Below are 66,347 nucleotides of genomic sequence, written 5' to 3' on the forward strand. Positions count from 1 at the left end.
CTTCAAAATGGTTATTCAGTGCAGGGACTGTAGCATTGTATTGCTTCTCTGTACTGTGATGTTCCTTTTTGTTTATGAGGACTCTTAAGATTGAGTTCAGCTGCTCTCATTATTACAAGAGAATTCTGCAATACTAAATGGACACTTGTATTCTCTATTGTGCAGCTCGCTTGATAGTAGCTAAGGGTGAATCATTTTAATGAATAAAAATAATTATACACACTTTGTGATTTTTTTCAGATAAAATATTCACCGTTTTCCCTTCATTATTCCTCAAGCGCTACTTGGTAGGTATTTGTTCTTCGCTGGGAGTGAGTGTGTCAAGTCTTCTGCTTCAGTCTCTAAAATTAGGGTATGTCTACACTACCAGAGTAGTTCGATTCTACTTAAATCGAATTTGTGGAACCGATATTACAAAGTCGAATGTGTGTATCCACACTAAGGACAGTAATTCGACTTTGTGAGTCCACACTAATGGGGCAAGCGTCGACATTGGAAGCGGTGCACTGTGGGCAGCTATCCCACAGTTCCCGCAGTCCCTGCTGCCCATTGGAATTCTGGGTCGAGCCCCCAATGCCTGCTGGGGGAAAAAATGTGTCGAGCTTGGTTTTGGGTAACTGTTGTCATTCAACCGTCACTCCCGCCCTCCCTCCCTGAAAGCGCCGGCGGGCAATCAGTTCGCGCACTTTTCTGGTGAGTGACAGCGTGGACGCCACAGCACTGCGAGCATGGAGCCCGCTGCGATCATCGCTGCAGTTATGGCCGTTGTCAACTCCTCGCACCTTATCGTCCACCTTTTTCACAGTCAGATGCTGAGAAATCGGGCGAGGAGGCTACGGTAGCGCGGTGAGGACATGAAGTCTGAGAGTGGCACAGACCTCTCACAAAGCATGGGACCCCGCGCCGTGGACATCATGGTGGCAATGGGTCATGTTCATGCTGTGGAACGGCGATTCTGGGCCCGGGAAACAAGCACAGACTGGTGGGACCGCATAGTGCTGCAGGTCTGGGATGAATCACAGTGGCTGCGAAACTTTAGGATGCGTAAGGGAACTTTCCTTGAACTATGTGACTTGCTGTCCCCTGCCCTGAAGCGCAAGGACACCCGGATGCGAGCAGCCCTGACTATGCAGAAGCGAGTGGCCATAGCCCTCTGGAAACTTGCAACGCCAGACAGCTACTGGTCAGTAGCGAACCACGCATGCTTAAAAATAAAATACATGGAACTTTTTTAATTAACACCGTTTTCTTTATTACTGATTTCACGGTAAAGGGTTGAAACTGGGACGCAGACTGTGGTGGGTAGGGTATGTAGTGATGTAAAGAGCGCTTCTAAACTCGAGGAATGACAGGTTCCTGCTCCTAGAGCGGTCCGCAGTGGCGGACTGGTTGTTTCAACGGAGCCTGCCACCCCTCCTTTTCGGGACTCTGTATGTGGTGGCTATGTGACTTTGTGGTGGGGGAGGACAGTTACAGATCCCCTGCTGCGTGGCTCTGTGATCCAGGATAAGGACTGCTGCATAAGATCTCTAACCGCCCTCCCCCGCCACAAAGTCACATAGCCCCCCCCACACAGATCATGAAAACCACCTCCCAGACTGACCAGGGTACCTAGTGACTGCACTGTGTGTGTGATCTGCTGCTGAACCTGCCCCCGTGTCTGTACCCTGATAAAGGTGACTGTCCTGTCCGATTACCAACCCCCTTCCCCCCCTACAAACACAGTCTCCTCTAAAAGAACATGACGGAAACAGTAATTAACAGAAAAGTATTTTTTATTATCACCTAGACAGTTAGGGGATGAAACTGGGACGGGGGCTTGGGTGAGGCGGGAAGGAAAGGACTTATCAAAATGTTGGGAATGAGAGCCTGCTTGTACTTGAGCACTCTGCAGGGGTGGAGTGACAGTTTTTACGGCCCCTGCCGCCCCTTCTTCTTGGTACTTTGGGTGAGGGGGGGTATGGGACTTTGTGGCGGGGGAGGGCGGTTAGACATAGACTGCAGTGGGGCTTTGTCCTCCTGCCTCCGGTCCTGCAGAACATCCACAAGGTGCCGGAGCGTGTCCGTTTGCTCCCTCATTAGTCCAAGCAGCGTTTGAGTCGCCAGCTGGTCTTCCTGCCGCCACCTGTCCTCCCGCTCGCTGTGTGAGCACTGGTACTGCGACATGTTCTCCCTCCACTGGGTCTGCTGGGCCGCCTCGGCTCGGGAGCAGCCCATAAGTTCAGAGAACATCTCGTCCCGTGTCCTTTTCTTTCGCCGCCTAATCTGCGCCAGAAATGGTAAGCTGTAGACTTTTGGCTGCTTAAAACTTAATTTATAGCAGTGCCTTCCTTTCACGGTAAAAGCAATGCTCCTAGCGTTGGCCAGTTCCTGCTGCCGGCAATCTGGAAAGCATGAACTCTGACCCTGTCCAACCCTCTCGCGGCTGTCCCCGGGAAAGATCCCTGTATGCTGCCCCTGTCCCGCCTCCACCGCGTGGCTGTAAACCGCTGGTTACAGTTATGTAAAGGAACAGGCAAGCAGTCCCAATACTAACATTCCCCTAATTCAAAGCGGGTCACCATGAGCGAGATCACCCTGATGAGGATCAGTGACACAGATAAAGATCACATGCTGCGTGAAAGCCAGCAAAAACCAGGGCCCTATGCCGCCATGCTCGTCGAGGCAATGATACCCGAGTACCTGCTGATAGCCTGGCGCGGAAAAGTGTGCTACCACGGAGGACGCAATAAGGCCACTCTCCCCAGGAACCTCATGCAGAGGTTTTTCAATTACCTCCAGGAGAGCTTCGTGGAGATCTCCCATGAGGATTTCTATTCTATCTCCATACATATTGACCTTCTTTTCACATAGTTAATATTCCTGTTTTGTTAAAAATAAATGTTTACAAGTTTAAAGCATTAAACAACTGATCCTTCCCCTGATTCAGGGTCTGGGTTAACGGTTGGGAGGGTTGGTAGGGGATCTCAGTGAAGGTGATGAAGAGATCCTGGCTGTCGGGGAAATCAGCGTTGTAAGCGCTGTCGACTGCCTCGTCCTCCATCTCCTTTCTCATCTTCCCCGTCCGCGAACATCTCCGAGGAACCGGCCGTCGACACTATCCCAGCCTCAGAGTCCACGGTCAGTGGTGGGGTAGTGGTGGCGGCCGCACCTAGACTGGAATGCAGTGCCTCGTAGAAACGGCATGTCTGGGGCTGGGATCCGGAATGTCCGTTTGCCGCTTTGGTCTTCTGGTAGCCTTGTCTCAGGTCCTTGATTTTCACGCGGCACTGCGTTGCATCCCGACTGTATCCTCTCTCTGTCATGGCTTTGGAGATCTTCTCGTAGATCTTCACATTCCGTTTTTTGGAGCGCAGCTCCGAAAGCACAGACTCATCGCCCCACACAGCGATCAGATCCAAGACTTCCCGGTCAGTCCATGCTGGGGCCCTCTTTCTATTCTGAGATTGCATGGACACCTCTGCTGGAGAGCTCTGCATTGTTGCCAGTGCTGCTGAGCTAGCAGGAAATGAGATTCAAACTGGCCAGACAGGAAAAGGAATTCAAATTTTCACGGGGCTTTTCCTGTGTGGCTGGTCAGAGCATCCGAGCTCGGACTGCTGTCCAGAGCGTCAACAGAGTGGTGCACTGTGGGATAGCTCCCGGAGCTATTAGCGTTGAATTCCATCCACACCTACCCTAATTCGACATGGCCATGTCGAATTTAGCACTACTCCCCTTGTCGGGGAGGAGTACAGAAATCGAACTAAAGAGACCTGTATGTCGAACTAAATAGCTTTGTTGTGTGGACGGGTGCAGGGTTAATTCGATTTAACGCTGCTAAATTCGACATAACCTCCTAGTGTAGACCAGGCCTTAGGCAACTAAAGTCAGATCCTTGGCCTTGATAGGACTGTTTTGAATTGTTCCAGTGTGTGGCTTTTTAGAATCAGGATTTTCATTTTACTTCTGCTTTGTCTTACTGTGTTTCTCAGCACAGGCTCAATATTCTTATCAGCAGTTTCACTGTATAGTGAAAAGTAAATTCAGGCACACATACAGGAATATGATTTCACAGCTAAAACCCTTACTAATGCTATAGCCATAAACTTTCACTTTCCCCACAGAAAAAAAAGTCTTCAGGATGTCAGATTTACTTTTATGCTTCAGTCATTTAAATCAGGATGGCTTACTTGCAAGACTACACAAATTGTATAGTGACTGAAGAATTTCTTGATCTGCGGCGTCTCCACTAGAATGTTTGAGTCCAGAGCAGAGTTCGATTGGACAGACCATGATTAATTCTCTCTTGAAAAATATCTTTCAGAGAAAGAGAATTATTTCTTTATCCTTGTTTCTAGATTGTTGGGGGTTAGTCACAAACGTGAAGCACGTGGTAGTCAACCATTCTGTCAGTGGCCTAAATAAGCATTGTTCTTGAGACTTTTTTTTTATTAAATTTTTTTAGTTCTGCCTCACAGACCCCTGGAATCTTATTAAAATTTTTGTAATTAGTTCATATTATGCCCTCTTGCTCTTTCTAAACTGAAAATAGTGATTGCATCATTCTGAGCTGATTGCTGAAAGCTACTGAAAAACAACTAAGATGTCTGCCAAAACTTATCACCTAAATACGGTCTTCCTAGTTCATAATTTATAAGATCCTCTCTGTAGTCAGTAATAGATATATCTGCATAGTTGAACAGTTGTGTAGAACAGCTTCCATCAGTGCATGAAAATATTCACAGAAGTGTATCCATGAGATGGAGAAACCGGTATACTATGAAATTGTGTCCTTGTGCTACTGATCGCAATTCTTTGCTACTAATACCTAAAGTGCTCTGAAATCTAGTAAGAGGTTTGGCATTTTTTACAGTGGGTTATCTCCATGTCTGAAAAAGCTAGCTTTAAGAAGATAAGCTCTGATATATTTTAACAACAGGCACTTCCTTTGCACAAACTTCTGTAACCTCTTACTATTTTCTTCCTTGTATGTTATCAATGAACACAGAGGGAAGATTACATTTATTGTCTCTGACATTGGTCAAAGACTCTTCTACATCTGTGGTTTTGGTACCCATGACTCTTCCTGGGGATACCCAAGATTGTAATTCACTTATCATCTGCCCTTAGCATGAGGAAACCTTGTCTGTTCCTGCCAGGAGTCAGCTCCCTGACTCCACCAGCCACAGGTAACACAAGCATTCCCTTCTCAGACCACATGGGCTCCGCTGTCCCTCGTGCAGACTAGCAACAGTCACACTCCAACCCTAAGTCCTCCTGGCATCCCCCTGTGGTGTCCAGTCCCTTATCTACTGGATACTTACAGAATCACCAGACCTGTTGTTTCCATAGGAACAGTACATCACAGCTTACTAGTCACACCTTAGACCCCAGCTCTGCTTAGCACACAGCACTTATATTTGTTTATAAAGAAAGCAAGTATTAGTTTATTTAATAAAGAACAGAGATTCAAATGCTAGCAAACAGAAATATTGGAAACAAAGGGTTACATATAAAAGAAATCGTAACATGCATTCTAGTGCCTAAACTGACTAACAAGATGCCCCGTTGGCTAATAAGGTACTGATTACCCAAAGTCCTTTGCACAGTGTTTTGCAACTAAGATGGTTGAGACTCTCCTTTCACGAGACCAAGCCTACTGGCAGCTTGTCTCCTTCAGATGAAGGATTTCAGGGTGTCTTTCTGCAACCCTAGCTATATTTGACTGGTCCTTTGTTCTTCACCTGTGAACAGCGTTGTCCCCTGCTGATTACTTCTTCCTGTTATTTTCTGCTTCTGAAGTCCCTGCAATCTCTGCATTAGCATTTGACTCAGTATTCAAATAAACTCCCATTGTAGAATACACAATGGTCAGCCAGGGAGATATGTACCTCCCACCTTCTGTCTGGTGGAACCTGTTTTAGGGCATGTTATGTCTGTGTGACCTACCTTTAACTTCATGGTTTTAAGAACATACATACATACAAGGAACATATCTCCTTACAGATTGTCCACACATACATTTCACAATGATTATGATAACCAGTGCGACACAGGTTTTCATTAGAAACCTTACATGACACACCCTGTAAATTTAATGACCCCTGTGTCCTCTGCTAGTTGGCACCAAGAGATCTTTGGGTCACAGTACCTAAAAACTTGTGATTTTCTGTGCATTACTAGGACAGGCTGTCAATGAGTTTTGTGTTAGCAGCAGAAAGGTACTGCCAGATCATTTTGTAAATGGTAGATAATGAAGTCTAATCAGCTTTCACAATACGTGACAAAGATCCTGGTGACTGGCAGGATTTATATACAGTACTGTAATATTTTCCCATGAATTTATGGATTGCAAAAGCATCATACAGCCTCAGCTTTAAGCCTATTTGGTGTGCAATGCCTCTAGCAAGGCAAGAGGAGGCCTCTGGGCATCATTGTGTAATATAGTCAGCATTAGCTGTCCACTTCAGTGATTTAAATTACATTCCCCTTTTTGGTGGGAGGCACGGGGGGGCCAGGGGTGGGGGAAGGCAGAAGGAGAAATCAACCTCACAGCCACAGATATGCTGTTTTCTAGGTCTCCTGGTTGCTGAAGCTTGATCTGCTTGTTCACACTAAACAGCGACCTCTGCAAAGTACAATTTGTGAATTCTTCCAAAAATATACCATGTAAACTATGTCTTATTGGTGACCAGAAGCTGATTATGCAATGTTGTGTTATAATTTTGTACTTGTTACAGACATTGCATGAAACAAACTTTCAAGTTTTCCTCTTCAGTGTTTGCTTCTGCAATTAACTTGCATTGATTTTGATGGGACTGGACACTTAATTAAATTGAGTTACCAAAAATGTCAGTGATCTTTAGAGATTCAGTAACTAGATTCTCTGCTACGCTGAAATTACCTGCCCAGGCTTGGTGCAGGTTAGACCAGCCGAAAGACTGCTGTAACCTGCATCCGCTGACAATGGTGCCCAAAGGACCGTCAATCAGCTGAGCATAGCCAAAGCACAGTGCAACCTGGCAACTCCCCCTCTCCTTCCTCTTATCTTCCTGCCCCCAAAGGGCCCCCGAGGCTTCAGACTTTAGGGAGAGTGATGTAGGAGCTGAATGCTCTGGTTCTACACTTGCCAGAGGAATCGCTAGTCAGGGTGTTGTGGCCATTCTCTGCTCCCTTTGCAATGCTTGAGTGTTGCAATGGAAGTGGAGTGGGGTGGGGTACAGAATCTGCCAAGGAGGGCAGCCAAATGTGCCGCGGGGGGGGGGGGAGCCGGCACAGTGGGGGGACAGAGCACCTCCCCGCAGGTAACGTGGGGGACACATGGGGAGGTCGCATATTCTCCCCTTTAGCTGTGCCCCCCTGGTATGGGGAGGCGATGTGTAGGGTGGGCAATGGGGAGGTCAAGTGCCCCCTCCAGATTGGCCTGCAAGGGGCGGGGAGGCTCTGTCCTTCTCTCCCTGTGCCTCCCGCCAGTCACGTTCAGGCTCTCCCCCTGGCAGCTGGGCAAGGAGCGGGACGGAGCTGCTTCTGCCTGACAGAGCCTGGCTGGGAGGCAGCAGTGGCCTGCTCCCTGCCCAAGCTCAGCTGCCAGGGACAGAGGCTGAGAATACTGGGATGGGAGGGGGGGCTCCGGCTCATTTGGCCCCTGTCCCTGGCAGCCAAGCCTGGGCCAGGAGTGGGCTGCCGCTGCCTCCCAGCCAGGCTCTCTCAGGCAGAAGCGGCTCCATCCCGCTCCCCATCCTGCTGCCAGGAAAAGCGGCTGAATGTGTGGGGGGCAAGCAAGGGAGAGAAAGACAGAGCCCCCACCCCAGGTAACATGGGGCAGGGTTTGCACAGTGGCTCCAGGCTGGGAGTAGGTTTGGGAGGGTCACTGGGCAGAGGAGACGTGGGGCAGTCACATGTCCTCCCCTTTAAATTGTGCCCTCCCAGTATGGGGAGGCATGAGTCATCTGTGTTTAATGCTAAAAACTCTGAAAAATCAGATCCTAAGTGTCTCAAACTGGGCACTGAAATTTAATGGACATTTTCAGAGGGGGCCTTGAGAGCACAGGAGAGACATGCTCTCTGCTCCTGTTCCTGTGCCTGGCATTGCCGTGTTCCACAGCCAGCGAAACAGCAATTGCAGGGAAAGTCCTGCTCAGTCCCTGCAGCCATGGGAGGAAAAGCTTAAATACAGACAATCTCCAGATAATTTAGCTTCCAAAGTCTAAAAAACCTCTGCTAAGCATGTGCAAACTAAAATTTTTCATAGGTTTATAACTTGGCCAAATTTGGGCAGATTTTTTTTATTTTTAAACCAGAATAACAAATGGCACATCTATGACCAAAAAAAAAAAAAGTTTCAAGTCCCTGCTCCAAAGCATAAAGATGCTAAACCTTCTCAGTCAAATGGCTGCAGCATTGTTTTTTTAAAGCATGGGAAAATGTATCTTCCCCTAAACTCATTTTTGGTAATGGATGAACTATTTTTTACTGAAACATTCCAAAAATAAATGTAGCCCAAGGCAGACACCTGGCATGGAAAAATTCAGCACAAATAGTTAAAGTTTGGCAAAGTCAAAGCAACTGAAGAAAGGGTCTTGTAACCCCTATCCACCCACACTGTCAGCAAAGCAAATACTTGTGCTCCTGCACCTCTCTCAGGATGTCTCTATTGGGAACCACGGTGGCTGGAAGGCGAGACTGGGTTGGGGCAGGGAGTCCTAACTGCTCCACGGTGGTTGGCCTGATCTTGTGCACTGTGGCAGCTGCTCCAGCTCCTCCTCCGTGACTGTGTCTAACTCTGGTTCCCCCATACTCCTGGCATGTGCACAGAGGAAGGAACATAGCTGGATCCAGCTCTCATTTTGGTGAAATATTGTGGGAATGGAAAAGGTGGGTGGGAGGGAAGAAACAGATTTGCCCCCCAATATTTCCATTGTGGAGGCGCAACTTCCCATCCTTCTCAGTTCTGCCACCTCTGAATGTCAGGCAATTTTAACTACAGGTATCACTACCAGCTCCACTTGTAGCGTTTGTCTGAGGTGGTGCTTACTGCTATTTCATTATTATAGGACTTGTTTCCCTAAAGACTTTTCTGAACAAAAAGAAAAACAATGCATCAAAAAATAAAATAAATCACACTGGGAACTGGATGATGGGATGGGCATACATGTTGATACATTTTTGTTCACATAAGCCCTCTGACCTCAACGGGAGTGTTTCTGTTAACTACAGTAGGCTTTCAATCAGGTCATTAGATTTGGGAGCTGGTCTCAGGCAAGAGCCTAGAAAAGTTAGTGTCTGGAAGTTAATCATTTGTGGGAAACAGAAGTTATCAATAATAGACATTGACAGGCTATTTCATTGGGTTTCTGCCATAGCAATCTTTTAAAGGAGACAAATAAAATAACCATACCACAAGATAGCTGTCTTCAACATGCAGACTGTTATCTCGCTCCAGAGGCTGTTTGAGCCTGTTGATTGATTGCTGACTAACTGGCTGCAGTTCAAGCAGCCCAGAAGAATTTTGCCCTGTTAATTCTAGTTTCCATTAGAATTTCACAACTTTGAAAATATTAATCTATATTTTACTTTCCAGGAGGTAACAAACAACTGAAGTGTAAGGCAGACACTTTCCATGATTCAAATGTAAATACAAATGCTACACATGTTGACTTCTGCACAAGCCTTTTCTCAAATTACTAAGGATTTGTACATTTATAATGCTATGGAAGCATCTTGCACTTGAAGTGAGGTATTTTAGGCATTCAAAAATATCTGCCAGGTAAGCTAGCAAAGCAAGCCACATGGTATCTGCAAACTTTTTGGCTAGCAGGGAATCCTTGTCTGAAAGAAAAATTCTCACTTTCTTTCTGAGGTCAAAGAAACAATTGAGAACCTTTCCCCATGACAACCATTGAAATTCTGTGTGGTAAAGTAAGTGATGGTGCTCAGCTCCCATCTCATCACACAAAACTCCAAACAGATGTACACTTGTTGAGCTACTCTTGATGAAGTTAACAGTGCGAACAGCTTCATCGAAAAATCGTTTGAGAACGAGTGGCATATATTTTTGCCATTAGGGCTTGCCTGTGTATAATACAGTGAGTCCAAACTGCTTGTGGTGGAACAGCCTGCACTCAGGTGACTAGCCTGCTGTTTTTTCCAGTCATTGCACGACCGCTGTCACCACAAATTCCTACATAGCACTGCCATTCCAAGCCAGAGATAAAAGCATCCAAAAGTGTGACAAGCTGTCCCCCCTTTGCATGTTGTGGTAATGGCAGGCAGAACAGGAATTCCTCTTGGAATTTTTTGTTGCTCTTAAATTTTACGTATGTCAGGACCTGAACAGCACCCGAAACTTCCATTGTTTCACAAAGTTGAATGGAAAAAAAGGAACTTCGCTGGATTTTGGCAATCAGTTGTTCAGTCACATCATTTGCCATACTGTGAATACACCTAGCAACAGTGTCGTTAAACAGGGGAAACTAATCAAATTGAGTCACTGCACCTTGCCCCAACATAATCAACATTTTCTTGGCACATGGCAGAAAAAAGTTTTCCCAGTAGTGTGTGATTTTCCAGTTTTAGCCATCCAGTGTGACACAGCAAAAGATGCCTCAAGGTCTTTCGCATTTTCTATAGCTGCCATTCTCAGTACTGTTTTCTGGCCCTTTAGCTCTCCCAGCTTTCACTGAAAAAACGGAGAGGTTTTATCTGAAGAGAGCCGTGCTATGGCTGCAAGTGGCGCAACATTTTAGATGGTTTTAAGCTCTCCTTTGCCAGAACTTTGACACACAACACACACTGTGACCATGGGTCCTCCTGAAAACCAGGCCACATAAATCAATATTCCAGATATTTTGGATTGTATTTGTATTTTTTTGTTTTTTTACTAAGGGTGTTGATTAATTGCAGTTAACTCATGGGATTAACTCAAAAAATTAATTCGATTAAAAAAATTAATCGTGACTAATCACAGTTTTAATTCCACTGTTAAACCATAGAATACCAATTGAAACTTATTAAATATTTTTGGCTGTGTTTTACATTTTCAAATATATTGATTCAATTACAATACAGAATACAAAGTGCACAGTGTTCACTTTGTTATTTTTATTACACATATTTGCACTATAATAATGATAAAAAAGATTCACCTCACACAAGCACTGTAGTGCAATCTCTTTATTGTGAAAGTGCAGCTTACAAATGTAGATATTTTTTGTTCCATAACTGCACTCAAAAACAAAACGATGTAAAGTTTAAAATCTTACAACTCCACTCAGTCCTACTTCTTGTTCAGCCAATCACTAAGACAAACGATTTTGTTTACATTTATGGGAGATAATGCTGCCCGCTTCTTATTTACAATGTCATCTGAAAGTGAGAAAAGGTGTTAACGTGGCACTTTTGTACTTGGCATTGCAAAATATTTATGTGCCAGATATACTAAACATTTATATGCCCCTCCATGCTTTGGATACCATTCCAGAGACATGCTTCCATGCTGATGATGCTCATTAAAAAAATGAATTAATTAAATTTGTGACTGAACTCCTTGGGGGAGAATTGTCTGTCTCCTGCTTTGTTTTACCCACAGTCTGCCATATATTTCATGTTATAGCAGTCTCAGATGATGACCCAGCACATTATTCATTTTAAGAACACTTTCACTGCAGATTTGACAAAAACACAAAGAAGATACTGATGTGAGATTTCTAAAGATAGCTACAGCATTTGACCCAAGGATTAAGAACCTGAAGTGCCTTCCAAAATCTGAGAGGGATGAGGTGTGGAGCATGCTTTCAGAAGTCTTAAAAGAGGAACAGTCTGATGTGGAAACTACAGAACCCGAACCACCAAAAAAGAAAATCAACCTTCTGCTGGTGGCATCTGACTCAGATGATGAAAATGAACATGCATTGGTCCACTCTGCTTTAGATCATTATCAAGCAGAACCCGTCATCAGCACGGCCGCATGTCCTCTGGAATGATGGTTGAAGCATGAAGAGACATATGAATCTTTAGCGCATCTGGCATATAAATATATTGCAACACCAGCTACAACAGTGCCATGCAAATGCCTGTTCTCACTTTCAGGTGACGTAAACAAGAAGGAGGCAGCATTATCTTCTGCAAATGTAAACAAACTTGTTTGTCTGAGTGATTGGCTGAAGAAGAAGTAGGAATGATTGGACTTGTAGGCTCTAAAGTTTTACATTGTTTTATTTTTGAATGCAGGTTTTTTTTGTACATATTTCTACATTTGTAAGTTCAACTTTCATGATAAAGAGATTGCACTACAGTAATTGTATGAGGTGAATTGAAAAATACTATTTCTCTTGTTTTTTACAGTGCATCTATTTATCATAAAAAAAATAAACTGAGCACTGTACACTTTTTTTTTGTATTCTGTGTTGTAACTGAAATGAATATATTTGAAAATGTAGAAAACGTTCAAAAATATTTAAATAAATAGTGTTCTGTTATTGTTTAACAGTGTGATTAATCATGTAATTAATCACGATTAATTTTTTTGATCACTTGACAGCCCTAAAAATATTGAAATAAATGGTATTCTATCATTTTTGAACAGCACGGTTAATCGTGTGATTAGTTGCGGTTAGTTTTTTTAATTGCTTGACTGCCGTGTTTTTACTGTTGCTTGAATCCTGGTTGTCAGCCCTTCTTTTGCTGCAAGTACCTATTGACTCCCCTTTATTACCCCCTTTTCCTCCACTTTTCTTCAGAAAATGGTCCATTGCTAAAATTATTTCTACAACAACTTTTCAAACTGGTTTCAACACAACATGTGCTGAGTGGGCTGGTAGGAAAACATGAGTGAGCGCATGAATTGTGCAGGAAGTGCATGAGTACAGGAAGTGCCTCAGTACACAAAGTGATACACAGGGCCTGCAGGGGTGGGAAGTAGGGCAGTTTCAGGGGCCTTATGCCACAGGGGGGGCGCCACCAAGCTAAATTGCCCAGGTGGGTTTGGTCATCAGCCCCCTGCCACCGCCGGAGCTTCTGCCTGTGGGTTTCTGCCCTTATGACCCCATCAAAATGGAGTTGCGATGCACTTTGGAGTTGCAACCCACAGTTTGAGAACCGCTGGCCTAGATGTATTTAATAGAGAGGGATGCAGCTTGCTGTCCCATAAGTTCTCTACTATGTTTGAATTTCTGCTAAAGGCACTGATATTGGATGACCTCAAAATTTCACTGAGACATATTGATAGATCATATGATAATGACTAGTGACTTTGTTGTAATGATGTAGGATATAAATCATTTGCCCTTTAATAAAGTTGCTGCCTCTTGCCAAAAACAGTAAGTGCTTCTTCAGTAAGTAGTGTGTTTTGCGACGGAGTTGCCAGTACTATAGTGACCAATTAATGGCAAGTTTACTCTCTGTCTCTCCATATGTTATTAAGAATCATTTTATAAAAGAGCAAATTTTGTTTATGGAGATCCTTGATCTTTTGCAGAGAAACCACTCCAGTGGGAACCAGAAATGTATAAGAAATCATTGTTACAAACTACCGTATACAACTTACAGGAGATAGTAATAAAGCATAGTTTAAAAGCTGTTATGAACTAGTAATATATTGTGGTATTTCTCTATTCATTTACCTTAAAATCATACAACAGCTAACTTCATAACCCATCTTCAGATGGTGTCACTGTAGTGGAGCTAAGCATTTATTTCAGTCTCCAGCACTTCAGCTTTGACAGCTTTCATAACCTTATTTTAAAAAGATGATACTTTTTGAATTAAAACCATTTTTATTTATTTTTATGTTTTTCTGAATTTTGGGAAAGGGACTTTTCCCTTTAAAAATATGAAAGCATCATCAGTCAGGCAAAGCATAGTATGTGCAGTAAGACAAGAAGCAGAACCTTTATTAAGATGACAGGGTGCATCTTGTATTGGATATAGGTGCTATATATTTCAGAAACTTGGCTTTCACTGCCAGCATCTTATATTTACTGTGTATAGCACCTTTCCTGGGTGAAAATGCTTCTGGAAGGGGAGCAGCTAGATTGCCGTCTGCCCCACAGCATGTTGCATAGCAGTAAGGGGAACAAGACAATTGGTTAAGAGCACAAATCCCGACTCTTTTGAACAGTGATGGCTACACAGAGCAAACTGGACAATGGCTTTTAAGATCTCATCCAAAGGATCTATATAGAGACCTTCATGGAACTCATTTGATCTGCCTCAGAACTAGTGATTAGGGGCAGTTTTAGAGTCATAGTGGACTGAGGATACCACATTTAGGGGCTGCCATGTCTCTCTGAGAAATCCAAAAATATGAAGGAGCCATCCAAGGCATAAGGCCACCTCCCATTCACCCAACTGTTCTAAGATCCAGAGCTGTAGGTCCTATCACACAGATTATAAGAGCTGCCCAGACATCTCGCTTTCTCAACCATGTCAATGCAAACATGAGGATCCCTTTGCACCATGACCTGCAGAACTTGCAAAAGACAAGATTAAAATCCTGCAATCCTCTGTGGAACCGCATCAAGACCCTTACATTCATCTTTGATTCTGAGGCTCAGTGGAGAGCCACATGCAGCATTTTGACTGCTCAGAACAAACAGCTCATCATTGACCCAGCTAAGGAACCACTGAGTTTTGATTTATGTCGGAAAGACTGGCGCAGATTGAATCTCATCAGGACATCTCATGGGAGAGGTGGACAAACCCTCTTTAAATGGACACTGAGGCAAACACCTGTATGTGACTATGGTCATCAGGCACAAATGATGGAGCACATCATATCTGAGTGTTCCCTTCGTTCTTTCGCTGGGGCCCTGAAGGACATTCACCAGCTCACGGCTGCAGCAATGTGCTGGCTATCAAATATAGATACAAATGTGTAGTCATTGCTACCTACCCAAGCCATACAAAAGAAGAAGAAGAAGTAGGCAGAATTTATAGGATTAGGGACAAGATATAGAAGTAGGGTTGCCACTTCTGAGGTACAAAAAAACAGGGCATCCATGATGATCCTGAGCCCATAAAACTGGACAGCTGGCAGTGTGTACTAAGCACCCTTACAGATTTTCTGGGGCAGCCACCTCAAAAAGGGGATGATCCTGGGAAAACCTGGACAGATGGCACCCTTACATGGAAGTGCCATTTCATCCCCAAAAGAGCTATCTTGGGTGCAGCCTTCTCTTGTCACACATTTTACCTTCCCCTGTCCTTTACTGACTTGTGTTCCCTCTTCCATCCTTTAAGTGGTACTCTCAGGATCTCCAGCCTTCACTGTTTTACCAAGGTTTGTGGTTCCCCCCTCCCTTACAATAAGACCTCTTAGTTTTCCACCTGTTATCATCAGGGGTGAAAGTAACTTACAGGACTTAACGATACTGCTGGAGTCCTGAGGGGGGCGTGGCCTCATCCGGAAGAGGCGTGGCCTCCTGATTTAAAGGCCTTGGGGCACCGGCTGTGGCTGGTTGTCCCAGGGCCTTTAAATCAACTCGGGGCTCCCAGCTGTAGAGGTGGCTGGGAGCCCCCAGGGCTCAGGGACAAATTAAAGGTCCCGGGGCTCGGGCCGCCATGGAGCTCCGGGCCCTTTAAATCCCCACCAAAGTTCCGGCAGCTGGAGCTACGGGTGGGATTTAAAGGGCCCAGAGCTCCCGCGGCTGCGGGGAACCCTGAGCCTTTCCGGGCTGGGGCCGGGATTTAAAGGGCCCAGAGCTCCTGCCGCTGTGGGGAGCTCTGAGCCCTTTAAATCCCGGCCCCAGCCCGACCGCCGGAGCCGCGGGCGGGATTTAAAGGGCTCTGGGCTGCCCGCAGCCACGGGAGCTCTGAGCCCTTTAAATCCCGGCCCCAGCCAGGCCGCCAGAGCCATGGGTAGGATTCAAAGGGCTCTGGGCTGTCTGCTGTGGTGGGGAGCCCAGAGCCCTTTAAATCCCCACTGTTGAAGCCGGTGCAGTCCGGCACGGCGTTCTGGCTCTTGCCGGTACCCCGTACCGTTCCGTACCGGCTTACTTTCACCTCTGGTTATCATAGAATCATAGAAGATTAGGGTTGGAAGAGACCTCAGGAGATCATCTGGTCCAACCCCTGCTCAAAGCAGGACCAACACCAACTAAATCATCCCAGCCAGGGCTTTGTCTGTTTTTTAGTTTGTTTTTAAACCCATGTGCTTTATTTTCCATTGTCAAATATTTTATCTTATGCCCCTGAGGTGGTGTGAATGAGGCAGAGGGAGTCAGAAGGATAGGCTCAGGTACTTCATGGGTGTGCCTCCCAGTTGACAGGAAAGAGAGACAGCAGCATCAAGCCCATGGAGGGAGATGAGTTCTCGATACAGACACCATGATGTATTCACAGAGGTTTCCATAAATGGCGGCCACCTTGGGTGAAGTCCTAGACACACAGAAGTCAATGGAACTTGTTGCCATTGAAATCATTGCCAGAACTCCCATTGACATGAGTGGGTCCAAGATGTAATCCCTTCCGTGTAACCTTCTTGTTTTTGCCATCACTGCTCCAGGCAAAAAAGCATGTTTACATGTGAATAAAGCAGACTAGAAATATCCTGAATCTTTGTTTCACTAACTTCTCTTCCAGATAGAAACTGGCCCACTCCAAACCACCATAACTCTACTGCTCAGCAAACAGGCAACAGAGGCAATGTAGTGATACAGACCTTTGTTGTTATTCACAACTGTTTTCTTTTTATTTTTAAGATACCATTTTAACATCAATTGTTTGCTGTTGCTAGTTTTTTTATAGATTGGTTTATTATATTCCAGTTTTAATAGAGTTCATGTTTGTTTGACAAACACTTTCAAAAGTCTTCATTAAAATATGTGAATGATGCTCTATCCAGAGCTAAATTATGGAGTAGAGAATGTCAATTAAACAGAATCACTTGACAGCTGACGGGCAGTTTTGAAACAAATTGCTGAAACATAAACTATTCAAACCATGTTTCTAAGCCCTAAGAAGCAAACTTCACCATAGTTTTATATGAGAAATCAGTCAATCAAACAGAGATCATTCTTGCAGGGTCTTAATCTCCCAGCTATGTTATGCACTATAATTACGATTGAATATTGAAGTACTTGTGTCAGGAATACTGAAACAAATCTTTTGTCATATGTTATTATTCTATTAGCTCTCTCATTCATTAAGTGTTGACAACAATTGTGATTTTGTTGAGCGTCTATTGTTTAATGTTTTACTTAAAGATCCAAGTCCTGGGGAAAAGAAGAGATTATGTAATAATCTCAGTTTGCTTTCTTTAAGTTTCTAGCCCACAGAGTTGCAGAGGAAAGCATAAAAATGGGCCTGAGTGCACTCTGAAGGCTCAGGAAAAAAGAAAACAAATACCCTCCCCCCCAATTATTATTTTAATTTTCAAGCCACGCTTATGATTTTTGGGCACCTGACTCATGATTTCTGAACATTTGGGGCTGGCAATACTGTGCAGAGCTTGAATCACATCACTCCTCTTTTCTCCATACACTGGGTCACTCTCACCTACCCGTGGTCCCTCTCTGGACACAATTCTCCACAGGTCAATGAAATCAGAGAAAAAGATTATACCCAGTCCATTATGGATTACATACAAGTCTTCATTTGGTCACTCTCTAACATTCAACCTAAGTACAAAGAACTTTTCAGTTTGATAGGTACAGAGCATTTGATTTGTAGATACAAAACACTTAGGTTTACACCCATTAAGTATATTTGCATATATAGTTCTGTGGCAGGCCACCAAGTGAGCTACTCAAGCACTGGGTTTTGCTCCATGGGCTGCCCCAAAGCAGGGACCCTGTTAACCCTGGGATCTGAAGTTTTTTAAAAAAAAGCAGAGTTACCAGTGTGTGTTGAATCTGGCTCTCTGTTTTTCTCCTGTCTTGAAAAGCCCTGTTCTATGGGCTTAACAGGAACCTTTCTATTGACTTCAGCTGGCTTTGGATCAGGCCACTCTGTCATTTGTCATTTAAGCCATCAGTTTGCTCCTGCTTTGGGAGAACAAAAGAGTCACTAAGAATGTTATATAAACTCAGGCATAAATGCCATCTCATGATTAAACAGCCAATCCAGTGTAATAGCCTCAAAGGTAAAACAATGAGGTAAATCATTTCAGTTGTAATAATGAAATAATGTCTTGGTTTTCAAAGGCAGAAAATAATCTTTCTCCTGAGTGCCACTCAACTGTAAATAAATACTTTTATAGTTTGTAGAAATTGTATCTAGAGCTTAATTATGATTGACCTGCCTTAACATTAAAATGACTAGAAGAATTTTGCTAGGTGGAGAATTTTGCATACTCCTGTGTGTTATGAGCAGTTCATTCTTTTATGGATTTGTACATAGCAATAATAAAGATGTAATGATCAAAATGGAAGTAGTCAAAATCAGCTGATTCCACTCTGCTCAAATTTTCTATTGACCATAATCAATTAATTCTTAATCATTTTTAAGGATTTAGAAACCAGTACTTTCAGAAACAGAAGTCCAATGTGTGGAGGTCCATAACAATTTAAATAGATATCTTCTTGATGAGTCAGGACATCCATCTTGGAGAAAAATCAATCTGCCAAACTACAAGTGCTTCATCCATATTTCCAACTTGCAAACATTTTGCAGCCTCTTTTCATATTGTATTTCAATACAGTACTTTTACTAACAAGCAGAAGCAGCCTTGGTATAAAATAGAAGGCAAGTTGTGACACCGACATCATGAATAATGATTGACTCAGGCATTGCAAAGAACTTTGGACACATTAGAACCTGAGGGCATATACAGGGTCCTGGGTAAGACTACTTTATATCATTTTGCCATCCACTTAGGTTAGCTAGTTTGGACCAGTAGTATAATTTCTCTGACTTGGACATGGATGAATTATCACACGTGGAATTAATGCTCAAATAAATGCTTTCTTAAATGCCATCTTTTAGTTTTTACTTTGAGCAAACAACTTCCTATCAAATGCAGTGTTTTGAAATACTAAAACCAAATAATTATCAAGCATACTGAAGAAGATTTGAAGGTGGCCAATTGTATTAGGAAACAGGGGGTTCTATAGAGGACTAGGAGTCAGGATGCAGGGGCTCTATTCCCAGCTCTTTGACTGACTCACGGTACCATAAAATGAAATCATTTAAATTCTGCCTCCATTTACCCATCTTTAGAATAGGAATAATATTTAACATCTGTGCCTCCTATGGTTGTTGATGCTTAATGTTTATAAAATGCTTTCATGAAAGGTACAAAGAGTTCCAGCATCATTTCTGGATTATGTTATTTTTAATTTATAGTAGGGTTGTCGATTAATCACATGATTAACTCAAAAAATTAAACATGATTAAAAAAATTGATATTTATTAAATATTTTTGGCTGTGTTTTACATTTTCAAATATATTAATTTCAATTACAACACAGAATACAAAGTGTACAGTGCTCACTTTATATCATTTTTATTACAAATATTTACACTGTAAAAATGATAAAGAAAAGAAATAGCATATTTCAATTCACCTCATACAAGGACTGTAGTACAATCTCTTTATCATGAAAGTGCAATTTACAAATGTAGATTTTTTTTGTTACATAACTTCACTCAAAAACAAAACAATGCAAAACTTTAAAGCCCTATAAGTCCACTCAGTCCTACTTCTCGTTCAGCCAGTTGCTAAGAGGAACACGTTTGTTTACATTTACAAGAGCTAATGCTGCCCATTTCTTATTTACAATGTCACCAGAGAGTGAGAATAGATGTTCACATGGGACATTTGTAGCCGGCATTGCAAGATATTTACATTCCAGATATGCTAAACATTTGTAGCCTCTTCATGCTGCAGCCACCATTCCAGAGACATGCTTCCATGCTGATGACGCTCGTTAAAAAAGATGCATTAATTAAATTTGTGACTGAACTCCTTGGGGGAGAATTGTATGTCTCTGGCTCTATTTTACCCACATTCTGCCATATATTTCATGTTATAGCAGTCTCGGATGATAATCCAGCATATGTTGTTCATTTTAAGAACACTTTCACTGCAGATTTGACAAAACACAAAGAAGGTACCAATGTGAGATTTCTAAAGATAGCTACAGCACTCAACCCAAGGTTTAAGAACCTGAAGTGCCTTCCAAAATCCGAGAGAGATGAGGTGTGGAGCATGCTTTTAGAAGTTTTAGAAGAGCAACACTCTGATGCGGAAACTACAGAACCCAAACCACCAAAAAAGAAAATCAACCTTCTGCTGGTGGCATCTGACTCAGATGATGAAGATGAACATGCATTGGTCTGCACTGCTTTAGATCATTATCAAGCAGAACCCATCATCAGCATGGCCGCATGTCCTCTGGAATGGTGGTTGAAGCATGAAGGGAGATATGAATCTTTAGCGCATCTGGCATGTAAATATCTTGTGACGCCGGCTACAATAGTGCCATGTGAACACCTGTTCTCACTGTCAGGTGACATTGTGAACAAGAAGGAGGCAGCATTATCTTCTGCAAATGTTTGTACAAACTTTTCCCTACAAACTTGTTTGTCTGAGTGATCGGCTGAACAAGAAATAAGAGTGGACTTGTAGTCTCAAGATTTATTTTTGAATGCAGTTTTTTTGTACATAATTCTACATTTGTAAGTTCAACTTTCATGATAAAGAGATTGCACTACAGTACTTGTATTAGGTGAATTGAAAAATGCTATTTCTTTTGTTTTTTTTACAGTGCATTTATTTGTAATAAAAATAAATATAAAGTGAGCACTGTACACTTTGTATTCTGTTTATAACTGAAATCGATATATTTGAAAATGTAAAAAACATCAAAAATATTTAAATAAATGGTATTCTATTATTGTTCAACATGGGACATTTGTTCAACAGTGCTTATTTTTTTATCACCTGATTAATCACAATTAATTTTCTTAATTGCTTGACAGCCCTAATTTATAGTTATTTCATGATTTAAAGACAGCATACTGTATTAAGTAAGTGGGAAATACTAAAAGAAATAATAGATAAAATTATAGGTATGTCTGAATGAGGAAATATATTTTTTTAAACTAAAATATATTTTAAAATCATATTTTTTATGAATAAGAGTTGTCAATGCTCCTCATTCATTTGTTTTAAAAGTTTGTCTGCCAATCAGGAAGCTAGAAATAGTATCAGGTGATTTTGGTGATTCATCACATACCATAAATAGTCAATTTAGGCCTGGTCTACACTAGGAGGTTATGTCGAATTTAGCAGCGTTAAATCAAATTAACCCTGCACCCGTCCACACAACAAAGCTATTTAGTTCGACATACAGGTCTCTTTAGTTCGATTTCTGTACTCCTCCCCGATGAGAGGAGTAGTGCTAAATTCGACATGGCCATGTCGAATTAGGCTAGGTGTGGATGGAATTTGACGTTACTAGCTCTGGGAGCTATCCCACAGTGCACCACTCTGTTGACGCTCTGGACAGCAGTCCGAGCTCGGATGCTCTGACCAGCCAAACAGGAAATGCCCCGGGAAAATTTGAATTCCTTTTCCTGTCTGGCCAGTTTGAATCTCATTTCCTGTTTGGACATCGTGGCGAGCTCAGCAGCACTGGCAGCGATGCAGAGCTCTCCAGCAGAGGTGTCCATGCAATCTCAGAATAGAAAGAGGGCCCCAGCATGGACTGACCAGGAAGTCTTGGATCTGATCGCTGTGTGGGGCGATAAGTCTGTGCTTTCGGAGCTGCGCTCCAAAAAACGGAATGCAAAGACCTACGAGAAGGTCTCCAAATCCATGACAGACAGAGGATACAGCCGGGATACAACGCAGTGCCACGTGAAAATCAAGGACCTGAGACAAGGCTACCAAAAGATCAAAGAGGCAAATGGACGCTCCGGATCCCAGCCCCAGACATGCCGTTTCTACGAGGCACTGCATTCCAGTCTAGGTGCGGCCGCCACCACTACCCCACCACTGACCGTGGACTCTGAGGCTGGGATAGTGTCGACGGCCGGTTCCTCGGAGATGTTCGCGGACGGGGAAGATGAGGAAGGAGATGAGGAGGACGAGGCAGTCGACAGTGCTTACAACGCTGATTTCCCAGACAGCCAGGATCTCTTCATCATCCTCACTGAGATCACCTACCAACCCTCCCCAGCTGTTAACCCGGACCCTGAATCAGGGGAAGGATCAGTCGGTACGTGCTTTAAACATGTAAACATTTATTTTTAACAGAGCAGGAATATTAACTATGTGAAAAGAAGGTCAATATATATGGGGATAGAACAGAAATCCTCTTGGGAGATCTCCACGAAGCTCTCCTGGAGGTAATCGAAAAGCCTCCGCAGGATGTTCCTGGGGAGAGCGGCCTTATTGGGTCCTCCGTGGTAGGACACTTTTCCGCACCAGGCTATCAGCAGGTACTCTGGGAGCATTGCCTCGATGAGCATGGCGGCATAGGCCCCTGGTTTGTGCTGGCTTTCACGCAGCATGCGGTCTCTATCTCTGTCAGTGATCCTCCTCAGGGTGATCTTGCTCAGGGCGTCCTGCTTTGAATTAGGGGAATGTTAGTATTGGGAATGCTTGACTGTTTCTTTACATAACAATAAGCGTCGGTTTACAGCCACATGGTGGAGGCGGTAGAGGGGCAGCATACAAGGATCTTTCCCGGGGACAGCCGCGAGGGGGTGGAACAGGGGCAGAGTTCATGCTTTCCGGATTGCCGGCAGCAGGAACTTGCAAACGCTATGACCATTGCTTTGAGCGTGAAAGGAAGGCACTGCTATACATTAAGGTTTAAGCAGCCAAAAGTCTATGGCTTACCATGTGTGCCTGCTCCACGAATTCTGCTGTCCTGCCCCGCTTGTCTGATCTCCAGTGCAAGACCCCAGGCAATGAATGCGAAGGCCGAAAATTCGAACTTGTCCTGAGTGCGCATGAGATAGGTGCTGTGCATGGTCTTGTTCACAGAGACAGACTAGACTATGTTCATTGTTTGCAAAAATGTATCTTTGTAAGGAATTCACTCCCTTTTTCCCATCACACAGCTGCGACTGTTTCCCGACCTGCCCTGGCATCCCCCTCACAGAGGCTGGCGCAGATTAGGCGGCGAAAGAAAAGGACACGGGACGAAATGTTCTCTGAACTTATGGGCTGCTTCCGAGCTGAGGTGCCACAGCAGACCCAGTGGAGGGAGAACATGTCGCAGTACCAGCGCTCACACAGCGAGCGGGAGGACAGGTGGCGGCAGGAAGACCAGCAGGCGACTCAAACGCTGCTTGGACTAATGAGGGAGCAAACGGACACGCTCCGGCGCCTTGTGGATGTTCTGCAGGACCGGAGGCAGGAGGACAAAGCCCCACTGCAGTCTATGTCTAACCGCCCTCCCCCGCCACAAAGTCCCATACCCCCCTCACCCAAAGTACCAAGAAGGAGGGGCGGCAGGGGCCGTAAAAACTGTCACTCCACCCCTGCAGAGTGCTCAAGTACAAGCAGGCTCTCATTCCCAAAATTTTGATAAGTCCTTTCCTTCCTGCCTCACCCAAGCCCCCGTCCCAGTTTCATCCCCTAACTGTCTAGGTGATAATAAAAAAGACTTTTCTGTTAATTACTGTTTCTGTCATGTTCTTTTATAGGAGACTGTGTTTCAAGGGGGGAAGAGGGTTGGTAATTGGACAGGTCAGTCACCTTTACCAGGGTACAGACACGGGGGCAGGTTCAGCAGGTCACACTCACAGTGCAGTCTCTAGGCACCCTGGTCAGTCTGGGAGGTTGTTTTCATGTTCTGTTTTGGGGGTGCTATGTGACTTTGTGGCGGGGGAGGGTGGTTAGAGATCTTATGCAGCGGTCCTTATCCTGGATCACAGAGCCACTCAGCAGCTGATCTGTAACCGTCCTCCCCCGCCACAAAGTCACATAGCCCCCACACACAGAATCCCGAGAAGGAGGGGTGGCAGGCTCCATTGAAAAACCAGTCCGCCACCGCGCACCGCTCTAGGAGCAGGAGCCTGTCATTCCTCGAATTTAGAAGCGGTATTTGCAGCACTACACACTCTACCCACCACAGTCTGCGTCCCAGTTTTAACCCTTTACTGCAAAATCAGTACTAAAGAAAACGGTGTTTATTAACAAAGTTCCATGTATTTTATTTTTAAATGTGTGTTGGAAGCGGGGGAATGGGGTGAAAGGGGTATGTAACTGCAGAGGATAGTCAACATTAACTGGGTAAAGAAACGGGGGCAGGTTCAGCTTCTCTGTAAACAAACTTAATAGTCACAGGTTACCCTGCTCACTGAGGAACCTAGCTTTCAAAGCCTCCCGGATGCACAGCGCTTCCCGCTGGGCTCTTCTAATCGCACGGCTTTCTGGCTGGGCGTAATCAGCAGCCAGGCTATTTGCCTCAACCTCCCATCCTGCCATAAAGGTCTCCCCCTTGCTCTCACAGAGATTGTGGAGCACACAGCAAGCTGCAATAACAATGGGGATATTGGTTTCGCTGAGATCTGAGCGAGTCAGTAAGCTTCTCCATCTCCCCTTGAGACGTCCAAAAGCACACTCCACCACCATTCTGCACTTGCTCAGCCGGTAGTTGAAGAGTTCTTTGTCACTGTCCATGGCGCCTGTATAGGGCTTCATGAGCCAGGGCATTAGCGGGTAGGCTGGGTCCCCGAGGATCACTGTAGGCATCTCCACATCCCCAACAGTTATTTTGTGGTCCGGGAAGAAAGTACCTTCCTGCATGTGTCTAAACAGACCAGAGTTCCTGAAAACACGCGCGTCATGAACCTTGCCCGGCCATCCGACGTAGATGTTGGTAAAACGTCCCCTATGGTCCACCAGTGCCTGCAGCACCATTGAAAAGGAGCCCTTTCGGTTAATATACTGGCTGGCCTGGTGGTCCGGTCCCAGGATAGGGATGTGAGTTCCATCTATAGCCCCACCGCAGTTTGGGAATCCCATCGCGGCGAAGCCATCTATGATGACCTGAACGTTTCCCAGGGTCACTACCTTTGAGAGCAGTAGCTCAACGATTGCGTTGGCTACTTGCATCACAGCAACCCCTACGGTAGATTTGCCCACGCCAAAGTGGTTCGCTACTGACCGGTAGCTGTCTGGCGTTGCAAGTTTCCAGAGGGCTATGGCCACTCGCTTCTGCACAGTCAGGGCTGCTCGCATGCGGGTGTCCTTGCGCTTCAGGGCAGGGGACAGCAAGTCACACAGTTCAAGGAAAGTGCCCTTACGCATGCAAAAGTTTCGCAGCCACTGTGATTCATCCCAGACCTGCAGCACTATGTGGTCCCACCAGTCTGTGCTTGTTTCCCAGGTCCAGAATCGCCGTTCCACAGCATGAACATGACCCATTGCCACCATGATGTCCACGGTGTGGGGTCCCGTGCTTTGTGAGAGGTCTGTGCCACTCTCACACTTCATGTCCTCACCGCACTGCCGGAGCCTCGCCCAATTTCTTAGCATCTGACTGTGAAAAAGGTGGACGATAAGGTGCGAGGAGTTCACAACGGCCATAACTGCAGTGATGATCACAGCGGGCTCCATGCTCGCAGTGCTGTGGCGTCCGCGCTGTCACTCACCAGAAAAGTGCGCGAACTGATTGCCCGCCGGTGCTTTCATGGAGGGAGGGCGGGAGTGACGGTTGAATGATGACAGTCGACACATATTTTCCCCCAGCAGGCATTGGGGGCTCAACCCAGAATTCCAATGGGCAGCGGGGACTGCAGGAACTGTGTGATAGCTGCCCACAGTGCACTGCTTCCAATGTCGACGCTTGCCCCGTTAGTGTGGACTCACAAAGTCGAATTACTGTCCTTAGTGTGGATACACACGTTCGACTTTGTAAGGTCGGTTCCACAAATTCGAGTTAAGTAAAATCGAACTACTCTGGTAGTGTAGACATACCCTTAGATAGAGCACTAGCTTGCCATAACATTGTTTGTCCAAACTATTTGCAAATACAAATAATTAATACTTTCACTAAGATCAACGTCTATTTATGTATGATACCTGAATAGAAAAAGGAGTCGCCAGTTTACTCACAATTAATATTTAATTAATATTTAAACCAGCGCTATTGTATATTTCTTTATTTTATAACCTCCTTTATAACCAAGTGCAACACTCCATTGGCTAAATATAATGTTGGATACTGCATGTTGGAAAAGGAAGATGTCATCCACTATAATGGAAAATCAAGTGATCTGTTCCTTTGTCACTGTTTGGGAGAAGGCTTCAGATAAAGAGAGCTTTTAAAAACTTTAATGGAGCAATTGTGAAATATGACTGAATATCAGTTTTGGAGACAAATCTTCACTTGAGAAAAGAGCAAGTACAATTGCATGATGCTATATGAGTGTGTCCTCCTGGTATGTGACACCATTTATATATGTTTGGAAGGAATCACTTCTGTGGTTGAGAGGTTAATTCATTCTGTGTCCAGTCCTGGAAGGTCACAAGTCCCTTCAACTTCCTCTAATGGGAGGTGAGAATGCTCACCACAGAATCAGGCCCTGAGAAAATACTTCAGGATTGGATCCAAATTATTTTGTATATTGACGCTTCAGGGAGTTGAAACAATTGCTAGATTAGCAAACAAATTCCTTGACTCAAAATTCCTTAATATATGAATGATTTTCCCTTTCCCCACATGCCTTAAGTGCTTTATAATTGAATACTTGATTTTAGAAAAAAGGAATTACAAATTTATTATTAATTGTACAGCTCCAGTATTTTTAAAGCAGTGAACAATGGATCTTTTTCAGTGTCCAAAATGCAATATGGTCTCACAGAAAACAGTGGATAATCTGACAGCGGATAATCTGACAGCATCAGTGAGTTTTGCAGATTGTTTTAGGCAACATTCAATAAAAAGTACAGCTAATTTACCATCATTTGTCAGTTCATCTCATATTCCTTGTTCAAATGATCTCTTGTTTCACTGTGCTATTCTACAGCATTATACAGAAAATAAATTGTCAACAAGGAGTCCATAACGCAGGAGGAAATCATTGTTCTCTAATTCATTTTTCTCCCCTGTGCTTCATAGATGTATTACATTATTTGTGGAATATAAAACATGCCTTACAGAAGAAAATTCTGTAGCATTGCTAACCACCTTGAGCAAAATACATTGGTCATCAAAAGGCAAGAATTGACTTTTTTCACCATTCAGAAGCAAAAATATCATCAATTTATAAATTTATTGTTTTGTTCCTTGTTACATTCAATGTAAAAGATTTGAATTTCCAACTTTCCTGATTTTATATGAAACCCACCCAAGAGAGAAGCTAGTCTAATATAATGTGAAATTCATTTGAATTTTTCTTATGTATCAAATGATGTAATTTATCTCCAGGGTTTATGATACTGAAGCTTGACTGAGATTAAGTAAGGATCTCACTAAATGGGCTTTTTTATGTCAATGTTTCTTTCCAGCCATTGACACACCTGGCAGAGCTAAAATAGACTGGACAATGAGACATGGATTTAGTGGGGGAAAAATGCAGCCTTTTGTCTTTGATTTGCTTTGAAAGGAAGCTATAAGCAACAAAACATATTTGCTTTATTTTTCAGCATTGTTTTTATGAAGTTACATACATTCTGAAGACTGCTTCCAGGGGTAAGACAGGTATGCAGGAAAGTGGTTAAAAGAGAAATATGAAATACCATGCATAACAGAGAGCTGTGCACAATTCAGACAGCTCCACAGCAGTTGCCTGAAAGTCCCTGTCCCTGTGCTATTTTTAATCATATTATAGTTCCTGACCTAAGCAGGGATAGCAAAACATGAAGGTTTAAAACTTGTCTCTCTACTGATGCTACTGTGTTGCTCAGTGATGGACATTCTATGTGCCTCTTCTGCCTTTGCAATGGACATATTCCTGATAAATGGTTAATCTGCTGCTTCTTTTCCAAAAGGATACATAAAGGCAAGGAAGCCCAGATGAAACTCTTCCTTCTGGATTGCTCAGTGAGAGCTTCAGAGCATGAGGTTCAAAATCCTGCCAAGATGGCTCAACTACTTTCTACTAGTGCTCCAGTGAACCATGGCTCTATGCTGGGCTCTTGAGCTTGTTCTTCACCAGAGACCAAAGTCCTCGACCAGTGAATCAGGTACAGCAGCCATCATTGGAAACAGGTAGAAAGGAGTATTGTTCCTCGGGCGAGCTGTTCAAAGGTCCCCCTCCTCAGTGCCTAGTAAGAAGAAACAGAAGACCTATTGTATCTCAGTACAGTACCAGCTCATGCCTCTCAGACAAAAGACAGTTCATGGCCCAGATCGGGTCCCTCTGACACTTTGACACTGGCTGGGCACCAAGTAGTCACGTTACCACCTGACGCTGGTTTGAGCTTCCCCTGGTACTGACTCCTCAGTACTGATGTCAGCACCAGCCCACTTTGTATTGATAACATGGTGGCCAAGGTTAGTGTCCATGGTGCAGATGTTTCCAGCACCAACTTTCTCAGTGCCCAAGACATTCTTGATACCAAATGATCTCTGTGACTGCACAGTAACAGTCAACCTTACTGTCTTCATCTGCTTTCTAAGTGCTGCTGCCTTGGGACCAATGATTAATACTATCACGTACCCATAATCCCGCCCGTTAAGATTGTGACAGGATTTTGAAAGTTCCCTAGGACACCTGACAGGGTACACCTTGCTTACACCTTTTTAATACTTATGCAACTTGAAAAATGGCAGCACTAACCAGAGAGAGAGCCTGGTAGTAGAGGTAATGGCTGTCTTGGCATTTCTTTGCCATATCAGAATAGACATTACTGTAGCCGGAGACCTATCACCAGTTATTGCTAAGGCTGCCTATGGGTTTCCATTCACTCATAGCTTTCTGAAACTTTCACCTTTCAGGATGAAATGTTCCCAGATTGGTCTTTGCCTGAATACTTTTTGTTTTGAAAGTTTGAGCAAAGATGTAGGATTATTCAGCTTATATTTATGTACTATACATGAAACAATTCAATAGGTAGGCATGTGGACATACTTCAGTGAATGTAATGAAGTCCAAGTAAAGCAGCTTACTTCTCAATACAAAAAACTCTGTCATCTAGTTCTTCCCTCAGAAATAGATATACTTTGGCCTGGAGCTAATTGAATAATGAAAGTTATTCATAGATAATTATTGTATGAGAAATTGCCAAAGTTTGCAATAAATTTTATTCACAATGGATTATTTGACCAGCTCTGCTGTCTACTGCTGTGAATAAATTTTTCCAAGCAGTCATATATGAAACACACATCTCAATGCTATTAAATTAAATTAAGCATTTCTGCAATATTGTTCATGATTCACTGTAGCGAAAGAAATACTTTATTCTCTGAAGCAGCTTTTTATGGTGGTATAAAATATTTTGAACACCTTTAAAACTATCAAAGGGTTGCCTTGGGATTTGTCTGCCATTAAATCCTCTCTTTTCTGCATCTCCTTTTTCAGTGCTTGTGTTTTAGGTCATCCAAGTGACAGTAGTTAATATCTTGCTTTATCTATAAGTCATTTAGCTTGTATATTATTCCCTGATTGAATATCTTTTGGAATCAGGGTTTTTGTTTTATCTTAGACATATATGTAGTACATCTTTATTATTTACTAATATGTTCTATTTATTTAATAACATGTCCTTTCAGTCTGGAGGATCCCAAAGTACTCTAGAAATTGGGGAAGAGATTTCAGTCTGTATAGTATAGTGTGGGCTTTTCAAAAGCACCTAAGTGACTTAAGAGTGTAAGTCCCATTGAAAGTGAATGAAACTGAATCTGATGTAGATATTGGGTAATTTTAAGGACTAGATTAAGATAAACATGCTGATACCAAGTAGCTTCTTGCTCTGCAAAAGACTTTGTTAAATCAATAGTACTACTCATGGAGTAAGGTCCTCTAAAATCTGCGTAAAGGGTATTAGAATCTTACCCTCAATTGGAAGTTTCCCAGGACAGTAGGACTAAAATATGTACTCTTGTGAAAGGCGTCTTCAGCTCTTCAATAACACATAGAATCAGAATCTTGGTTTTAATGAAATCTGAAAGAAGGCATGACCACTCTTCAGGGCAGCCACTGTGTTTCCTGTCTGCCTTCGCAAGACTGAGCTTTGCTGGAGATTAGACTGTGTGTCAGCTCCCTGCCACACCAGTCTGTCTGCTTCGCCAGCAAACTTCTCAAGACTCTGTCAGTCTTTACTTTGCTTTGCAGGTACCAGTCAGTGAACCCTCATTCCCGAGTTCCCCAGAGACGTTTCTCTGTAGTGTCTAGTTCCTCTTACTGGTACTCACAGAATTTATTATGTTTTCTGCCTTTAATGCAACAGTACACATGCCAGTCCATTGGTTTAACTGAAGAATCACATTTATTTCAATATAACAGCACTCATGGTTTATAGCAAAACTAAAAATAAGTTTATTAACAAAGAACAGAAATGTAAGTGATACTAAGTGGAGATAACATAAACAGAAAGTAGCTACAAACAAAATAAAATACATTTTCCGGTGTCTAAGACTTAACTTTAGCAAGTTACAATCTTTGCCTAACAAGATTATTCACTTCTACCAAGCCACTAGTATCTCCAGTCTTTTGGCAAGAGGATCCAACATTCATGAAATCAGATGGTGCTGTCCCCTTTGTTCCCTAAGTGGCTGAGAGTTAGAATGGCTTTTTGTCCCCTTTATATTTTCCAAAGTCCATTCTCTTTGTCTCAAGAGGCAAAAAGACTTCCTGGTGGTGCGGTCTGTCCCCCAATGTGCTCACTCAGGGCCGCCCAGAGGGGGGGGCAAGAGGGGCAATTTGCCCCAGGCCCCGAGCCCCACGGGGGCCCCCACAAGAGTTTTTCGGGTCCCCTGGAGCGGGGTCCTTCACTCGCTCCGGGGGGCCTGGAAAACTCTTGTGCGGGGCCGGGCGTAGGAGCTTCTTCGCTCCCGGTCTTCGCCGGCGGCGGGTCCTTCCGCTCCGGGGCGGAACGACTCCCCCGCCGGCGAATTACCACCAAAGATGGAGCGGGACCCACCGCCGAAGTTCAACTCGGTCTTCGGCGGTAATTCGGCGGCGGGGGGGTCCTTCCGTTCCGGGACCCGCCGCCGAAGTGCCCCGAAGACCCGCGGTGGGGACCCCCTGCCACCGAATTACCGCCGAAGACCGGGCTGCACTTCGGCGGCGGGTCCCGCTTCGGCGGTAATTCGGCGGCGGGTCCCGGAACCGAAGGGCCCCCCCCACCACCGAAGACCCCGGGCCCCCAGAATCCTCTGGGCGGACCTGTGCTCACTAAATTGTTTCCTCCACCACTTGTTAGCTTGATTACTTTGTTTACCTAATATATAAATGTTCTTTCATTGTCCTCTGTCTGTAAACAAGCCAGTTCAACAGGGAAAGACACATTCTTTGGTCTAGGGCAGGCTTGATTTAGGCACTGCCTCCAAAACAAAACACATCTTAAGAGCAGAACACACACATGACTCTTTATGCACACAATGATATTCCTGATCAGTGCATCACCTGTTTACATTCAATACCTTACAAGAAACCTTTTGGATACATATTATGACAACAGTGTGTTGTCAGGCCTGATATGAGTTACAGTATAGTGGGCCCTCTGCCACTAAGCACTGAGGGGCTCTCAGGGTCACACTACTCCTCTTACAATCCTGCAGGAGAGTCAAAAACTGGCTGAACTGTAAGCAGAGGGTCAAAAAAGTCTTCCCTGGACAGGACATCTGCCACTAGATTTTCTTTCCCTTTAACATGCACAATTTCCAAGTCATATTTCTGCATCATGCTCCACGGCAGCTGTTTGGAAGCAGTGCCTTTGGTTGTGCATAACCAAACCAATGGAGAATGGTCAGTTAGAACCCTGAATTTTCTGAAATAAGACCTTGGCTGCTTGATTGCCCATACAGTAGCATAACACCCTATGACAGAGTTATTCTGCTTAGTGAGTGTCAGTTTCTAGCTCAAGCAAGCAATGGGGGGCATTAAAACTGCACCTGAACTGTTGTTTGATGCATCTGTGTACAATTCGAAAGTTTTGTGAAAATTTGGACTGTCCAGAACAGGCTTTGTTGACAAGCTTTTCTTTACCTTATCAAAACCATCTTGACAAGCCTTTGTCCACACCACTCTGCTTGGCTTTGTCTTCTTGCACAAGTCTGTGATAGCGGATGCAATGTCACTTCACAAATCAGCAAAGAGTCCTGTGGCATGTGAATACATGCATGACATGCATCTGACGAAGTGGGTATTCACCCACGAAAGCTCATGTTCCAAAACGTCTGTTAGTCTATAAGGTGCCACTGGACTCTTTGCTGCTTTTACAGATCCAGACTAACACGGCTACCCCTCTGATACTTCACAAATCGGCAGTAACAGTTAAGCAAGCCTATGAAAGATTGGACTTGCTTTTTAGTCTGGTGTACCGGCCAGTTAACAGTAGCTTCTACTTTCAAGGGATGAGGAGAGATTAGGCTGCCCCCACCCAATGGAACCTTCGCTGCTCCTATTTTACATTTAGATGCCTCTGCAGTAAGACCTTCATCTCTGGATTTTGACAATACAACCCCCAAGTGTCTCTCACGATTTGACCATGAGTTGCAGAATATTGCTATATCGTAGATAGAGCTCATGCAAAGTCTTGTAATCCTTTTAACACCTGGTTGACAAGCCTCTGAAAAGTGGCTGCTGCATTAATTAATCCAAAAAGTAACATTTGGACTCAAAGTCCCATATCAGTAATAATTACAGATTTTTTCTGCGCATCATTGTCTAAAGGAATCGGCCATTGACCATCCATCAGGTCAATTGAGCTCACATATTTAGCTTTGTCCAAAGTCGCAGCATATTATTAATTCTGGGCACAGAATAAGCATCTGGAACTGTAACAGCATTGTGTTTTATATAATCAACACAAAACCTGACACTCATATCTTTCTTAGGAACCAACGCAACAGGTGAGGCTCAGTAGCTGTCAAACTCTGTGATTGTCCCCACTCCCTGCATAGTTTGCATTTCTTTATGCATTTGCTCTTGCACTTGTCAGTGGTTAGGTATGCTCTGCTAGGTGTAGGCTGGGGGCCACAGCATTGATTCTATGAAACATTTTATGAGTCGTCTCTGGCATGTTAGAAAATACCTGCTTTGGACTTTGCAACACAGCCAGAAGTTCTGCCCTCTCAGTCTGTATTAGCTCTTTACATAACTCAGTGCTCTCAAGTGATGAATTATAATGGCATTCAGCTATCAAATCAATGAGTTGTGATGTCTTATATTCACCTTCAGCTCAACAAATCATATTCACAAAAGCTTCTCTGTTGTGATAGGCTTTAAGCCTATTTACATGTACTGTCAGTGGGGCAACTTTGCTGTGGGGTCCTTTTACACCACACTCTCTTTCCATAACCTCATAAGGTGTATCCCATGAGTGTTGCATTTTGTGCCATTTTACAGGGAATAACACTGATACTAAATTCCTGAGCTCAAAAGAGTGTTCACAAACATGAACAAATATGAACCTTTGTACATATTCAGTCACTGGTTCCCTTTCTGATGCAGTGTTTGCATCCCAGGAGTCCCTGATAAGATCCAGGGGTCCCTTCATCTTTCTCCTTACAGGAGATCATATGGCGCAAACCCTATGGACTCTTGGGGAACTTCCCTATCAGCAAACAACAGCTAAAGTAAGATTTCATCCCAGTCACTTGCCCTTTTGTTTGCATACATTCCCAGCATAGATTTCACTGTCCCAATGAATCTTTCCATGAAACCATTTATCTCTGGTTGATATGGGCCAGCCTTCAGCTATTTTACACCACACATTCTCCATAATTCACTGAATTGCTAGCACAGGAAATTTGTCCCACGATCTGACAAACCTACTTGGCTGAATATAGTGAAAAGGCTTTTGCCACCGTTAGTTGCTCTAATATAGGGGCTGCTTCTGGATATCTAGTGGCACAATCCACTACCACCAAAATATATTTCTCTGCCCTATCTGTTGGCCAGAGCATAAGGTCCACAATATCCATTGCCACCCTAAAAAATACTTCCTTGATTATAAATAGTGGTTTCAGGGGAGCTTTGTGAGACCCTATAGGCCTCTTCCACTTCTGAAGAAAATCACAAGACCTGCGGTAGTCTCTCACCTCATTCTGAATACTGGACACAGTACTCCAGATGAGGCCTCACCAATGCAGAATAGGGGAATGATCACATCCATCGATCTGCTGGCAATGCCCCTACTTATACAGCCCAAAATGCTGTTAGCTTTCTTGGCAACAAGGAAACACTGTTGACTTATATCCAGCTTCTCATCCACTGTAACCCCTAGGTCCTTTTCTGCAGAACTGCTGCCTAGCCATTCGGTCCCTAGTTTGTAGCAGTGCATGGGATTCTTCCGTCCTAAGAGCAGGACTGTGCACTTGTCCTTATTGAACCTCATCAGGTTTCTTTTGGTCCAATCCTCTAATTTGTCTAGGTCCTCCTTTATCCTATCTCTACCCTCCATTGTATCTACCACTCCTCCTAGTTTAGTGCCATCTACAAACTTGCTGAGGGTGTGGTCCATGCAATCCTTCAGATCATTAATGAAGATATTGAACAAAACCAGCCTGAGGACCGACCCTTGGGGCACTCCGCTTGATACTGGCTGCCAATTAGACATGGAGCCATTGATCACTACCTGTTGAGCCCGATGATTTAACCAGATTTCTATCCACCTTTTTCATTCATCCAGCCCATACTTCTTTAACTTGCTGGCAAGAATACTGTGGGAGACCATATCAAAAGCTTTGCTAAAGTCTATCTTCTTCCACTGTAATATTTCCTAAATCAATATCAAGCCACATATTTCTAGTAGTTCGCTTGGTCTTGCTCTATTTAAAAAACAGACTGAAAAGATTCTGCCCATCTTTTCATTTGTTTTTCTTCTGCACTAAGGGTCTTTCTATTTGCATCTTTAATAAAGGACCTCTAAGTTAAAATTTCCTATTAGCTGTTTGATTGCCTTATATAAGGTTGTAAGATCACATCTCTGGCTAGTATCTTCAGCCTCTCAGCATTTTATTAATATGTTTCCTTTTATCTCTTCTAGCATTCATTTTAACCTCTTAATGTAGTGCTCTGTATTCTTCTTGCCACTTGCTTGTCTCTTCATGTCTTAGCATTAATGAGATTTTGCTTTACAATTCTCTTTTCCACAGTTGCCCAACTAGCATTGCTAATCCATTATTCCCTCTTAGATTTCATTAGTATGACTGTCTTCTCACTTTCTAGTTAGCACTCTGATGTTTTCCTACAGAGTGTTAATGTCTTGGTGTTCTTCAGCTGTCGCAATCAGACCACTGAACCTCTTCACCAATTCAAGTTGAAAAGCAGTTTTTGTGTCTTGATCTTTTAATTGTGTGCTGTTGATGCACAGTCTATTTTTAACCTTATTCATCCTCTTTAATTTGATCTTCAATTTCGCGATAGAAAGGCCACATTTACTCCCATGTATATATGTACCTCTGCCAATGGCTTTAAATCTTTTTTGAAATACAGAAGTGATCTAGCTAGTACTTTGTAGTATCATCTGGGGAGTTCCATGTCACTTGATGGATTTCTATAAGAGGGAATATTGTTCCACCTAGCACTAGATTGTTCACATTGCAAATTTCTACTAACTGTTCACCATTCTGATTCACGTCCAACCCCTTGCAGTCCATAACTTTATCCAACCCATAGTTGTTACTTCCAGCCTTTGTGTTTAACTTCCCGACTGTCACTATGATATCATGTTTTAGGACCTTGGTTAGCACAGCTTGTAACAACTCATAAAAAGCATCTTTCCCCCCATCTGCCTTTCATTGGATAGTGCACAGAGTTGTACAAGTGTTAGACTGAAGTATCTAATCTGAACGAGAGCTCTAATAATTCTTTCATTGACTGATTCCCAGTCAGTGCCTGCTGTGTGCCATTTGACATTAGAAATGCTATGCCAGCTTCATGTGTCTCATCCACATCCTCAAAATAGATGGTCTTATTTGTTTCTCCAAAGTGTGGTTTGTTCGAACCTGTCCATCAACACTCACTGTCTACACAAGGACATCAAGATGGCCCATTTCTTTAATTTGAGAGATTTTAGTGGTTTCATACATTGTTCTCACATTCCAAAATGCCAATTTTTGTTACTGACCTGGCCTTGAGCAAGGGACTTTTTGGGACATGGACTTTTTGATGGGTTTGACCAATGCGCATCATATTCTTCACATGAAGTTGATCTCTTGTTCAAGCCTGCTGCACAGCAATATGACCTCTGGTCTTCATTTCTAGAGTCAGTTTGTTTTACATGATGGGGTTACCAGCCCTGTGCACAACCATAGGTCCATGGCTCCTCACTCATTATTTGGATCTGTTCATATGTGGACATTTCCCCATCCACCACTCAGGAGATATACTTGATAGACACTCATTACTTCCAATTAATTGGACACAACATAATAAGTTGCCCAGGTATGACCATGCTGCTTGATTAATACACACTATTAAATAGAACTGGTTGGAAAATTTTGACAAAGTTCATTTTAATACAAAAAAAGAGCTGGAAAGTTTTGAATTTTCAGGTTCACCAACACTACTTTATTTCACGCAAGACCTTATTTTATTCTACAGTATTAGATTTCTACACATTAGCAAATTTCTGAGCTATGGAAGTATCTGTAGTACACAAGGATAAATTCACAATATAGTGTCAGCCATGCAGAAAAACATATAAATAACCCAAATATCTCCTATATAAAATGAGACCCTGTAGTATAATTAGATCATTAATAGCTATGCATTGGATATATTTATTGGAAGAAGGAACAACAACAGGTTTTATTTCTCATAAAGTGCCTTAATACAAACATACAATGTAATGAGTGGATTTCAGTAAATGAAAGAAATTCACTCACATGCCTGTGAATCTTGGCCACCTTGATATGTCTCATCACTTTGTTTCAAATCTCTTGCAATTGATCATAACCATCAAATGTTTGTTTTACAAGAAAAAATCAAGGTAGAATTATGTTTCTAATTTTCTCCTGACAATTTCTTTGTATTTTATTTTCTAACTTAACATTATGTCTAGGCTAGGCTGCACAGGGTCAAGGCAAGTAAACCTCCTCCCGCCCCCAGCTCCATCTGATGCCATCCCTCCTCCCCCCATGCACTGCCTCTCTGGACCTGGGGTCTGACCATGTAAGAGTAAGCAAGCTCCATGCACCCGCTATTCCCTCCCTCATCTCCCCTGATCGGTGGGTGAGTGAGGTAGAATTTGGGCTCCACTAGTATGACTGTGGAGGTATGATCTACTACTGCTAGCCAGCGGCACACTACTACTTCCTGGGAGTAAGAAACAGAACCAGGAGACAATTCCCTCCCTGCACTGCCCTTGTGGTTAGTTCAGCTATGCACGGCCCTCTGCACAGGAAAGATTGTAAGTGCCAATGTAGCCTTGCAAAGTTAAAATATCAAGGAGAAAGGCTATTTCCCTGCAAATACTTTCAAGCATGTGTCTTTTTGTCCTCCTTTATTTTGTTTTTTTGTTTTTAATAGACATTGGTTCAAGGAAAGCCATTCACTGCAAAATTAATATTTTGTGTCTGCCTTGGTGAGAGATTTGGACTGTCATAGCACTGAATAGAAAGGCCTATTTCCTCCCATGAGATCTCTGAGGAGGGTTTAAAGCAATAGAAGAGCTGATGTCTTAGAGCCTGGACCTCAGCCAGGGTTAAACATGGTTCCAACAAAACCCTTTATATATGGCACTTTGAATCAACACCACATGCATAAACCTATTACTAGACAAGGTGCTTGCTAGTCTGTAAAACCCAGGCCTGACTGGCATGCAGGAGGAGGATCTGTAATTGCTTATCTAACCCTACTGGTGTGCAGTGATTTGCTGACTGGTGAGATATCTGCACACACATTTCCATGATAGGAACATATATTGCAAAATATAGTACAGTACAAGCTTCTCAAGGTAGTTCCACCACTGCACTTCAGTTCTTGCAACCTCTGCTATTCCAACACTTAGCCTCTCTTGGACAGAGGTTGTCAATTGAGCACAACTGAAGGGGTGTGTTTTGAGATAGACAAGATGTTTGGTTGAGGCCAAACCATAGGCGCCGACTCCGTGGGTGCTTCGGGGCTGGAGCACCCATGGGGAAAAAATTAGTGGGGGAAAAAGTGGCTGCCAAACAGATTTCACTTTTGAATTGAATATATACCATTAAGTAACTCTGACTCCCAAATTAGCCACTTAGTTTCAGTACAATACAAACCACGACCAGCAAAATGGTTGAGCATTGTAGCCAATCCACTGCACAACATATCCATCATTCAGAGCAATTTGAGGTTGATGGTCCTCAAGAGAAGATTGTTTGCATAATTTATGGTTAACCTGGCTCAAAGAAAAGTAGATACCATGACCAAATAACTCAAAAATGAATAAATTCATATATACTTGAAAGTATGCTATACAGGGCCAGCTCCAGGCACCAGCTGAGGAAGCTGGTGCTTGGGGCGGCATATTCTATGGGGCGGCATTCCGCCCAAACCCAGGGCAGCACGGCTGGTTTTTTGTTTATTTGTTTTTGGTTTGCAGCTCCGGCCGCCCTGTAGGGGGCGGCAGTGCAGAGGAGAGGAGTGCCCTGCAGCAAACTGGGCAGGGCAGCCCCTGTTCTTCCCTCTCCGCCGACTGGAGCGGAGCGGAGCCCTCCCGGCAGGCGGCACAGTGGTCGGGACCGCGGGACAAGCGTCCCGCTGAAGCCCTGGCCGCCCCCCTGCTCTCTCTCTCCCCCTCTCCCTCCCCTTCCTCCCCGCTAGACTGGGTGCGCACTCCGCTGCACGTCTGCAGCACAGGGAGTCCCCCTGCACCCTGGCTCCGGCTGCCCGGCAGGGTTTTTTTTGTTGTATTTTTCCCCCTGATTTGCCGTTCCGGCCATGCCCCAGGTTTTTTATTTTGTTTTCTTTCCCTGCTTTGCCACTCCAGCTGTGCTGCAGGTTCCCCCCTACCCCCGCTTTGCTGCTCCGGCCATGCCCCAGGTTTTTCTTTTGTTTTGTTTTTTTCCCCCCTCCTGCTTTGCCGCTCTGGCCATGCCCCAGGTTTTTTTGTTTTGTTTTGTTTTCTTTCCCTGCTTTGGCGCTCCGGCTGCGCTGCAGATCCCTCCCCCCCGCTCCGGCCACGCCGCAGGTTTTTTTGTTTGGTTGTTTTTTTCCCCTCCTGCTTTGCCGGTCCGGCCGTGCCACAGGTTTTTTTGTTTTGGTTTGGTTTTTTCCCCTCCTGCTTTGCCGCTCCGCCCCCTCCCCCCCTTTTTTTTCTTGCTTGGGGTGGCAAAAAAGCCAGAGCCGGCCCTGATGCTATAAATATATCTTCCAGACAAGAACATGAACCTGTGGAGCCAAGAATTTTAATAAGAAAGTTTCATCCTTTTAAAAATAGTCAAATCCAGTCCAGTACTAGCAAGGGGAATTGGATTACTTGAACTTTGATGCTGAGTATCTTCTGAAGGTCAAAACTTATTTCTGTCACAACATCTTTGAAAATTAACTATCTTATTTAGATAGACTTGTTTCATTTCCCTCCTTTGTACTATGAATTTATTTAAAAACTAATTAGTCATATTATGTAAGAAGTTATTTATTAAGCTGAAGGAATCAGAATGTATTAAACTTTGACATACATTTTATTATGTATTTTATAGTCAGGCATTTACCTTTCCTGTATGTTCTGTTTGGAGTTTCATGAGCTGCAAGGAATGCAGCATTTTAAAGAAATTGGAAAAGGAAAACAAAACATAAAAAATCCTCAAACCTTTCCCCCCATAACACCTGATACAGAGGATTGGAGTTGCTATTTTAAATTTTTACGTTTCAGCTTATTCAGTTTGGGAGCCAAAACAAAATATCTGGGGGAAAAATTGGTTCAGTTCAAGCCCATGCATGCCCCCTATTCTGCATTTCTTTAATTTAGTTTCATGTTGTTTGGGGGTATTTTTCACTCTTCTGTTTTTTTAAAGAAATATTTAGCTGAATTTCAAAATAAAGCACCATTTTGAAATGATGCATCTCAAAAAGGCCAAGACAAAACTGTTTTGACTTGTTCAATTTTTTCTTCAATTTTTTCTTTTTGGCTGAAATTATTGACTGAATTCAACCTGAACTTGCAAATAGTATCAGTGCCCACCTCCCTCCCCCCCGAATGCATTTTTGACAACTTTATTATTTGTGGAGATTTTTTTCATCTGACTGTATCAGACATTGTTTATAATACATTTGTTACCATAAGTCACTGTGAAACTTTCAGGTACATTTGAATACTTTTTCTCATTTACCTCAAAGCTCCCAAATGTTCACCCTCAAATCCAGAGCTTTGTGGGAACATGGGTGTGATGACTTCCCAAGACGGAGGCTGGCCAACAATACCAGCCTCAGAAGGTTTGGTGAGGCCAGCCTTCCCAGTCACTGAACTGGTTAACTGGAAAATGGTGATGTAGGAAGGGGTGAGGTGACACAGCAGGGATCAGGTAATTAAAAAACCATGGTGGCTCCTTGACCCTTGGGCTGCATTGACATCAAAGTATGTGGTCTATAACTGATCCAGTTCTGCTCTCTTGCACCAGACTCCCACAGAGGTCTAATGCACAGCAGAGAGAGCTGAAGAAACTCAGGGTTCATGTGGCCTCCCAGCCCTATATGGGGCAGAAACTCCAAAGAAAAGAGGAGAAAGTTTGCATAAACAGAAGGAGCCAGCCATCTGAGAGAGCTGTGTGTATAGAAAAAGAAGCAAAAATAATATCATCCATAGAACTAAAATAAGTTCACAAGCGAGTGCAAATAATTGAATAATGAACAAGTTGAAGGAAGTCTGCTCACAGGTATTCTGCAAGCAAAGAGAAGGCTAAATTCCCTGGATAAATTATTCACTTTGGATTACTCAGCCTTAGCTCATCTACACATTGAACAGGAATGAGAAGATGGAAATTTACATGTGGCAGAACTCAGAAAGAATGAGCAATTACCTATCTTAGCTCTTTAGATTCTCTCTGAAAGATACAACTGGAGATACAGGAAAGCAACCCTAGCTCCCCATGACAGGTCCTACAGATGGATCAATAGCACCTCATGATTAACTATTAAGACTACTCAAATATCTGATTAAATCATTATGGGTAATTGACCACAACCAATCCAACCAACCACTAAAGTGAAATCTCCACACACCTTCACCTGAAGTATCTGGCACTGGCCACTATCAAAGACAGGATGCCAAATTAGAAGGACCATTGGTCTGACTTGGTATAGCAATTGCAACTTCCGGACTTCACTGTGCCACAGATAGGTAAAGGATCACAGGTTCTTATTTTTTTCTGAACAGTTTCATTAATCTCAATTAAGGTAAATCACACTAGTTTTAATAAAGCACTTTGGGTAATCTATTCTTAAAACTGATTGCATAAGGACAGGGCCTTGGGAAAGTTCACTTCCTTAGATATAAAAACAGAATCAGGCTGTCTTAACATCTGCTTCTTACTATCCAATAGGTTACAAAAGTATTTTAACTTCTTCTAAAGGTTCTCTAAAAGCTCAGTAATGGAGACAAAGCCACACTTTTTTAGGTTTGTATTTATATGAAAACACTCACCACATAGGCTCTGGAGAAAGAATAGTGTTTAAAACAAGCCATAGCCTGTGCTCACGTTAATTGGTGCAGCTCCACTGAAATCTCTGGATTTGTGTCAATCCTCACTACCAAAGAATTTGGCTCAGCAAATCTGGAAAATTGATCTGCTTCCCCTTTGAAGACTGGGTCACCATTGGCCTTTATTCCACAGCTACAATCAGCCCCATGAGGCAAAGACCTTATGTTGAACTCTGAAGGTCAACAGTCTAAGGCTATGGCTACACTACAGAGCTTACAGCAATGCAGTGCACTGCTGTAGCGCTGCTAGTGCAGATACTCTAAGCTGACGGGAAAGAGCTCTCGTCAACTTAATTACTCCAGCCCCCATGAGAGGCGGCAGCTATGTCGGCGGGAGAACTTCTCCTGCTGACATAACACTGTTTACACCGCCGCTTAGGTTGTTGAAACTTACGTACATAGAATCATAGAAGATTAGGGTTGGAAGAGATCTCAGGAGGTCATCTAGTCCACCCCCCTGCTCAAAGCAGGACCAACACCAACTAAATCATCCCAGCCAGGGCTTTGTCAAGCCTGACCTTAAAAACCTCTAAGGATGGAGATTCCACCACTTCCCTAGGTAACCCATTCCAGTGCTTCACCACCCTCCTTGTGAAATAATGTTTCCTAATATCCAACCTAGACCTCCCTCACTGCAACTTGAGACCATTGCTCTTTGTTCTGTCATCTGCCACCACTGAGAACAGTCTAGCTCCATCCTCTTTGGAACCCCCCTTCAGGTAGTTGAAGGCTGCTATTAAGTCCCCCCTCACTCTTCTCTTCTGCAGACTAAATAAGCCCAGTTCCCTCAGTCATGTGCTCCAGCTTATTCAAACCCCGGAGCAACATAACTTATATCAATGTAAGCTGTAGTGTGTACATAGCCTAAAGCTCTAACAGAATTTAAGAGGAAAAGTTCCAGAGCTGACAGCTCTCCACTGAGAAAGGCATGCCTCCAATTTATAGATGTTCAAATGCACAGAATAGCAGCAAAACACACACAAGCCAATCTCAGCTACTATGGCAGCCCACAAGGAGGAAAGAAAATTCCACACCCCTGATCAGCATAGTTAAGACAATCTTAATCGCTGTATAGACAGCTCTAGGTCAATTGAAGTATTCTTCTGTCTGCCTAGCTACTGCCTCTCGGGGAGGTGGATTACCTGTGCCAGTGGGAGAATTTCTGTTGGCATAGGCAGTATCTATGTTGAAGCTACAGTGATGCAGCTGTGCCACTATAGCATTTTAAGTGTAGACAAGCCCTGAATCTAGAAATCATAAAGGCATAGATATCGGTGGGAAATTCTAGATTTGAGAGAAATTTCCCCTTACCTGGTAAGGTGTCACTAGTAAAGATATATTCAGACACTGATTCCTCCAGAGAATCCAAGAACTGGAGAGCCAAAAGCATGCCTGAGCTCTTTTTTATGGGTGGGGCACAGGGAAGGTCCATTAACAAAGCTGTTACTTTTTTTTTACTTTTTGTCCAACAGCTTGTCTCACTCTAAACCAGAAACTTTTGAGAAAAGGTTCTATTTTAGTAATTTTCCAGTTTTCCACTGTAACCAAAAATTTCAGGGTTTGTTTTTTGTTGTTTCCTTCTCTTCCTTTTTGTCATAGAGTGAGTGATAGTTTCAGGTTTTTTCTTGACATTTTTGCCAGTTTAAAACTGTAGGGCAGTTGCGACTCTCTCCCAGTCCGTCAGGGAGGGAGACCATGCCCCCTCGCTGCAATGTTCCTAGAGTGACTCCATTCCGGGGAATTAGTCAACAGTTAGTAGTCCAAAGCCTGCAGTCCAGGCCAGGCAGCAATTGGGTCTGTGAGCCCCAGGTAGAATGGGGCAGCACACTGTTAATGGTTCTGTCCCACAGTCAGGCAGGAGAGCAGTAAGTCTGTAGGCCCGGAGCCCTCTATCAGGGCGGGACCATAATCAGTTAATGGCTCCATCTTGCAGTCAGGAAGAGCAGTAAGGAGTCAATATGTCTGAGGCCCTCAGTCAGGACAGGGCAGCAGCCAGTTAAGGGCTCTGGTCGGCAGTCAGGCAGAGCAACACAGCAGTCAAGGGCAGTGTTTCTCAAACTTGGGACGCTGCTTGTGTAGGGAAAGCCCCTGGCGGGCCGGGCCGGTTTGTTTACCTGCCCCATCCGCAGGTCCAGCCAATCACGGTTCCCGCTGGCCGTGGTTCGCTGCTCCAGGCCAATCGGAGCTGCTGGAAGTGGTGCGGGCTGAGGGACATACTGGCCGCTGCTTCCAGCAGCTCCCATTGGCCTGGAGCATCAAACTGTGGCCAGTGGGAGCCGTGATCTGTTGGACCTGCGGATGGGGCCAGTAAACAAACCAGTCTTGCCCGCCAGGGGCTTTCCCTACACAAGCGGCGTCCCAAGTTTGGGAAACACTGGTCTAGTGGGATCAGCTCTCTGGCAGGAGAGCCAGCAAAACCATCTGGCATCCTAGCTTGGGCAGGTCCTGGCTTAAAGGTGGGGAGGCTGCCACCCCTAGGTGTGGGGTGGCAAGGGGGGTAGGGGATGCAGGCCCACTCGACGCCACTGTGTCCCAGCCCAGGGCCCTAACAGTGGCAGAGTGGTCTGCCACTGGATCAGCGGGAAAATCTGGCCACAACATGCTGGCCGGCTTGCAGTCAGTAACACAGCCAAACCTTATTTGGCTTCTCTGGGCTCCTTCCTACACTCCCAGTCAGGAGGTACCTGGGTTCCAGGGCTGTCGTTCACCTTGCTGGGGTAAATGGCAAGTGGCAGCCCCAACAGCTCCTTGGTGTCCCTGGTGTCTGGCAGCTCCAGCAGTCCCTCCAGGTCTCTGGTGCTGTAGCAGCCTCTGTCAGGTCCAGGCTTCAGCAGCAAGGGGGAGATGTCCTGCTCCTCTGGCAGCTCTCCCTCTCTTCAGCAGTGAGGTGGATATGGAGGGACCTTTATATTTCTTTATATTGCTGGTTCCTGTCCTACTCCTCTACTTCCAGTGAGGTGGACATAGGTGTCCCGGTTCTGCCCACCAGGGGGCAGTCATGACTCTCTCCCCATCCATCAGGGTGAGAGACCACACAACCCCTGCTACAAGAACCTTCAAATTTGTGGAAGCTGAGAAGTTATTGGGTGACAAAAGGAGGGGGAAAAAGCCAACCAACCCACCCAGCCTAACCTGTACATCACTTATTATGTATCAGAGGGGTAGCCGTGTTAGTCTGGTTCTGTAAAAGCAGAAAAGAATCCTGTGGCACCTTATAGACTAACAGACGTTTTGCAGCATGAGCTTTCGTGGGTGAATATGTGCACAGGCAGAAATTGTGGAAAAACAACATTGCTTGCCTCACAACCTAAGTCGTGCAGAACGCAATGCCATCCACAGCCTCAGAAACCATCCTGACATTATAATCAAAGAGGCTGATAAAGGAGGTGCTGTTGTCATCATGAACAGGTCTGACTACCAAAAGGAGGCCGCCAGACAACTCTCCAATACCAAATTTTACAGGCTACTTCCCTCAGATCCCACTGAGGAATATACTAAGAAACTGCACCATCTACTCAGGACACTCCCTACACTAACACCGGAACAAATCAACATACCCGTAGAGCCCCGACCAGGGTTATTCTATCTACTACCCAAGATCCACAAACCCGGAAATCCTGGACGCCCCATCATCTCAGGCATTGGCACTCTCACTGAAGGACTGTCTGGATATGTAGACTCTCTACTCAGACCCTATGTTACCAGCACTCCCAGCTATCTCCGTGACACCACTGATTTCCTGAGGAAACTACAATGCATTGGTGACCTTCCAGAAAACACCATCCTAGCCACCATGGATGTAGAGGCTCTCTACACAAACAGCCCACGCACTGATGGAATACAAGCTGTCAGGAACAGTATCCCTGATGATGCCACAGCACAACTGGTTGCTGAGCTCTGTGCCTTTATCCTCACACACAACTATTTCAAATTTAATGACAATATATATCTCCAGATCAGTGGCACTGCTATGGGCACCCGCATGGCCCCCCAATATGCCAATATTTTTATGGCCGACCTGGAACAACGCTTCCTCAGCTCCCGTCCACTCATGCCCCTTCTCTACCTACGCTACATTGATGACATCTTCATCATCTGGACCCATGGGAAGGAGACTCTGGAAAAATTCCACCACGATTTCAACAGCTTCCACCCCTCAGTCAACCTCAGCCTGGACCAATCTACATGGGAGGTCCACTTCCTAGACACCACGGTGCAAATAAGTGATGGTCACATTAACACCACCCTATACCAAAAACCTACCGACCGCTATGCCTACCTTCATGCCTCCAGCTTTCATCCCGGACACACCACAAGATCCATTGTCTACAGCTAAGCACTGAGGTACAACCGCATCTGCTCTAACGCCGCAGACAGAGACCAACACCTAGAAAATACCAAGCATTCTCAAGACTACAGTACCCAGACAAGGAAATAAGGAAACAGATCAGTAGAGCCAGACGTGTACCCAGAAGCCTCCTACTGCAAGACAAACCCAAGAAAGAAACCAACAGGACTCCACTGGCCATCGCATACAGTCCCCAGCTAAAACCCCTCCAACGCATCATCAGGGATCTACAACCCATCCTGGACAATGATCCTTCACTTTCACAGGCCTTGGGTGGCAGGCCAGTCCTCGCCCACAGACAACCTGCCAACCTGAAGCATATTCTCACCAGCAACTGCACACCGCACCATAGTAACTCTAGCTCAGGAACCAATCCATGCAACAAACCTCGATGCCAACTCTGCCCACATATCTACACCAGCAACACCATCACAGGACCTAACCAGATCAGCCACACCGTCACCGGTTCATTCACCTGCACGTCCACCAATGTAATATATGCCATTATATGCCAGCAATGCCCCTCTGCTATGTACATCGGCCAAACTGGACAGTCTCTAAGGAAAAGGATAAATGGACACAAATCAGACATTAGGAATGGCAATATACAAAAACCTGTAGGAGAACACTTCAACCTGCCTGGCCACACAATAGCAGATCTTAAGGTGGCCATCCTGCAGCAAAAAAACTTTAGAACCAGACTTCAAAGAGAAACTGCTGAGCTCCAGTTCATCTGCAAATTTGACACCATCAGCTCAGGATTAAACAAAGACTGTGAATGGCTTGCCAATTACAGAACCAGTTTCTCCTCCCTTGGTTTTCACACCTCAACTGCTAGAACAGGGCCTCATCCTCCCTGATTGATCTAACCTCGTTATCTGTAGCTTGCTTCTTGCTTGCTTATATATACCTGCCCCTGGAAATTTCCACTACTTGCATCCGGAGAAGTGGGTATTCACCCACGAAAGCTCATGCTGCAAAAGTCTGTTAGTCTATAAGGTGCCACAGGATTCTTTGCTGCTATCACTTATTATATGCTGCATTCAGTGGATAAGAGAAAAAAACAGGCTACACCGGTTACAAAAGTGCCATGAGAACACCTGTTCTCACTTTCAGGTGACATTGTAAATAAGAAGCAGTCAGCAGTATCTCCCGTAAATGTAAATAAACTTGTTTGTCTTAGCAATTGGTTGCAAGAAATAGGACTGAATGGACTTGTAGGCTCTAAAGTTTTGCATTGTTTTCTGAGTGCAGTTATGTAACAAAAAAAATTCTACATTTTTACACTTTCATCATAAAGAGATTGCACTACAGTACTTGTATGAGGTGAATTGAAAACTATTATTTCTTTTATCATTTTTACAGTGCAAATATTTGTAATAAAAATAATAATATAAAGTGAGCACTGTACACTTTGTATTCTGTGTTGTAATAGAAATCAATATATTTGAAAAAGTAGAAAAACATCCAAAAATATTTAATACATTTCAATTGGTATTCTATTGTTTAACAGTGTGATTAATCGCGATTAATTTTTTAATTGCAGTTAATTTTTTTTTTAGTTAATTGCATGAGTTAACTGTGATTAATCGACAGCCCTAATTTTGGCATGAAAGTGACAAAGTTCTCACAAAATATTTTTTCAAAATTATTTCCTTTTTTGACCAGCTCTAATTAATGCCATGCTCTCTAAATGCTTTCTGAGCTCTTAAATGTCAGCACAATTTTGCCTATATTCAGCATCACCCAAGCCATAATCTTGACTAGGCACAGGGAAAGCAAAGACAATACCAAGAGAGTTAGATTAAAAGGGAGATGTGTAGAACTGCACATCATCTGTACATGGATAGCAATGCAGGCAGCCCAAACTGCCTCACTATCTCCTCCATCACTCTCATACACACATTGAATAGATGCCCGTGATGAACCTATGACAGAGTAAATCAGGGCATCCGCCACAGAATATAGGTTTGATGTGCTAATCTAATAAATAGTGCTATTCAGCCAGTACAATGACCCAGGGAAAAGCAACAATATCTTACAGGTGAAAAAATTTTGAATTTTTCCATGGTAGATGCAAAGGAAGACATCCTGTCTTATCTGCAGTGGACACATCCTCAACTGTATCAAAGCCATCAGTGTTGCACTTGAAGGGCAAAAGCAAAATGAACGTGCTGTGGAAGTGAGAGGGTTGTCACCTGAATATATCCAGGACATCTGCAGAGTATGAATGAGCAAGGATCCAACCTTTACAATATTGGCAGAACCTTGAAGGAACTAGGTTTCACCAAGAGCACAGTGGCCATGAGATGCCCCAAAGAAGAATGCAAAGACAACTACAGGCCAGTTCTGGAGGGCAATACCAGGTGTTACACTGCCATTGGAGGACTCTGCAGTTTTAAAGTACTAGATTGCGTATTGGGACAGGGAGAATGGTATGTACGAAATATCCAGTGGGCCAGCAAACCATACAGCAATAATTATGAGCACCCACATGACTGGTGAAATATATGTCTTATGGGATGGATGGGTTCATTATGGTGAGTCAAATGCCTTTTCTTAAACCTCATTGTACATGTGATGATTAGGATGGAACAAAAATTTACAAACCAAATGGAGCAGAACCACCAGTAAATAAATGATTATCTTTGGCAGATCAGGTGAAGTGGAATCAGTAAAATGCAAGGAGGAAAGGACTTAGCTTAATGCTTATGAATTTTTCCAATTATGTTATGGGTTATTGAGCAACAGGGAACAATTCACCTTTGTGGTCATGCATTCCCTTTCCTTCAGTGACAGGGCGTGCCATGGATAGATGAGAAAAGGTTTCCATAGCAGCGTGTTGTGTGGGGGGCTCTCCTAAATAAAGTTTAACTGAAACATGGAGGAAAATTAGACCTCACGATGTAAAGTTGTTTAATAGTTGTACAGAATATATAAGACATGCAGCATTCGATTAGAAATGCCAAAAGTGACTTTTTTTTGTGGCTTTCACAGCCTCTGTGCTTTGCCCACTTAGGCCTTGTCTACACTACAAGACTATTTCGAATCAACTTAGTTCGAATTTGTGGATTCGACCTTATGAAGTCGAATTTGTGTATCCATACTAAATACACTAATTCGAATTTCTGAGTCCACATTCACGGGGCCAGCATCGACTTTGGAAGCGGTGCACTGTGGGAAGCTATCCCACAGTTCCCGCAGTCCCCGCTGCCCATTGGAATGCTGGGTAGAGCCCCCAATGCCTGCTGGGGGGAGAAATGTGTTGAGGGTGGTTTTGGGTAAGTGTCGTCATTGAACCGTCAATCACAACCTCCCTCCTTCCCTCCGTGAAAGCGCCTGCGGGCAATCTGTTCGTGCACTTTTCTGGTCAGTGACAGCGCGGACGCCACAGCACTGCAAGCACGGAGCCCGCTGCGATCATCGCCGTTTTCTCCTCCTCGCACTTTATCGTCCACGTCTTCCACAGTCAGCTGCTGAGAAATTGGGCTACTTTTCAATGGTGCTGCAAGCACTGGGGGACCATAGGGGACATTTTACAAACATCAACGTCGGGTGGCTGGGCAAGGTTCATGATGCGTGTGTTTTCAGGAACTGTGGGCTGCTCAGAGGCCTGCAGGAAGGTAGTTTCTTCCCGGACCACGAAATAACTGTTGTGGATGTGCAGATGCCTATAGTCATCCTCGGGGACCCAACCTGCCCGCTAATGCACTTGCTCATGAAGCCCTATACAGGTGCCTGGGACAGCGACAAGGAACTCTTCAAATACCAGCGAGCAGCGAGCAGCGTGACCTGTGACTGTTCAGTTTCTTTACAGAGAAGCTGAACCTGCCCCTGTTTCTTTACCAACTGACTGTTGACTCTCCTCTTCGGTTACATACCCCGTTCACCCCGTTACCCCCACTTCCAGCACACGTGTAAAAATAAAATACATGTCCCATTATTACTTAACAAAGGTTTCTTTATTCATGACTTTTCGTGAAAGGGTTGAAACTGGGACGCAGGCTGTGCTGGGTAGGGTGTGCGGTGATGTAAAGACCGCCTCTAAACTCAAGGAATGACAGGCTCCTGCTCCTAGAGCGGTCCGCAGTGCCGGAAGGCTTCTTTCAACGGAGCCTGCCATCCCTCTTTTTCGAATTCTGTGTGCGGGCGGATATGTGACCTTGTGGTGGAGGAGGACGGATACAGATTCCTCAGCTGCGTGACTCAGCGGTCCAGGACAAGGACCGCTGTATAAGATCTGTAACCGCCCTCCCCCGCTGCAAAGTCACATCTCCCCCGCCCACACAGATCCTGGAAACCACCTCCAAAAACCGACCAGGGTGCCTACTGACTGCACCGTGTGTGTGACCCGCTGCTGATCCTGCCCCCGTGTCTGTACCCTGGGAAAGGTGACTGTCCTATGCAATTAACCACCCCCTTCCCCACGCCCCCCATTCAAACACAGTCTTCTTTGAAAAAACATAACGGAAACAGTAATTAACAGCAAAGCATGTTTATTAATTAAGTAGACAGTTAGGGGATGGGACTGGGATTGGGACTACTGTGAGTCTGGAAGTGAAGGACTTCGGCAAATGTAGGGTATGATAGCTTTTGGGTACTTGAGCACTGTGCTGTGGTGCAGTGACAGTATTCACGTCCCCGGCCACCCCTCCTCCTGATTATTTTCGGTGAGGGGGGTATGGGACTTTGTGGCGGGGGAGTGCGGTTGCAGATACACTGCAGGGTGTCTCTGTCCTCCTGCGGTCCTGCAGAACATCCACAAGGCGCCTGAGCGTGTCCGTTTGCTCCCTCACTAGTCCAAGCATTGTTTCAGTCGCCTGCTTGTCTTCCTCACGCCACCTCTCCTCCCGTTCGCTGTGTGAGCGCTGGCACAGAGAGACGGTCTCCCTCCACTGGCTCTGCTGGTCTGCCTCTGCTAGGTAGCAGCCCATACGTTCCTCGAACATCTTGTCCCTTGTCTTTTTCTTTCGCCGCCTAATCTTTGCCAGCCTCTGCGAGGGGGATGCTGTGGCAGGTCTGGAGACAGTGGAAGCTGTGAGATGGGAAACAGGGAGTGAATTCCTTGCAAAGATACATTTTTGCGAACAATTAACTGAGTCTAGGCTGTCTCTGTGAATTCTGGGTTGAGACCCCTGTGCCTGCTGGGGCACAAATCATTTTCGCGGTGGATTCTGGGTAAATGTCGCCAGTCATTCCTTCCTCCGGGAAAGCAACGGCAGACAATCATTTCAAGCCCATTTTCCCAGAATTGCCCTGGCATACGCCATAGCGTGGCAACCATGAACACTGTTTTGCCTTTTGTGTATGTCACCGTATGTGTACTAGATGCCGCTGACAGAGGCGGGCCAGCAGCGCTACACAGCAGCATGCTTTTGCTTTTGCATGACAGCAGAGATGGTTACCAGCCATATTGCACCATCCAAACCCTTCCATAAATTGGAACTAAGATGATCATGGCTACCAGTCCTTTTGTACCATTTGCTGCTGTCATAAGTGCCCCTGGCTGCTCTTAGCCAGGGGCGCAAAAGCCAAAATTGGGAATGACTCCCTGAGTCAATCCCTCCTTTTTGGTTTCTAAAAATAGAATCAGTCCTGCCTAGAATATAGGCAAGTGTACTAGATAACCACTGTATCATAGAACCAGAGAGCACAGCTGCTCTGTGTCAGATCCTGCAGAAATTATGATCTGTATGCTATTCACAGGGGGTGCTCCTGCAACAACACCACCTGTTCATTCCGTTCTTACCCCAGCCTTCCTGGGCTACCATACCATTGTCCCAACACTTGTGTGATGAAGTAATAAAGAATGCAGGAATAAGACACAGTGACTTGTTTGTGAGAAATGAGTGGAAGGAAGCCTCCAGCTGCAATGATAGTCCAGGCAGGACATTAAGGAGTGTGGATGAAGGAGCCCATCATCCCTCTGCTAGTCCAGGGGCAATTGAATCTTTTATTTACAATGAAGGGTGGGGGCTGATGGAGCTCAGCCCCCTGTTGCAATGATGAGGACGGTTACCAGCCATATTGCACCATCTGCCATCAAAAATTAGGGACAGGCGCCCTTGATCGACCTTACTGATGCTAGTCGGCATGGTTACCAGCCCTTTTGCATTGCCCCATGTGCCAATAGGCTGATGATGAGGACAGATTTCCATCGTTTTGTACCATCAGCCATCCATAGCGTGGGGGGAGCAAGGATGTTGGTGTTGAGTGCTGCACCATCGCGTCTATCTGCAGCATTCAGTAAAGATAGGGTGACATGTAAAAGAGTCAACAGAGGATTGTTTTCACTTCTGGTGGTGGGTGGGGTGTGTGCGCAAATTGCCGAACTATGCCCTGACCCACCGCAGACACTGTGTTTGACCCTAGAAGCATTTGGAGCTCATCCAAGAATGCAAATACTTTTCGGAGACAGCAGGAACTGTGGGATACCTTGCGTCCTCATTCCCCCCTCCCTCCATGAGCGTCCATTATATTCTTTGGCTTTCCGTTACGCTCGTCACACAGCTGCGTGCTGAATCTGTGCTATGCCGTCTGTCCGTAGATTTTTTAAAAATACTTTTGACCAGGCGTAAAATTACAGTAATTAACCTAATTAGATGCAGGAGTCTCCGAGCGAAATCACCCTGAGGAGGGTCACTGAAGGAGATAGAGAGCGCATGCTGCGTGAAAGCTAGCACGAACCAGGGCCCGATGCAGCCGTGCTCGGGGAGGCAGTGCTCCCTGAGTACCTCATGAAAGCCTTGCGCGGAAAACTGTGCTACCACGGAGCACCCAATAAGGCAGCTCTCCTCAGGAACCTCCTGCTGATGCTTTTCGATTAACGCAAGGAGAGCTTCGTGGAGATCTCCAAGGATGATTTCTGTTCTATCCCCATATATAGAGAGTCCTCCTTTTCACACAGTTAAGATTCCTGTTATATTAAGAATAAAAGTTAACATGGTTAAAGCACTTACCGACTGCTCCTTCCCCTGATTCAGGGTCCGGGTTAATGGCCGGGGAGGGTTGTTGGGTGATCTCCGTGACGGTGATGAATAGATCCTGGCTGTCGGGGAAACCAGCGTTGTAAGCGCTCTCGCCTGCCTCGTCCTCCACAAACCCTTCCTCATCTTCCCCGTCCGCGAACATCACCGAGGAACTGGCCGTCGACACTGTCCCATCGTCAGAGTCCACGGTCACTGGTGGGGCAGTGGTGGCAGGCTCCGTAGCGTCCGTTTGCCGCTTTGATTTTTTGGTAGCCTTGTCTGGGGTCCTTGATTTTCACGCGGCGCTGCGTTGCATCCCGCCTGTATCCTCTGTCTCTCATGGCTTTGGAGACCTTCTCGTAGGTCTTCGCATTCCCTGTTTTGGAGCGCAGCTCCGAAAGCACAGACTCCTCGCCCCACACACCGATCAGATCGAAGAGTTCCCAGTCAGTCTATGCTGGGTCCCTCTTTCTATTCACAGATAACATGAACTCCTCTGCTGGAGAGCTCTGCATCGTTGCAGGTGCTGCGGAGCTCGCCCCGATGTCCAGCCAGGACGTCAGATTCAAAGTGCCCAGACAGGAAAATGAATTCAAATTTTCCCGGGTCATTTCCTGTGTGGCTGGTCAGAGAATCCAAGCTCGGACTGCTGTCCAGAGCGTCAACAGAGTGGTGCACTGTGGGATAGCTCCCGGAGCTACTAAGTTCGATTTGCATCCACACCTAGCCTAATTCGAGCTAGCCATGTCGAATTTAGCGTTACTCCACCTGTCGGGGTGGAGTACCAAATTCGAACTAAAGAGCCCTCTAGTTCGAATTAAATGGCTTCCTGGTGTGGACGGTTGAGCGGTTAGTTCGAATTAACGCTGCTAAATTTGAATTAAAGTCCTAGTGTAGACCAGGCCTAAGATAGCTGGCTGCCAAATCCAGAAATTGATTGACAAAGCCCCAACATCCTGTTGATTAGTGTGACAGAATACACTCCTGTATTCACACCCTACACACCATCATAATAGTCTTTGTACAAAGTATGCCTTGGAAGACATCATTTGAAAACTCATAATTCACTGGCCAGTATTATCCTGAGAAAATGTGCAGCAATGTCATGGGGCAAGTGTGCCCCATCCCCTCTTGAACCTGGGCAGGGTAATTACTTCCCTGCAGTTGTGTCCTCAGACTACCCCTTGTCTTGGGGTTATACCAATCTCTTAGAGCTGGAAGGGACCCTGAAAGGTCATGAAGTCCAGCCCCCTGCTTTCACTAGACAGGACTGATTTTTGCCCCAGATCCTTAAGTGGCCTCCTCAAGGATTGAACTCACAACCCTGGCTTTAGCAGGCCAATGCTCAAACCACTGAGCTATCCCTCCCCACAATAGCTGTGTGGACTATCGGTAAAAGTCAGTATGGCTGCTCTCTCTCTCAAGGTTGTGTGGCCCAATGGCCAGAGTCAGGGTGACGGCCCCTTCCCACAGGGCTGTGGGACCTAATGCCATGGTAAGTGTGGCCCATCACAGGCAACAAGTTATAAGATTTCCCTGTATGGTGTTATTAACACAAATTCCAAATCCCACAGCCTTGCCCAAACATAAGTGGACAAACAAGTCTGTCTTAAAGAAAGGAATGTGTGCGCTACTTAATTTCTATTTAAGCAGTAAACCGAGTTATCATGCTGGGAGGGAAACAAAGAAAGCCCAAACAGGTGAGAAAAAACCAGCAGGGAACATCTTTCCACATAGACGCTGTCTCCTAGTGCCCAGCTCCAGGAACCCATCTCTCCCCTGCTGCCCATCCCATTCACTGCATCTACAGAGACAAAGGAAGTATTTGTTGGACTCTGTGCCCTGACCTGAGAGTTTGGTTAGTAGTCTGCTGGAGCAAGTGCTGAGAAACTTTGCTTGAGTCTCAGATAGTTTGTTAAATTAGGCATTAATAAATGTCTTACCTTTATTTGTAACTATTTCTGACTTTCATGCCTCGTTATATCTACTCACTTAAAATCTCTCTTTTAGCTAATAAACTTGTTTACTGCATTAGCTAATCCAGTGTGTTTAAATTATATTTGAGATTATAGATTGGCCTATTATTCCCTTAAAGGGATAACAGACAAAATATTTCTACTGTCTAGAGAGGGCTGGGCAGTACAGGGCCTACATTTCTGGAGGAAATCTGGGACCAGAGGTATGTTGGAGTCATCCATATAACCAAGGCTGATGAGAGCCAGCGAGTGTGACCCAGGTGGGTCTGGCAGGCTTCAGTTACACACAGACAGACACTCAGGGTGGAAAGCTGTTTGTGAGCAGTCTAGGTAGGAGCTACTTCAACATGGCATTATAAAGCACCAAGGTTGCAGAAAAGGAGTGACACAGCTCATCATTGGTCTGGACTGTATCCTGGTATGTCACAGTTAGTTACTGCTTCTGCTCTGATTTGAGGATACAGCATCAATACATGTTCAGGCCCCCCAGGCAAGTCTGAACTAATTCATGGAACAAGCCATTAGACCCACGAGTAATCTGGAATCAACAGATCCATTACATGGTGACTGGCTGAAATGCATATTTCTGTTGTCTGTACTACACGGAGAATTTATTTCAGGAAAATTAATTAGACACACACCCACTTCCCACAGGTCAGGCATAATATTTTGAAACCAGGCCTGTATATGGTGGTTGGGAGGCATGGTATAGTTATATTACTAAAAACAATGTTAAGAACCATCAGTTTGCGGGGGGGCAGGAAACAATTTGCCAAGTATAGCAGCCAGAAAATAGGGGTAAGTTTGGTTTGTAACTTCATAATAGCCACTGTGATGATTTGGGCCGGAGGGGCGTGTGTTGTCTGTACCACTTCTGAATTGGGGATGATTTTATGAAATTGCATATGAAGTTAATGTGTGATGGAAAGCCTCTATGTATGTGGGTCCACCATGAGTTAGCAGCATTGTAGAGTGAGGTGGGTGAGGTACTATCTTTTATTGGACCAAATTCTGTTTGTGACAGACACAAGCTTTCCGGCTTACACAGAGCTCGTCTTCAGGTCTGGGAAACATACTCAGAGAGTCACAGCCAAATACAAGGTGGATCAGCATGTAGGAGTTAACACATATTTCAAAGGACCATTCTAAGTGAAGGGTTGTGTCATGTCTCTGCCAGGCCACAGACACTATTGAGTGATAAGCACTATTCAAAGTAAAACACCTTGGGACAATGAATTTGTTCTAGTTGGGGGAAGACACTTTCTCCTCTTGCCTGAAGGGAGGCGGATTTGGAAGTAATGGAGAACAGAAGAAGTAGGTGACCTAAGCAGGCAACTGTAAAAGGACTGGGGACAGAGGGGAAAGCTGGGGAGAGAGACTGTTAGGCTGTGAAAATGGGTATTAGTAATTTTCTTTTAATTGGGAGTCCTACAGTGCAAAGATACGAGACCCTGGTATGTATTTTGAAATAGTCTGCTGCAGATATCACTGTTGCAGTAATTGAGTCTAGGAGTGACTAAAGAATAGGCCATCTAATGGCAATAATAGGTGCCAAAGTCTGATTTTATTCTTAGGTGATAAAAGAATAATTTAGCACACGCTATAGGTATTTTTTTTTATATCAGTAGGTAACATTAGATCAGCCCTTCAGAAGTTCTATTAGCAAATTCCCATTTTTGTTCACTGTTAGAGGATTCTCAGAGCTTAGATTCCTGTTGTTGCTAACTTGTTTTCACACCTGCTTTGTCTCAATCTGCTTTTTCCAGTTTGCTATGAATTTCTTTAGGAAAGTGCTCAGTTACTGAATCAGACTGTAGGAGTCACATAGCTAAAGCCTCATGCTACATTTTGAAAATTTATACCCTGGAATAAGGGTTTGTCCTTGTGCATTCCTACCTGGTCGTGTGGTCCATTATTATGGTTGCCATGCCAAAAGGGTTAAAGCCAAAACTTTCACAAGTCTCCGCTAATTTTATTATCTCCATTTTTGATGAGTATCTTGAGACACCTACAATCTTATGTTCAGAGGTGTTAAGCACCCTCAGCTTCCTTTGATTTCAGCTGGACTTGTGGCTGCTTAGCACCTCTGCAAACCAGGCCCTGAATGTCTAAATAGAAGATCAGACTGAAACATTGCAAGGTAGTGGACACTTGATAATTTGTGCCTAATTATGTAGATAAAATTACCACAGATTTTATGCATCAAATCTAACAGGTATATGAGTAAATTATGCTTCTAACGGCTTGCTCTGCAAGGAACAAGAAAGGTGCACTTGTGCCAAGAGGCATTTTGCACCCAGCATTAGGGCTGATATCAATGTCAACATGCATTTCTTCTAGAGCACCATCCTGGACCCATTGACTTCAGTGGGCCAAGATTTGGTTCTTACAGAAAACTTTAACACTTTCATTATTAATGATTATGGATACTTATGGATAATTAATTATTATAGATATGGATTATGGTAAAATTAAGCAAAATTCACAGAACAGTCATGGTAAAATGGTCATGGTGGGGATGAAGCCAAAATCCAAGCCCCACTGCCTGAGGCTGAAACCTGAGCCCCGCCACCTGGGGCCAAAGCCCGAGGCAAAGAAATTGAAGACATCTGTTAAAGCAGTGTTGGGCAACCTGCGGCCCATGGGCCACAGGCAGCCCATCAGGGTAATCTGATTGCGGGCCAGGAAACATTTTGCTGATGTTGACTGTCCGCAGGCATGGCCCCCTGCAGCTCCCAGTGGCTGCGGTTTGCTGTTCCCAGCCAATAGGAGCTGCAGGAAGCAGTGGCCAGCATCTTCCTGTGGCCTGCCGCTTCCCGCAGCTCCCATTGGCCGGGAATTGTGAACCATGGCCACTCGGAGCTGCGGGGGGCCATGCCTGAGGATGGTCAACATCAGCAAAATGTCTCTTGGCCTGCACCGCTGTGTTAAAGTCACGGAATCCATAACCTTCATGATCAAGACATCATATACTTATTAATGATATCTTCTTACTTCAAACAAATTCACTAAGATTCTGATATATCCTACACCTGTATGTATGTATATATGCACTCATATATTCAACTATGGCTTACTTCCTTCTGTGTACATCCTATAGTATTTATTAGTCCTTTGGCTCTGCTTTCTGTACCATTCATTCCCTCAAAGGTGATGTGCTGCAAGGGGATATAATTGTATACCCTACATTGTTGTCATAAACTTCTTATCACATAGTGTTAAAATGTTGTGATGGCATGAGCTATACTTGGATACTTCCCTAGCTTAGAGGGGTATTGTAAAGATATATTTTTAATGTTTATGAGAAGGTCAGAAATTAGAGGCATGTTCTGAATGAGGCAGGGATCCTCTGATTATGTAATCGAAGACTCTGTCATAGTGCATATGCACCAGGGGACAAATCAAGGTTGTACAAGTTACCTTAATTCTGGCATTTCCTAACTTTTGAGGGTTTGTGAGATAGAGTGCACTCACCTCTTATGAGCACCTCCTCTCGGCTGGGTGTGGCGATGCAATTTTCTCTTCCACCTGGTGCCTCCTGTAGGTTGTTGACCTCATCTGGCGGGTCTTCAGAAGCTCAGTCCCCAGCTAAGAAACACAGTCAACAATGGATGAACCCCTTCCAGGGTAACAAAGGTCCAACGGAGCCTATCATTGTGCCCTTCGGCTCAGTTCCCAGCCTCTCCTGTGTTAGCTTTAAGTCCATCCCTGCCTTGTTATAGAGTACTGCCCCCAGAGCTTTCTCCCTTGAGACTTTGTCTTCACCTGTTCCCACTGCCCCAGCTCTCCAGCCAGGTCACCCCTTAAGTTCAGTCCCTTTCCAGAGTATCTATTGGGTTTCCGGGAAACGGGGCGGGCAAAGTCCGCCCCATGCTAACGGATCCCCCCCCAGCCTAAGGGGAGGTTCCACAGGGCCTCAGAAACCCACTAATTGCGGGGGACAACTAATAAAAGAACAGGGACAGGAGTGCGGTCAAAGGGTCATAAGAAGGGAGCCTGACGGGGACACCGAGCAGAGGACCCCGGACAGCGCCCACTGCTCCTCGAAGGCGTCAAGGGAGCCAGCGGACGCCGCCCAGAGGAACTCCGCCCAAAGGTCATCAAGTTAGCATAGTTCAACAAATGGTTGGCCCTCTCCAGGGTCTTCTGTCCCATCTCTGGGATTGTTTTAACTCCATCCCCTTTCTCAGGCTTTTATAAAGAGTCTTATCTTCTTGTTGGGGCTTAGGCCACTTCCCCAGTGGCCAGTGTGGGGACCAAGGCCCACCCATTACTCCGGGTCCCAACCCGACTCTGTAAACAGCTGCCATGTACTGCTTCTCTTAATAGTTGCTTCTGCTATTCCCTGGGCTGCTTCCTATGTAGTCCCATCTCCCTCACCTGTTACCAGTCCCTGGGTTCTCTCCATCTGCTCCCAAGCCTCTTGACCTGGAGAGTTTCTCTGCCCTATCCCTGTTTTAGCAGGATCTCTCCCAGATCTTCCTGCCCAGAGAGTTTCCCAATATTCCAGCCTTTCCACACTCTGCTGGGTCCCAGCCAGAAACTGACCTGCTCAACCCCTGTGTTGTCCAGGGTTTTCAGAACCCACAGCAGTGGTAACCTAACAATTTCACTTCAGGCGGTCTCAGGAATAAATCAATGGGAACACAGGAATTCCATCTGATAAAAAATTCATGCAAGTAAGCATACTCTATCTAAAACTGCAGTTTATTAGATTTAAGCACACACAGACATAAGCAATAGGGTTAGAACATCCCACATATTGACCTAAAATCTGGAATGGTATTGAGTAATTAACAGTGGGTATGCAATGGCCAGTTGCTCACCATCTGGGGAGAAAAGGTGTCAGAAAAATATCCCTCAAGATGGCTTCAGGGGACTGCTCCAAAATAAACTATATTAGCTAGTCTTTTATAACTAACGTCTATAAAACACATAGGTCATAATGACCCCTACTAAATCATCACTTTTCCTAACTTTCAATTAACTACTTATCAACAAACATTCTTAACACTCTTAATTATAATACTTCTATGTCCAAAGCACCCAAATTCAAGTTTCTTGTCCACCAAAGTTTTCAGTCTCAATTGTTCACATTTCTTTCCCCTCTCCCATTCTGATTAGTTTTGACTTTGCCTCTAAAATCCTGTTTTCATATTAACCCTGTACTATGCGGTATTCTATTTTATTAATTCATGGTGGCTGAATGCACACAATATGGTTACAATTAGCTTGATCACCCCTCAAATCCAGGGCTACACCTGCAGTTCCTTTTAATTGAGCCTACCCCAGCAGCTCTGATTGCTTCCCTGAAGCTTTTCTAGGCAGACCTGGAGGAGCCACCCACACTGATCCTTTTCTGGGGCAGGTGTGATAGGACCACAAAGCCCCCAGCATGCAGCCTCAGAGGTCCTGGTATGCTTGTCAGAATTTTACTTTGAAACACTAACATTTTTGGATGTAGGTGCACTGTTATACTGCACAACACTTCGGGTCGTATCTTGTAGCCCTTACTCACATGAGAAGCCATACTGGAGCCAATGCAACTGCTCCGTTTAGTAAGAGCAGTGGGATCAGACTTTAAATATTTCTCAAAGCTAAATAATTTTGAAACACCCATATTGCTTAGTTCACACTAAAGACATTCTCCAATAATTCATTAAAAAACAAAATAAAGACTGTTGTGGTTAAAGCTTGGCAATATAGTATCTAAAAGATATATTATAAAAATAATCTTAACATTCTATAACAAGAGGGTACAATAATTCCCTCCATTACGGTAATTAGTACAATGTCCTCTGTTATGCAGAAGGTCAGATGAAATTATCATAGCGTGATCTTCTGGCCTTAGACTCTCTGAATCTGTAAATTGTTGTATTTTTTTAAATATAAAATAAAACAATTTCATCTGGGCTCCAGGATAACAACTTGTTTTCCAAGTTTTTGCCCCCATATGAGTTGGCTTACATCATATATATATATATATATATATACACACACACACACATATGCCAGTGGTGACTAGAATATATTTTAATACTGATAGAGTGGTGGTTGTATTTTTTGTATGCATCATGTTGCAAAAAACAAAAAATGACATTGGTATTTCTTCACTGAGGCTACCTGCAATATACTAGTTGATTCTTATTAAATTATAGTTATATGATTTACAAGCACAATGTCCTATTCTTTTCAGTACTAAACAAATATTTACTTTACTGGTCTTAGCTTTCCTGAAAATCAAGCCTCAGTGGGATACACTTATAAATAATATATGTTCTATGTTTGCTCTTGGATGCCTTTGTGACTTTTTAAAATTTTATCTGCCTATCTGCAGAGATCATTAAAATTTGATTTTGGTTGGCAAGGTTGCTATTGTATATTATCACTCTCAGTTTGGGGGATTAAATTATTTTGCTATTGTAAACCACATTTGGTCAAAACCTGGCAACAATTTGTCAGCCTGAAACCCAGATGAAACTGTTTTATTCCAATGAGAAGTTTTGCTTTAAAAAAAAATATTGGTGGTGCAAAAAGGAGACTACTTGTGTGTGTGTGGCGGGGGAGGGGGGGAATTTATACCCAACAAAATGGCAGAATATGTGACGTGGACATATGTCCATTACAGAGTAACTCTTTCCTGGTCTAAATCACTAGCCTTACATCAGCTGAAGTCAAATGGGAGTTTTGGTCAGTACCAACTGACACTTACTTTCCCTCTATGTGCCTCAGGTTCTCCATCTATAAACAAAGGATAATAATATTCTTCTTTCTTAAGTGCTTTGAGATCTACAGATGAAAGCACTATATAAAAGCTAAGTATTCATTATTATTATTATTCAGAAGGTGCTAGTATTAACCCAAATTCAGCTCGGGTGCAACCCAACTGAAATCAATGAAGGTTCACCCTCAAGATCTGAATTTGGCTCTGGTAAAAAAGGTGAAAGACTCTATACCCTGGTACCAGCAGTTTGAGAAATACATTTTCTTAATAGGAAATTTTACTGTATTTCTGTGATATGAAAAACTCATACTTAACAGATGAGACAAACCACCAACCAAATGGGGATGAAGATAAAAAAAAAAGGTTTAGTTTGTCCTCTATGAACAAAACATCTTTGAAAAGTACTTTCTGAGAAAGTAGCTGGAAATCTTACATCTATTCAAGCTCTTTGTTCCACTTAGAAGCCAGGAGAAGTATTCTCCTTTAGTTCGTTCACTGTGTTTTTTCACAGCAGTGCTGCACTTAAATTCTATATTTTCTAGAGCAGTCAGCATTGTGATTTGCCTACATGGCTGCCCACATATAATTACATGGATAGTGATTTTTAACATTTCTTCTTGCTATTATTGATTGTCCTTCTCATCATGTTACATTGTGACATCTCTGAAACCAACTTTGAGCAAATTGTTCAGAATGAGCACCATTTTAACTGGTAGCAATGCTGGATTATTGTTTTTCCACCTTGTCAGTCTAGCACAAAAAAGTCCTGAGAATGCACAATTCACTTACAAACGATCTTCAAGTAAATGGAGAGGTATCCAAATCTAAAAGCCCAGACAACCTTGAAATCGCCACAATTGATTTTATGTAGCTTTCTGTCAAAAACTGCTTTTGTGTTCCCAAGACATGATCTGATACAGTTGCTCTCTGGAGCCTTGTCTTTTAAATAACAGTGCTTGATTAAATAGATATGTAAAACAGCATTGCATAAAATGATTGATATTACAATACTTAAAATCAATGTAATCTGGCATTAGAAGTGAACCAAAGAACAGAGACTTCAATGATGATTTCCTACAAATGCAACTGATGCTGCCATACACAGGACCAAGAAGACAGTCATGTTTGGGTATACATTTGTCTTGTTTGTCTGATATCCCAGGCTATAGGATTTTAATCTCTTGTATGTTAAGAGAATACTGATGAAGAACAGAATGGAAGATCTTATTGTAACATGTCATACTGTCACATATGCATATTATAACTGTTGGTGAAAAAATTCCACACTTCCTTTCAGACACATACTGTTATCTATGTTTTATGTAGTCTAACTATTACAGAAGTCAGAGTTTTTACTGACTGAGTCCATCCCCTGAATGGGGGGAGCATAACTCTTAGAATTTGGTTTTCAAGTGAGTATCTGTCTTCATGAGTTAAAAATTCTCTTTCTGTAAATAGTTCCCAAATATTTATTTCCTTAAAACTCACTCTTTTGGTGCCAGTTTAACTCATTTGTGAGAGGAAAAGTGAACACAGATGAGGTGCAAGCACAATCAGGTTGTTTCCAAGTCATAAGTATGTTTACAGAGAAATGTTTATAGTATTCCCCCCAGCTCTCCCAGTCAATGACAGAGAACACATTAGGCCTTTGGAGGAAAGAGTACAATAATTCATGCTTCTACATGACAACGGAGCACATTCTTTGCTGATCTAAATTGATACCACTCCATTGACTTCAATGGAGTTTCATTCATTTACACAACCAGAAATTTTGGCCCTGGAATTTTAACCAGTAAGTGACTTTAACTGAGATATATAGGTTTGGCAGAATTTGATATTTAAAAAAAAATATTTTGATGTATAATATCAGTGTTTATTTTTAAACATTTTTTAATTTTCATTGATTTAAACGTTCACAGCTGTGCAAATTTATAATCATTTTTTCATTTTTTATCAATTTAAATGTTCACAGTTGTGGGAAATTTTGGGGGAGGGGCGAAACAATAATTATTTAATAGAAGACAGCGAGATTCAAAAAATTAAAGCTTTATAACCATTAAAACATATCACAGGTCAAAATATACAAAGTAAATCTCCTTAAATCAAACACTAATAGGTTCTCAGGCATCATTGTTCATTCTTTGACCATCTGTACATTTAGGTTATTATTGATGGAAATAATTGTACATTGGTTTGTGTGTGTACAGTGAAAACAATAGTTGCTGCTAAATATTTTGCTCATTGTGCTTCTTTTACCTAATAATAATTTTAAAAACTCTCTAGGAAAAATAAAATAAACTCAGGAAGTTAGGCAGTACCTACCTAGGGAGGGCCCACTGGTTAGGAGCCTAGGCGCCTAGGATTTAGAAGACCCAGAGTCAGTTCCCTAGTCTGTCACAGGCTTCTTGTGTGGCCTTGAGCAAGTTACTTAAGAAATCTTTATACTGCACTCTCCCTATGGGTATAAAACAGCAGTGTAGACAGTGAGGCACTATTTAGGCGATTAACGACATGCCTGAACCTTTAGGGTATATATCCTACACATTTCTCTACACGCCCAAACAGTACTACACTGCTATTTTTAGTGTATTATAGTGTCCCGCTGCCTCCTGCTGCTGAAGTCTTTCCCTGCTGCAGGAGTGTTGTGAGTAGGGTGACCAGATTGAAAGTGTGAAAAATCGGGATGGGGGTGAGGGGTAACAGGCGCCTATATAAGAAAAAGCCATGAATAATGGCACTGTCCCTATAAAATCGGGACATCTGGTCACCCTGGTTGTGAGGATAAATATGTTAAAGATTCTGAGGAGATTACACACTATGGCATTGGAGGCCATAATAGTTACTTAAGGTAGAGACCCAAGTAATACAAAAATAAACGTGAACATCCCACCAAGGTCTGGTCATGAAGGTGATGCTTATGTGCTGATGCAGGGGCATCAACTATCTCCCTTTTCTCAGGACCCCAAAGAGAACCACTCTGCAGAGCTGGAGTTTGTACATGGGAAGGGGATTGGGAGGGATGTGAGTAGCATCATATTGAGTGGAGAGAACATACATCACTGGCCTCATGAACTTTATGAGGCAGAGAGAATACATCATCAGCCATTTTCTATGGCTTGTTTCTGCAATAGAGATTCCCCTGTAAGGGGGTCTGAGAAGAGAAGGTAGTCACAGCCAGTGGATCCTTGCCAGCATAGGTCCACATCATTGGGAAAGAGTGCCAGGGGTCTGGCACATCCCAACTAATCCACAGGGTTTCTGAATTGGCCTGGCAGCCTATTCAGAGAGGAACGTACCTCACCCCTGTATGGAACAACTGGGGAAGAACTCACTCTTTTGGGGATCACTAAGGAGCTTTCCTTCTTGTAGGTTTCTCAGATGTTTGTGTACAAGGACATGACCTAGAAAACAGAAGCATAATAAACTGATGTGCACATATATCATCTTCACATACAGTAATGGTAATTGCTAGCTAATACAGAGGACATTTGGAATTAAATATTAAGGCCAAAATTTTCATTTTGAGAGCTGAATCTGTGATGCTTAGTGCCTGATTTTCAGAGATGTTGAGTACTCAACAAGTTTAGTGAAAGTGAGTTGGAGCGATGGATGCTCAGCACCTCTGAAAATCAGGCTCTAGATGTCACAGACTAAGCATCTAAAATGGAGACATCAACGTTAATGGACACTTTTCAAAATGTGGATCAAACTGCTTAGAGGAGCTTCAAAAGTACTGGATGTGAAAGGAGTACAGCTATTGCGCATCCCATTAAGTGTGGGCTCTTCTTGTTTCTCATGTTAATGCAAGTTCAGCTACTTGCTCTGGGTCACTCAGTCACAAGCATGATCACAATACATAATGGGTTGCATATCCACTGCTTCTTCACCTACACTCCAATAAAGGCATAGCAGGAGGGAATGCTACTGCTCCTTAATCTGATGCTGCTGGTGAGTTCCTCTTCACCTGATATTCTCTGATCCTAGTGGAAACACAATAGAAAGTGATGTCTGGGCATATATCTGAACACCACTCCATAACAACGTAGCACTGTGGGAACAAGAGGAATAGCATCAACAACTTCATCATATAATACTTTTCACTTGGCATAGTGTCTGCTCCTGGATCTCACAAACAGGTTTAGCAAAGACTTCAGTTTGTGCTAAAAATGCTGTTAGTGTAGATATTGAAGCCACTTCATCCCTGGATTGACATCAGTGGAGTTATCCCAGGGAAGAGTTCTGTTAATTGTTTCTGCAACATTAATTGCCTCTTACTGAGGAGAAAAAGTCCATAACCATCCAATGTATAAAGGCTATGGAGGAATAATCATGTAGTTATAAGTACACACACCCAGAACATACATATACACTCATGCACAATCATACATACATAGTGTATTTATTTTAGATGATGCTTAAGTAATACTAGCCAAGACAATATTGGAATGTTTTTAATGTCATCACTGTAAGCCTAATGTTTTTGGTGGGTAATTCTGTTGCTCATCGTGGCAGGCTTACTACCCTCCTCTCAGCCATTTAAATTTCTCTGGTCCAGCTCCACCAGGGCTGGCCACAGTCAAAAATCCACACATGTTTATTTTCTGATGCTCTGGGTGATTTTTTTAGCATTTTCTCAAGGGGTTTGCATAACAATTTCCCA

At 43.9% G+C, this 66,347-nt stretch overlaps 1 long non-coding RNA gene across 1 annotated transcript; it reads right to left on the reverse strand.

Moving 5' to 3' along the window:
* Positions 1 to 27,859: 27,859 nt before the first annotated feature.
* LOC123362922 lies at positions 27,860 to 59,622 on the reverse strand. Its single transcript, XR_006576643.1, has 3 exons — positions 59,512 to 59,622; positions 58,438 to 58,551; positions 27,860 to 28,150 (listed from the first exon to the last, which is right to left on the reverse strand). It is a non-coding gene; the product is annotated as an uncharacterized LOC123362922 (long non-coding RNA).
* Positions 59,623 to 66,347: the final 6,725 nt, after the last annotated feature.

The sequence above is a fragment of the Mauremys mutica genome, chromosome 2 (genome assembly GCF_020497125.1).
Source record: "Mauremys mutica isolate MM-2020 ecotype Southern chromosome 2, ASM2049712v1, whole genome shotgun sequence".
In the NCBI taxonomy this organism is placed as follows: Eukaryota; Metazoa; Chordata; order Testudines; family Geoemydidae; genus Mauremys; species Mauremys mutica.